Consider the following 72089-nt stretch of genomic DNA (forward strand, 5'->3'; position numbering starts at 1 on the left):
ATTTCGGATGTCGTCCGGCGGTAGTCTTCACTTCCTGAATCCATATAAGGATAGACGGCACATTAATAGTTTAAAAATGTACTCGATTTCTCGACTCGACTTCAATATTACTCGACTCGAATACTCGATGAAAAAAATTTGGTGCTCCATACCCGACTCGATTGCCTAAAAACACTACTCGCACGCAGTGATGCCAGATTAATACAATCATAAGTATTTTGTTTGATTAGCTTTAGCTGGCACCTATGCCATTTTTTATGGGCAATTAGGAAAGTCGTCTGCTAATTAACTGGCCCACAGGGACAAGTCCGAACGACTTTTTCCCGCACTATCCCTTGAACAAACTGATTTTTGTACTGGTAAAATTTTTCCTCGTTTTTATTCATTGAGAGATGAAAATAAAAGTATTATTTTCTTCAGGACGTTTGTTATTTTGGTTTTACAACTTCCCAAGTAATTGTTTTACGCAAATATCATTATTTTTAGTTTTTTTTTGGAAAACTATTGAAATTTTAGTTCAAATAGGGAAATTTCAATGGTCGAAAAGGGTAATTCCATTTTCGCGACCTGGCATCACTGCTCGCACCGCCCTAGTTTTAATGTCACTTTAGCTATAGCTTATGTCCATACAAAGATAATATAACTACGTACCCTAGATTCGAAATCATGCTCCTTGCACGTAAACGCAGGCCCTTACTGAGTTCCCGGCGGAAGCCGAAAAAAACTGCCTCCATGAAGCTGGCAGGGCTACGGACATCTAGTTAAAACGTAAAGTTTTAGTGAAAATTGCGCCGTGGTTTTTGACTTGCGGTTTTCAAGATACCAGATATTTTTGCGTTATATTGTTTTAAAACAAAAATGGATCATGCCTGTAGCTCTAAAAATGTTTCTAAACGAAAGAAAACTAAAGGTGAGTAATATAATCTTGGGTTATCTATTGAAATTCCTTATTTCTCACCCTGCTATGGAGCCCAATTTTTCAGACTTCCGGCGCGAACTCAGTAAAAGCCTCACGAGAAAACGCGCTATCGAGAAACGCCGTGATTTCGAATCTAGGGTACGTAGTTATATTATCTTTGGTCCATCTAACCCAAGGTTCTTAAAAATGCTTAAGCGCACAATATCTAACCGAACTACTTCATTCATGATTTTCAATCTTTATCGAAAAATAGTAAATGTAATATTAAAAATATAAATGCATACCGCAAAGCTTACTGAAATATTACTTCTGCTTTGTGAAAATACTAAAGATATACGGAACACACTCGCGTCAATTCCAAAAAATTATGCCGCTAGAGTTTGATAGTGAAACTACATACATTACACGATAGCCTCACAATTCAAAATAACAATAGAGTCACGTACCTTGAAATTATCTGTCATTAATTCTCCTTAAAAAGACTGGATTTACAGAGGTGTACAATAGAAGGGCTTTCATCTCCAAAATGTGTATTTTTTCGGATTGTTTATTTTATTTCTGCGTTGTATTTATTTAGTTTTCGCTCGCTTAAAGTGTGTCTACAACGACCGAGCTGGCGCGAGCGAATAAAAAGGGCTCTACGAGGAAAACTTTTAGAAAACTGGAAAAAGCGTCGAGAAAGAAAACACTTTTACTTTTACATTATTTGAAAGATTTTTGACTTGGTAATACCCTCCGTTGGTTCTTCTCAAAAATGATATTTAGCTGATGCTCCGCAACGAAGACGGTTGTTTCCTCCCATCCACTATTAAATTTGGTGGCAGCAAATTACCAAATCCTTTTTAAGACAATTCACGCATCGTCGATTTCTATTCCAGGTAATGAAAGTATACCGTATCACGGTATCAGACCGGTATCCGCCATGTTTTGCTCGAGAGGCACTAGGTCTCATCTCTTGCAGGTCAACATATTTTCTCATAATTGGGAGTTAAAATAATTATATAATATAGCTGTACAAATAATATTACAATTTAGCCACCCAATACTTTAAATAGGTGTATCTATAAAATACGGGAGGTAAAGTGTGGATGTTTTTTCAACGTCACTATAGCTATAGCTATTGAAGAAAGAGTGCACGCAATGGAGTTGTTAAAGATTTTGGAATTTGAAGCCCACGTGCGTAACGCGCCTGCCAATAAAGTACTAAAACACTTAAGCCCGTGACGCGGATAAAAAAATTATACTTTTATTGTTTTTATTGTTTAATTTTACGTAAACCCCTATTGTCAAGTTAAATGTTCTAAAGGTTTAATGAAGCCAAAATGAACACCCAAACGAAAAAACTTCCACACTACTCGAAGTCACTGTTACCAAAGGCGGGGTAGTCCGCTAAATAAAGGTATCTATGATAAATATTATTAAATTAGAGTTAGGTTAAATTTATTGTCTGATAACTAATACGAAGTAAGAACTTGAAAGGGTGATTAAGAAATATTTGTATTTTCCAAAAAATATTTTCCCTCTACCACCGTAATTCGTTATAACATCTGCTTCCACATTAAAAAGATCGTGGCAACCCTGTTTTTAAAGATTTTCCAACTAAAGACTAACAATTGGACAGAAAACGGATAATTATTCTACGTAAATTAACAGGACGATTTTTCGGCGTTCGCTAAAGTTGGGATAATTTTTAATCAGTGGGAGCCCTTATTTGAAATTGCGCCTTTAAAAAGCGGAAGAGGACTGGACATGCATCAGATTTATAGCCCGGTGTGAAACCACACCACCGGAGGTCTATCATCATCATGCCCTACGCCGGCGTCCACAAGCCCGGACAGGTGACAAATCCAGCATGAGTAGCAGTACCCCACTACTGATGGTCGCACCTTCGACGCAAGCCACTCAACCCAGAAGAAGGTGCAGCAATGGGTCGACCAGCACCCACTTCGCACACAGCAGTGGGAATAAGAGCGGATGCTCTGGCAACGCCAGCTGACACCCTACCTAGCAAGGTAGAGAGCCAAGCCCATTGGAAGGAGCGCCCAAAAGGGAACGGCGGGCACACAGCAGCCCGCATAACCCGGCACAGCTGGCACCGGATGTCCCGGTGGAACCCCAAAAGGCCGGGAGATGGGTCCGCCGTGCCCTCATACGGAGGTCCGCAGCCCCGCAGCAGGCAACTCAATCCGCCGAGACGGCCAGTTTGCCCGGCTCCTCTCCGTTAGCCTGGGCTGAAGCCCAGTTACCAGCCCACACCGGACCGAAGTCGGAGGTGGAGATAGGACCATTTGGATGGAGCTCCCAGTGCGCCACCGCCCGTGCTGGGTTACAAGAGCCGGACCCCGACTCCCCGGTAAAGCCAGCAGTTATTGCACACTCCGACCCCTCGTGGGCCAGCGGAAGAGGACTGCGGCCATCTATTATAATATTATACTATTTTACTCAGGCGCGCCGAGGAAACATCGCCATCGGCATCTAAATCTCACGGCAGCGCGCCGAGGAAGCATCGACGTCGGCATCAAAATCTCACAGCAGCGCGCCGAGGAAACGTCGCCGTCGGCATCAAAATCTCACAGCAGCGCGCCGAGGAAACGTCGCCGTCAGCATCAAAATCTCACAGCAGCGCGTCGAGGAAACGTCGCCGTCGGCATCAAAATCTCACAGCAGCGCGTCGAGGAAACGTCGCCGTCGGCATCAAAATCTCACGGCAGCGCGCCGAGGAAGCATCGCCGTCGGCATCAAAATCTCACAGCAGCGCGTCGAGGAAACGTCGCCGTCGGCATCAAAATCTCACAGCAGCGCGTCGAGGAAACGTCGCCGTCGGCATCAAAATCTCACCTCGGTGCGCCGAGGAAGCATCGCCGTCGGCATCAAAATCTCACAGCAGCGCGCCGAGGAAACGTCGCCGTCGGCATCAAAATCTCACGGCAGCGCGCCGAGGAAGCATCGCCGTCGGCATCAAAATCTCACAGCAGTGCACCGAGGAAACGTCGCCGTCGGCATCAAAATCTCACGGCGGTGCGCCGAGGAAGCATCGCCGTCGGTATCAAAATCTCACAGCAGCGCGCCGAGGAAACGTCGCCGTCGGCATCAAAATATCACGGCGGCGGCTCCGAAAAAAAGGCGGCGTCCGGGTCTATCAGGAATATCACTTTTGTAAATAAGGATTTCGCGAATTTCGACGAATTGTTCAAAAGGATTTATCATCCGAGCCAAAGGGCGAACATAATGAACTTATTAATTTTGAATCGACGATGCTTAATCCAAAAATATAACTGTCAGCATCGTAACTCCATTAATTTAATAAATCCCAAAAGTGAAAGTTCCCGTTTCCCTCAAAGGTGGCGCTTTTCTCGGTGAACGAGATATATCATTCGATAGGTCTTTGAAAAATATAAACAATGCATTTGGTTTGATCGTTATACCTTGTTCCGTTTAAGAGAAAGCTTCAATTTGGGGAAAAATTCCACAGCCGAAGACTTATTTAACAGAGTGTACATATGAGCTCGACTCAAATTGGAAACCAAACGCGAGTCTGAGTACGAGCCGACTCCCAGCCGACTGTGTTCTCTGCCTCATTTTATGAACAGAGTCAGGTTAAAAAAAATTGCCGTTAAACCGACCATACTATATTTATTTATACGCAGGATTGATTTAATTAATTTGAACAGCTTTTTTGATAACATGCATTAGAACTCTTGAAGGAAAAACTTCAACTTCCACCCCGATGCCGCTTGAAATGGAAACCGGAAAAATTTCAATTGGAATATGGAATTTTATTTCCTAGTTTTTAAAAGGATAATTTGAGTTAAGTCATATTAAAGAAATTAGCCTCTTTGATCTTTCACGACTTAAATAATTCTTGTATTTAACTTAAGGATAAACGTTTAAATAAGTTTTGTTTTAGATACATGTAACTCACTTTATTGAAAAATAATAAAGTAATTTGCGAACTACAAAAGTTATTGTTTAATGTTTATAGTACTGTCTAAAAATGTTTGTGTCTTCGTCGTCAGCCCAGTTGAACCAGATATTTTATTCTTCCACACTTTCGCTGCGTATAACATTTTAGAAAAATCATTAGCAATGGCTTACGTTTTTCAATTCATCTGATATTTTCGGACAAAGGTAGTAATACCTGAACGGGAAAGTTCTTATAACAAGATAGTGTGTCAAATAGTGATGTAGATCAAAGAAAGGTAAGACATAATCCGCATCTTTTATTCGGAATACCATTTCTCAAAATATTAAGTACATGCACGCGCCGAGGTTTGAGCCTTGGCTGCGCTTGTTAAATTTATATTTCCTGCGGGAAACGCGAAGAAGAAAATAATCGAAATAAAAATTGACGATAAAACGTGTGTAAGGAAAACATGTAGACGGTTTAAAATTTTTGTGTTTACCTTGAAATAATCTTAGAAGGTCATAATTATAAGAAAAACAATAACAGTAAGTGCTGAAATACTTCGTTATCGGCATAAATAACTAAATATGAAATGCTTCAAGGAAATTTTAAATAAAATATTAAATACGCGTAAGGAAAATTATTTAAATAAAACTCAATTGTAAGTATTGTAATATTTGACTCGCACTTGGCAACTTACAAGCCAGCATATTACAATTCATGAGGCTATATTGGCTTAAATTTAATAAATTATCTGATATTTGTTTCGTAGAGGAACTTAATTAAATACTAATTAACAAATTAACCTCTTATGGAATCGGAAGCTAACCACCAGGGTTCCAGGGACGGTCATTTCTAAATGCAGGACCCTCAGTTTTTATGTATTTGAAGGTATCTAGGAGGGAGGGCACATAGCATAGTCCGTTCTCGCCACCTAGAGTGTAAAAATGTTGTTAAGAAAAAGAGTATTGAAATGGTAAATTTAAGGTACAAACAAATCGCGTTGCCATGGCGATCAGGCTTAGAAATAATGTAAAGAAGTATTGAAATACGCCTATTGGCTCAACACTCCCGTTTTCGTTTGTAAACAAAAAAGTGGGGAGCGAAATTTGAATATAGGAAACAATCGATTGTTTTACGGAGATATTATACAGCATGAAGGTATTTTTAGTAATAAAAATATTTGAAATATCTAAGATAAGTATTTAAAATAAGATGCTAACTACTGTCGAGTAAAATACTATCAAGGAAATGAATTTGAAATAAAATAATATTAATAAGGAAAGGTATTTAAAATAAAATACTAAATACTATTTAGGAAATGAATTAAATTAAGGTATTTAAAATGAAATACTAAATACTATTAGGAAAGGAATTGAATTAAGGTATTTAAAATGAAATATTGTTAAGGAAATGAATTGAACATAAAATGCTAAATACTATTCAGAGATTAATAATCAGCCCGAATCAAGACATTGTTCTCAAGTAGTAGAGTAATTTGAAGCCCCACTTTAACGATTTTTTTTAAATTACAAATTATACATGTATTTTTTTTATTAGAACGGTTTTTCGTGATCTGTTAATTGCAAAATAATCAATTGCATCATCAAATGACAAAGATCTGATAATGTGCTTAGAATGCTTAATTGTGGTTCTCTGTTAATTTTGAATGCGCTTAAGTTTAGAAAACAATCTTCCTCCTGAGAAATTTGTAACCATCATTTTGGCCGTGTACTTAATGAAAGTTAAGTCAATTAGATTGTTAACAGAAAAGTCAGGGAAATTCCCACTTTGGGTAAAAATCTGGAAAATATCGGTTAAACTCACATTTTTGGGTAAAAATCTGGAAAATAGGGAAATTCCCATTTTTTGGGTAAAATCAAAGAAATAATCTTTCTTTGGGTACAAATCAGACGTATTATCTTTCTTTGTGTAAAAATCAGTTTTATTTTCTGTCTTTGGGTAAAAATCAGTTTTATTTTCTGTCTTTGGGTAAAAATCAGTTTTATTTTCTGTCTTTGGGTAAAAATCAGTTTTATTTTCTGTCTTTGGGTAAAAATCAGTTTTATTTTCTGTCTTTGGGTAAAAATCAGTTTTATTTTCTGTCTTTGGGTAAAAATCAGTTTTATTTTCTGTCTTTGGGTAAAAATCAGATGAATTATCTTTCTTTGGGTAAAATCAGATTAATTATCATTCTTTGGGTAAAAATCAGATGAATTATCTTTAATTGTTATAAATCACTGAGATCAGGGAATTTGTTAGGTTCAGAGAGTTTTCCCTAAAATAAATTTATCTTACTAAAGATTTGCCTTTATTTAGCAGTAATTTGGAACCAATTTAGTTAGCGTCAATAGCCCTCTTCATGAAAATATGGTTTTAGTTACACTTGGTAAGTGTTTGTGACTGTAAAGATAAACCCTTGGGATTATCTTAAATCATTGGTTGCTCTTGAACCTGGAAATATTAAGGAAATTGGTTTGCCTGTAGTCGTATAAACACTATGATTAGTCTCCAAAACATTTAATACAGAATGTACACTGCTTAAAGGGAATATAACCTCAGGTATTTGGTGTGGAACACTAACGTTTTCAGCTCTGGCTCTTGCCTTTGGCTTTAGAAATGTTTGGCGCCACTGTACAAGGAATTTTGAAAAATGAAGGGGTCTTCCAAAGGCCAGAGCGGCCAGAGCTGCAAACGTTGGTGTTCCACAACAAATACCTAAAGTTATATTCCCTTTAAAGGCAGGGGTTTTACTACACTTGGACTTTGAATAGCCCTATTTTGTAATATATTATGGTAATTTTGTGGTCGTAGCTTTAAATGTTCTGAACAAAACTAGATGTGGAACCCACTCTGGTTCGACTTCAAAATGGCGATCCTTTCAATTGGTTTTAGCAACCGGTTTTAATTTCAAAGAAATGGTTGTATATAACCCCCCTCCCCGTATACAAAAAAGGTTCAATTTGAAAACTATCGCACAAGTAAAATTATACTAAGTTATGTGATCATGGAAACAAAAGATGGTGTAACCCAAAATAACTTTTTTCGGAGACTTGTTTGAAATGTATGTCTGTTCTCATGTTACAGCATTCAGCAACAACAGCGCCTCGCAGCGGAGAATCATTGACGCTTGCCGTCTAGCAACTCCAGATGTCGTTATTTCGGTAATATGTTTTATCGTGCTGACACTTACAAAGGAAGGAACTATGCAATCATACGTGTCATATTTTCCTTTGAAAATTCTAATTAAATAAAATCTTTGAACCAAAATTCCCCAAAACATAAGAACGAAAATTTTCTTACAAGTCTCCGTAAAATGGTTTTTTTGGGAAATGCGTAGATATAGATTTTTTCCCATGACACTGTAACTTGGTGAAAAATAGGTTTATTTTCCATCGAACGAACTTTAATTTTTAAGTTTTAGGTATTTTCTACAATTTTCTCCTTGAAACGTTTTGTTCTCCGTCTACCGGTGAAAAATATACATTTTCCAAAACCCCGAATAAGAGCATAGTTGTTTGTGTTTGAAATGCAACGCCATCTTGGAAACCCATCGGGGTTTATTTTGAATGTAGGCGGCTATATGTAATGCGCGTATTCAATTATGTCTCAAAGGTTCAATCATATTTTATTTCAGAAAACACATATTATGGTTATATACTATTTAACCGAATCCCATTTTACCAAAATCTAGTACTTTCTCTTTTTTCCAACCCAAAGACGGGTTTCTGTTAAATGGGCCTTAAGTACGATATCTATAGATACGATTGCTCTAGATACCATATCCTGTAGGTTACTATGCGAGACCGCCCACCGTAAGTAGAACGTGGGACCGGGGTCTTCCCGGCAGGGGTCCAGGGCCAAGTATGTGGTGTATGTATGTGATTGTTCGGTCGAATGGGATTCCGTTGAAAGAGATTGTTCGTTCGAATGTGATTCCGTTGAAAGATATTGTTCGGTCGAATGGGGTTCCGTTGAAAGATATTTTTCGGTCGAATGGGGTTCCGTTGAAAGAGATTTTTCGGTCGAATGGGATTCCGTTGAAATAGATTGTTCGGTCGAATGGGGTTCCGTTGAAAGAAATTTTTCGGTCGAATGGGGTTCCGTTGAAAGAGATTTTTCGGTCGAATGGGGTTCCGTTGAATGAGCTTGTTCGGTCGAATGGGATTCCGTTGAAAGAGATTGTTCGGTCGAATGGGTTTCCGTTGAAAGGGACTGTTCGGTCGAATGGGGTTCCGTTGTAAGAGATTGTTCGGTTGAATGGGTTTCCGTTGAAAGGGACTGTTCGGTTGAATGGGTTTCCGTTGAAAGGGACTGTTCGGTCGAATGAGGTTCCGTTGAAAGAGATTGTTTGGTCGAATGGGTTTCCGTTGAAAGGGACTGTTCGGTCAAAGGGGGTTCCGTTGAAAGAGATAGTTCGGTCGAATGGGATTCCGTTGAAAGAGAGAGCTCGGTCGAATGGGATTCCGTTGAAAGGGATTGTTCGGTCGAATGGGATTCCGTTGAAAGATATTTTTCGGTCGAATGAGATTCCGTTGAATGAGCTTGTTAGGTCGAATGGGATTCCGTTGAAAGAGATTGTTCGGTCGAATAGGATTCCGTTGAAAGAGATTGTTCGGTTGAATGGGATTCCGTTGAAATAGATTGTTCGGTCGAATGGGGTTCCGTTGAAAGAAATTTTTCGGTCGAATGGAGTTCCGTTGAATGAGCTTGTTCGGTCGAATGGGATTCCGTTGAAAGAGATTGTTCGGTCGAATGGGTTTCCGTTGAAAGGGACTGTTCGGTCGAATGGGTTTCCGTTGAAAGGGATTGTTCGGTCGAATGGGATTCCGTTGAAAGAGATTTTTCGGTCGAATGGGATTCCGTTGAATGAGCTTGTTAGGTGGAATGGGATTCCGTTGAAAGAGATTGTTCGGTCGAATAGGATTCCGTTGAAAGAGATTGTTCGGTCGAATGGGGTTCCGTTGAAAGAAATTTTTCGGTCGAATGGGTTTCCGTTGAATGAGCTTGTTCGGTCGAATGGGATTCCGTTGAAAGAGATTGTTCGGTCGAATGGGTTTCCGTTGAAAGGGACTGTTCGGTCAAAGGGGGTTCCGTTGAAAGAGAGTTCGGTCAAAGGGGGTTCCGTTGAAAGAGAGTTCGGTCGAATGGGATTCCGTTGAAAGAGATTGTTCGTTCGAATGGGATTCCGTTGAAAGAGATTGTTCGGTCGAATGGGTTTCCGTTGAAAGGGACTGTTCGGTCGAATGGGTTTCCGTTGAAAGGGACTGTTCGGACGAATGGGTTTCCGTTGAAAGAGATTGTTTGGTCGAATGGGTTTCCGTTGAAAGGGACTGTTCGGTCAAAAAGGGTTCCGCTGAAAGAGAGTTCGGTCGAATGGGATTCCGTTGAAAGAGATTGTTCGGTCGAATGGGTTTCCGTTGAAAGGGACTGTTCGGTCGAATGGGTTTCCGTTGAAAGGGACTGTTCGGTCGAATGGGTTTCCGTTGAAAGAGATTGTTCGGTCGAATGGGTTTCCGTTGAAAGAGATTGTTTGGTCGAATGGGTTTCCGTTGAAAGGGACTAATCGGTCAAAGGGGGTTCCGTTGAAAGGGAGTTCGGTCGAATGGGATTCCGTTGAAAGAGATTGTTCGGTCGAATGCGATTACGTTGAAAGAGATTGTTCGGTCGAATGGGTTTCCGTTGAAAGGGACTGTTCGGTCAAAGGGGGTTCCGTTGAAAGAGAGTTCGGTCGAATGGGATTCCGTTGAAAGAGGTTGTTCGGTCGAATGGGTGTCCGTTGAAAGGAACTGTTCGGTCGAATGGGTTTCCGTTGAAAGGGACTGTTCGGTCGAATGGGTTTCCGTTGAAAGGGACTGTTCGGTCGAATAGGTTTCCGTTGAAAGGGACTGTTCGGTCGAATGAGGTTCCGTTGAAAGAGATAGTTCGGTCGAATGGGTTTCCGTTGAAAGGGACTGTTCGGTCGAATGGGTTTCCGTTGAAAGGGACTGTTCGGTCGAATGGGTTTCTGTTGAAAGGGACTGTTCGGTCGAATGAGGTTCCGTTGAAAGAGATTGTTTGGTCGAATGGGTTTCCGTTGAAAGGACTTTTCGGTCAAAGGGGGTTCCGTTGAAAGAGATAGTTCGGTCGAATGGGATTCCGTTGAAACAGATTGTTCGGTCGAATGGGATTCCGTTGAAAGAGTTTGTTCGGTCGAATGGGTTTCCGTTGAAAGAGATTGTTCGGTCGAATGGGATTACATATAGTATAGAATACGTGTAGCATAAGTTAATAAGATATCTTACTAGAGAAGTATCCATCTAGGCCACTTAAATGTAGCTTCGCAGGTTCGACGGGAATTTCTTTGAGCGCTAGTTTCCCACCAAATCGCTTAAAATATACCGAGTCTCTTACTTCGTTTAAAGATGTAAAATTTAACAATCACACTGCGTAGGGAAATTGATAAACCATATTTTGCAAGTGAAATAGTATTAGGTAATCAATATGAAGAAAGGTTTTCTTCCCTGACGAAAATTCATTCGGATCCTCGAAACTAGTTTAAAGCGACTAATTTTAGCAACTTTAGTCGCTTGAAATCTGGCATCAATCGGGGCATTTCCGCTAATTTATGTTGATAGTTATCACAAGTATATATTTGTTTATACTTAAAGGGAATGAGTACTTTGGGCTAGCACTAGTGCTAGCCTTATATTCGCTCACGCTCACGCATTTTTGAGCTTTAAAATAAGCGCTCCTCTCTTTCCACTCTTTTTTGAGCTTTAAAATAAGCGCTTCTCGCTTTCCGCTCTTTTTTGAGCTTTAAAATAAGCGCTTCTCTCTTTCCGCTCTTTTTTGAGCTCTTAAATAAGCGCTCCTCTCTTTCCGCTCTTTTTTAACTTTAAAATAAGCGCTTCTCTCATTCCGCTTTTTTTTGAGCTTTAAAATAAGTGCTCCTCTCTTTCCGCTCTTTTTTAGCTTTTAAATAAGTGCTTCTCTCATTCCGCTCTTTTTTAACTTTAAAATAAGCGCTTCTCTCATTCCGCTTTTTTTTGAGCTTTAAAATAAGTGCTCCTCTCTTTCCGCTCTTTTTTAGCTTTAAAATAAGTGCTTCTCTCATTCCGCTCTTTTTCGAGCTTTAAAATAAGCGCCTCTCTTTCCGCTCTTTTTTTAGCTTTAAAATAAGCGCTCCTCTCTTTCCGCTCTTTTTTTAACTTTAAAATAAACGCTTCTCTCATTCCGCTCTTTTTTGAGCTTTAAAATAAGCGCTTCTCTCTTTCCGCTCTTTTTTTGAGCTTTAAAATAAGCGCTTCTCTCTTTCCGCTCTTTTTTTAGCTTTAAAATAAGCGCTCCTCTCTTTCCGCTCTTTTTTAACTTTAAAATAAGCGCTTCTCTCATTCCGCTCTTTTTTGAGCTTTAAAATAAGCGCTTCTCTCATTCCGCTCTTTTTTTGAGCTCTTAAATAAGCGCTTCTCTCTTTCCGCTCTTTTTTGAGCTTTAAAATAAGCGCTCCTCTCTTTCCGCTCTTTTTTAGCTTTAAAATAAGCGCTTCTCTCTTTCCGCTCTTTTTTGAGCTTTCAAATAAGCGCTTCTCTCTTTCCGCTCTTTTTTTGAGCTCTTAAATAAGCGCTTCTCTCTTTCCGCTCTTTTTTGAGCTTTAAAATAAGCGCTCCTCTCTTTCCGCTCTTTTTTAGCTTTAAAATAAGCGCTCCTCTCTTTCCGCTCTTTTTTAGCTTTAAAATAAGCGCTTCTCTCTTTCCGCTCTTTTTTTGAGCTCTTAAATAAGCGCTTCTCTCTTTCCGCTCTTTTTTTTAGCTTTAAAATAAGCGCTTCTCTCTTTCCGCTCTTTTTTTTGAGCTCTTAAATAAGCGCTCCTCTCTTTCCGCTCTTTTTTTGAGCTCTTAAATAAGCGCTCCTCTCTTCCCGCTCTTTTTTTAGCTTTCAAATAAGCGCTCCTCTCTTTCCGCTCTTTTTTAGCTTTAAAATAAGCGCTTCTCTCTTTCCGCTCTTTTTTTGAGCTCTTAAATAAGCGCTTCTCTCTTTCCGCTCTTTTTTTAGCTTTAAAATAAGCGCTTCTCTCTTTCCGCTCTTTTTTTTGAGCTCTTAAATAAGCGCTCCTCTCTTTCCGCTCTTTTTTTTGAGCTCTTAAATAAGCGCTCCTCTCTTCCCGCTCTTTTTTTAGCTTTCAAATAAGCGCTCCTCTCTTTCCGCTCTTTTTTAGCTTTAAAATAAGTGCTTCTCTCATTCCGCCCTTTTTTGAGCTTTAAAAAAGCGCTTCTCTCTTTCCGCTCTTTTTTTGAGCTTTTAAAATAAGCGCTTTTATCTTTCCGCTCTTTGTTGAGTAAGCGCTCCTCTCTTTTCGCCCTTTTTAGAGCGCTGAAATTGGCACTCCTCTCTCTTCGCCCTTTATAGAACGCTGAAATTGGCGCTCCTCTCATTTTCCTCTCTTTAAGATAACATTTTTCCGGTCAATTTCGCTCATAATAGCAAAAGCGTTCACAATGAGAGGAGCGGTGCCCATCACTGCTACGTTCAGGGCCGTATTAAGGCATGTGCCAAGTGTGCCATAGCATAGGGGCCCCTCGTGGTTAGAGTGACCCCGTTTTCGAACTAAATGTTATTTTTTTTTCATTCTATTGGAAATTTATTATTATAACTACATTGGCGTTAATTAAGTCAAAAAGTGAGGTTTTAATTTGTTTTAGGGCCCCAAATTCGACTTGGCACACGGCATGGACCAATTAGTAGCTTTGCTTAGAGACGATTATCTTCTTCTGAAAAGAAAAATAACCTGTTCTCTTCGCCACCTAGCGGCAAGTTGCGGCAATCGGAAATGATGATACAAACAAACCCTCGCGGCTTACGGCACGTGTTTCGTTACGAATTTCGAAAGTTCGAATAGTTATAGTCGGGAATCCATATCTGTACTTGGAATGCTTCTCCTGCCGTATCGCTTATAGTAATATCACTATGACGGCTTTGGCCCCGCCTACGAGAGAAGCAATCCCCTCTGCGCGCGCTCCACTCTCACGTTGTTGTTTGTTCAGTTAACATAGTGACGTCAAAAAAACCGTCAGCCACATCGAGACGAAAATCTACCGCGTTAAGCATTCCAAGTAGAGGTATGGATTCCTGCCGCATGTCGATATGGCCAGAACGCCTAAACGGATTTTCGGCGGCGTTATCTGACTGGCATATTCTCAGAGAGAAGTGCTGCCAGACACTTTTTTCGAAAATCTTAATCCACGTTGATGTATGTATGGGACGTTCCACTCTGAAAATATGGCCGGCGATCACGTGATCCGAGATTTCCCGCAAAAACGCCGCAAATTTGCGAGAATTGTGCGGCGTACATACTATTCCGAACAACAATTCTTCCCATTTCATATTATAAATTGAATATAAATTATGAAATAGGCAATAATTAGAATAAAAGATATAATATGGTAGTTTATGATGTCGTCTTTTTCAAATTAAAAATAGGTAAAAATGTCTTAGGGGGGGGTGTAAATTGTGTCGAAAAATTCCAGTTTTAGAGCTGATTTGATTTTTTTAGACAGTGGCGGACTGGCCATAGAGGGAACCTGCCCGATGGCAAGTGGGCCCCACGGATCGTTTATGAAGTGGGCCCCTCAAACATGATAGCGTTATAGTTGTTAAAGCTGGGGCCCTTTATCTTCTGGCAGCCCAAAATATTAGACCCAGACCGCCACTGTCGTTAAAGCATGATAATAAAAACGCCTCAACATAGTTATTCAACCTAAGTAAAAATACATTCTTTCCTGGTGGCCTGAACTGTCGTAGTTTTTACGTAAATGCTAAATACTATCTATAATTGCATCGCAGGTTCAACTACATCCTAGTTGTATGGTAGGTGTTTATACGCGTACGTTTAAGATACATTTACGCATATATCCCAAGCGGCTGTGTCCGTTTTGAAAGCTAGTTCTAGTTTCTAGAGTTGTAAGTCTGAAATTCCCACCCATAAATTTTTCCGTATTTTCCGAAAAAGAGAAGAAAAAGGTTTAATTCCATAATTCGCCGAATATTGTTCACAAATTTAAATTTCGCCTCATTTTTTCGAATTTGAAAGTAAAATTAAACTTCTAGACTAGTCTAGAATAAAAAGTAATATGTTTATCTTTTTATTTTTTCGATTTGCTGAAAATGTTCCACAATTCGGAAAATTTTGTGGAACTTTTTCGCTTTTAATTTTTCCGGAAAATTAACCTCTCGTCCAAGGGATCTGTATCTCCTGCCAATTAATTAATCAGTAACCCAGGGTGACCACCACTCCTACATTTAAAAAAATTTCCTGTAATTTTCCAATTTATCCTAAATTTATGGAAATTTTCGTACTTTATACTGTTCCAATTATATCTTTTGATATCAAAATCAACAAAGTTAGAAATATTTTTAGAAATATTAAAAATTTTCGCTAGCACACACTAATTAAATCAAATTGCACCATAAAACCATGGATTTCCTCTATACATAAGTACTTAAAATCTATATTTTGCCAATAATATATCCTATATAATTTATAAATCGACTACATATATCCTATTTTTCCTATAAATTTTCTTTTGAGATTTCGGTGGTCCACCTGGTAATCGCAATGTTTCATTTCTTCGGTGGGCTTATCCCGCAGTCCTCAAAGCAGGCTAGAATCCGCATAAACACTAAATAATATTGTATCTTTCGATAAGGAATTTGAAGCTACTGTGATGCTGTGGGCTCTATCATTGCCACTTGTATTATGAAAAGGCCCCTGTTATTAGAGATGGCCATGAATCTATCCGATTCCTCGAAAAAAAAGGAACTTTTCTGGAGAGCGTGGTGCCATCTATTAATGGGAAAGGAAGTTATATTCAAAATAGCCAAATGATCAATGCCTACGTTATTTATAGAGGCCGATGCGCGCTAATTTTGTTATATATTTTTCGGGTATTTTGTGTTCGCAAAAATCTGTCAGTAGGGGCGCTCTTCGCAATTGCGATTTATGTTACTGAGTTCGATTTGAAAATTTTACGCGCCTTTTTTTTGGAGGCGCTGTAACAGCTGGAGTGGTAGTTGTTTGTTGAACTTTGTTCAGTTGGTTGAACCTAGATGCTGCAACATTAAAAGGTTCGTAATTCTAAATAATTACCATGATTTCATGTTTAAAATTAAACTATTAAGTCTTTGATTGTAATTAAATCGAATGCATGTAACCAATATGCTTTAACAATTTCTTGTTGATAGATTTTCTATTGAGCCTTTGTATTGAAAACATTTTGTAATTTGTATACATTTTTAGGAAAACATGGTAAAGTGTGTTGTACCATCATGCAACGGAAGCCTCATTTTAGTAAGCCATTAACTTGTGCATGCAACTCTTCATTACCTAAAATTTTGCTAGAAAAATTTATTAGACCTCTTTTAACTAACTACGCTGTTGATACAACAGATTATAATGAAAAACGCAAACAATTAAACCAGAAACCATTGTCTAAAAAAGTTTTAAAAGTTTAATTCAGTTAACGAAGTCAACGTTAGAGATAAATAAGTTAAAGAACCTTTCAAAGGTTAAATCATATTGAAAGTATTTAGTGATGAAATATCGCTTGTACCTGAAGTTATTAGTCATAACAGAAAGTTCCTATTTTGATTTAAATCACCTTCATAGGTTGAATTATAAGTGAGATTTTATGAAAAGTTTAAAATTAGCTAATTGAGCTATTTTGTGATATAAATGGTCAACATTTTAATATTAGCTAATTGAGATATTTTGTGATATAAACTTTCAACATTTTAATATTAGCTAATTAAGCTATTTTGTGATATAAACTTTCAACATTTTAATATTAGCTAATTAAGCTATTTTGTGATATAATTTGTCAAAATTTTCATATTAGCAAGAATTGAGCAATATTAAAATATTAATCCTACCTGAAGTTAATATTCGTTTTAAGGTTTGTTTAAATTAAAGGTAATATTGTTTACCACACTAACTTTAGAACAAATAAGCTCTTCATAATATCCGATAAGGTCTTATATATTCGTATATTGTATATCTCTAAAAACTTTGGCGCGAATTTATTTTTAAATTGAAATTTTAGCTTGGCGAAAAGCGCCATCTACCATTATATAATGACGGGTAAGGGAGGGATGTTTCGCCTACTCGCGAGATAGCGCGCATCGGCCTCTATAAATAACGTAGGCATTGAAATGATAAAGTCTTCAGACAGCCTTTGTAGAGTATTATATTTAGACAACTTATACTTTTTTTAGTGGGCTTTAACCTAAATTATACATCCCATGTAAAAAAAATTGTCATTGACCAATTTACAAACGATCCAATCAAAGCGAGGGGTACTTATAAGTACCCGCCTTTTGTGAAATATGTAGCTGAACTTGTTTTGATTACGACGATAGCGGCATCTGTTGCAAAAAGAGCTACTTGACGTCGAACCGACACTTGCTTTAAGGCTATTTCTTGTTTCTTGAAAATAATGTTGGCATCTCTTTGTTATCGACTTTAGCAAACGCATTATATGACGCGACCAGGTTATGAGTCGCACGCGACAAAATTGTATCGCGTGAACACCTTTAAAAAGTCTGATATAACTAGAGCAATATAATATTTATATTTCGTAGGAAAATGTTATATCTTTCTGACAACAATATTTCAATTTTATAACCTGTAATTTTGTTTGGGGAACGTTTTGTTAACGAAAGGCAGATCACTTCCTTGATTATTAGGACACTCTGATGATTTAATCATGATTAAATTTAAATTTGTAACTTTGAATGTACTAACAAGTAAGATTAAATAGTGTTAAATAATAATTTAAGATTTTATCCAAAAACACTAAAAATACAAACCCGTGAAAATACCGTTGTATATTTACAAAATCCACAAATTCGAGAAAAAAACATAAATCCACCGATTTCTAAATTTTGGTTGATTTTTTCAACGGATTTGAAAATTCACAAAATCCTAGATAAAAACTCACAAATCCGCTTGTTTTTTTTTAAAAATACCATTGTATTTTTTTAAAAGATATCCACCTTTTTGTAAAAATATAGTTAATTTTTTAAAAAATCTGTGAATTTATTTTTAATCAAATTAAGCGTTTAGATCTGAAGTTTGCAAAAATGTTTTGGTGATTTAAAAAAATATATATATATGAAACGTTAGTCATGTCTAAAACCCTTTTGGTTTCGTCAGGTATCCCGCATTATCACAAAATTTCGCTTTTCGGTGATTGTATTTGCAAGCCAAAGATTGAATCGCGCCACCAAGCGGTATCTATATGGACTAAGATATGGGGATGGGGGTGGGGGCAGACTCGTGAGGGCAGATAGCGGAACAACACTTATCAGCTGACGTTTCGACGCCGGTTTTAACGATTTGAAATTTTGAATTGGATCTGCAAAGCAAGATTTCCGCAAAGGACTGAAGTAGGCTTAGTGGATTCCGTACTTTTTAAGTTGTGTTGTACGTTTGTTTTAGCTTTAGAAATGTGAAAGCGGTAACTTTACAGTGTGACGTGGTAAATTAAACGACCAAGGCGTGAATAGTAGATGTGTTGAGCGTCATATTTTCATTTGATTAATGGAGATTTAATTAGTACTGCCTCGTCGCGGTTTAGAGCGGCAGACGATAGCTTAGACCGTTTTATACGTTGGGCCATCGACAAGCTTTTGTGGGTACTCAACGGCCCTTCTTTTAAACTGATTCGAATGAATTTCAATTTATTTTATTTTATTTCAATCGCATTCTTTTAATTGATTTTTGATTTTATTGAGTTTTTAACGTTTCATGCATCTCTTTCTTGGCCACTTGGTAAATAATCTCATGGCTGCGGTCATTTAAACTAAAATTTATATTAATCTTAATTAAATTTAATTACTAAATAAAAACTTAATTTAATTAAGTTTTCTCTGAATTCATATTGCTAGAGAACCTTTCTGTGTATATTTTCTTAAATACAATGAAGTTTAATAGGCGATTTAAATCAGTGATTATTTTAAGAAATCAAGTGGTTTGAATCTAATTGAATTCAATTTAACAATTCTGCGTGCAGATTTCCACCAATGTAGAATTCTTACAAAGGAGCATTTATTGGAAAATGATTTTTCAATATATTCTGTGGTTATTTTGTACATCAAATTTTACTACCCTACCAGAAAATAGCACTTCTGAAACTTCTGAAAGCTCGATGTGATGCCCCCTACAAAATTATTTTTGAAGCTCACAGCGCAAAACGCCTGACTTTAAAACATTGTGGATTGCGTTTTATTGTAGAATCTGGGTACTAGGTGGACATATTTTCACGTTTTAGAATTCGATTTCTTAATTTTTTCAAAAGATTACTTTGATACCAGTCGGTCTCAAATATTTTTGAAATATTTAAAAATAAAGTAATTTGTTTTAAGAAATTTCAAATTAAATATGTGTCTGACCTTTATAGACTTACAGAAGTGCGATTACATTTTTGGTATAAAAATTAACCCTAGATATATTTTAAAATTACTTCATATTGAGCGTTTGAGCCTTATACTTATTTTCAAAATCGAGGCTAATATAGTTTTCAAGTTTTAGAAATCCGTAGGTATTTTAGAAATTTCGGAAAATCCGAAGAAATATTTAAGATTTCGAAAATATCAAGGAATGTAAAAAATCTAGAGAAATATCAATTTTTTTTAGATATTATTTGAGAAATATCTCAAAAAATTTTAAAATGCCGGAAGTACTAGAGAAGTATCGGAATGATTTGAGAAATATTAGAATTATCTGAGAAATATTGGAAATAACAGAATTATCTGAGAAATATTGGAAATAACAGAATTATCTGAGAAATATTGGAAATAACAGAATTATCTGAGAAATATTGGAAATAACAGAATTATCTGAGAAATATTGGAAATAACAGAATTATCTGAGAAATATTGGAAATAACACAATTATCTAAGAAATATTGGAAATAACAGAATTATCTGAGAAATATTGGAAATAACAGAATTATCTGAGAAATATTGGAAATAACAGAATTATCTGATAAATATTGGAAATAACAGAATTATCTGAGAAATATTGGAAATAACAGAATTATCTTAGAAATATTGGAAATAACAGAATTATCTTAGAAATATTGGAGGTATAAAAAATGTTGAGACATTGGAGATATTTATATTTGAGGAATATTGAAAATATCTGAAATATAAAGAATTGATGGAATTATTTGATAAACATTGAAGATAAAGAATATTTCGCGAATATTTAAGATAAATTTAAAGATAAAGAATATTTGCTAAATATTGGAAATATCTGAAATACTGTATATAGAATTGATGGATTTATTTGTGAAATATTTCAAATATCTGAAATGTAACGAAGTCGACGAATTGCGCCACATTTTTGAATCTTGACGCTACGAATAGTCAGAACTTCAGAAGAAATAGTAATTTTCTAGAGCCTACAATCTCAGGCGATATTTCCTTTAAATTTCACAGAAACACTTTATAAGGAATTTCATAAAGGTTTACGAGACAGAAGCGTACCAATAGGTGTTCCTATAAAATAAAACAATAAAAAATAGAAGTATAAAATGTTTTTATCGGCGTCACGGGCGCAAGTTATTTAAGTGCTGTACTTGCACGCGAGTTTTGCACGCGGGTTTCAGTTTCCGAAGGGTCTGGCGACTGCAGTGCATGCTCTCTACCTTCAAGAGCTACAGTTAAGTGACGTAGAAAAAACATTGTCACATGACCTCCCGTATTTTATAGAAACACCAATACTTACTTCGCCTAACTATGTAAAAATGTAAATATTACAATATTTAATTATTTATAATGCATATTTTCAAGGTGGAATAATTTAAGAAAATCAATATTTTTGTCCTAAAACGCAATATCACCCTACTAATGCGCGTATATCAGTCGGATTTAGTAAGATGTTAGCGATATCTTAGGTATACTTCCCAAGCTCTGATCAAACTAAATATCTTCAGTAGGTCTAAATGTTTTGTTATTTAAAGGGTTATTTGTGACGAATATTCGTTAAAATAAATATGCTATAAATTCTAACGATTCAAGAATAGACCTTGTATACCCCGACCAACATATCGATTTTTGGCACAAAGAAATGTTTATTTAACGATGAAGGTTGGTTTTGACTGCTGCCAATTTTTCTCGATGAGTGTATTTTTTCCTCTGTTGTCGTGTGTAGACTTTGTTTATTGAAAGCAGAAATAAATAAGATATGTCTTAAGATAAGTATTCCCTCTAGGACGTAAAGATAAAACACGCAGGATTGCCAGAGTACCCGGAAAACTTGGAATTCCTGGAAACGTTGATAATCGTTCCTAAAACTTGAGGATTTTTTTAAAAAGTAGGAATTAGTTAAAGAAAACTCTGGAGCTCTTCGGTTTCCCCTTCCATAAAAACTTGTTGAGGTTAACGGTAATAGTGAGTGTAGGGAGCTGTTGGCTCGCGTGGCATGCAGGGCTTGCCACCACCCTCCTACGCATTGTAACCCGGCCACCTGAATTAAAGGCTTCAAAAGTCGCGTGATGACTTAGGCCTAAGGTGGTGCCTTGGGTATTAGCCTAGCTGATTATTATTATTATTATTATTAAATCTTAGATTAAAAAAAAGGTTAAAAATGACCAAAATTGCCTTACAATAAATCAGGGAAAATCAGTAGAGATGATCAGTGAAAGCCTGCAAAATTCAGGGAATTTAAATCCGAAATAATTGTGGCAGCCGTAAACACGTTTTTTTAAAGAAAGTGAAACCCCCCACAATTTAATAATACACCTGACGATGTAAAATTTTGAAATTACTTGGTACAAAATTTACAACCTGCCTATTTTAAACCATAAATATATAATTCATTTCGTGTACTCTAACTGATTTTTCGAAATACGTTTAGAAAGAAATGAATTGCGCGCTACAAATTCGTTATTATAGCGAGTTTCTAAAACTATTACAGAGTGAAAAAAAGTTTATCAATACGTTATTATTAGTTAGGCGGTTTGACGGCAAATTAGCGCCCAATGGAATTCGCTTCTAGCCTCTAACGATACATGTTTAGTTTTAATAGAATAGGTGAAAACTTTTATCGTAAAATATATATTATAAATTCTGGTTATAGATAGGGTGGGAAACTGGTACAAATTTCCTGGACCCGTGCATCCTTGGGGTCCGTGCATCCTTGGGGTCCGTGCATCCTTGGGGTCGGTGCATCCTTGGGGTCGGTGCATCCTTGGGGTCGGTGCATCCTTGGGGTCGGTGCATCCTTGGGGTCCGTGCATCCTTGGGGTCGGTGCATCCTTGGGGTCGGTGCATCCTTGGGGTCCGTGCATCCTTGGGGTCGGTGCATCCTTGGGGTCGGTGCATCCTTGGGGTCGGTGCATCCTTGGGGTCGGTGCATCCTTGGGGTCGGTGCATCCTTGGGGTCCGTGCATCCTTGGGGTCGGTGCATCCTTGGGGTCGGTGCATCCTTGGGGTCGGTGCATCCTTGGGGTCGGTGCATCCTTGGGGTCGGTGCATCCTTGGGGTCGGTGCATCCTTGGGGTCGGTGCATCCTTGGGGTCGGTGCATCCTTGGGGTCGGTGCATCCTTGGGGTCGGTGCATCCTTGGGGTCGGTGCATCCTTGGGGTCGGTGCATCCTTGGGGTCGGTGCATCCTTGGGGTCGGTGCATCCTTGGGGTCGGTGCATCCTTGGGGTCGGTGCATCCTTGGGGTCGGTGCATCCTTGGGGTCGGTGCATCCTTGGGGTCGGTGCATCCTTGGGGTCGGTGCATCCTTGGGGTCCGTGCATCCTTGGGGTCCGTGCATCCTTGGGGTCGGTGCATCCTTGGGGTCGGTGCATCCTTGGGGTCGGTGCATCCTTGGGGTCGGTGCATCCTTGGGGTCGGTGCATCCTTGGGGTCGGTGCATCCTTGGGGTCGGTGCATCCTTGGGGTCGGTGCATCCTTGGGGTCGGTGCATCCTTGGGGTCGGTGCATCCTTGGGGTCGGTGCATCCTTGGGGTCGGTGCATCCTTGGGGTCGGTGCATCCTTGGGGTCGGTGCATCCTTGGGGTCGGTGCATCCTTGGGGTCGGTGCATCCTTGGGGTCGGTGCATCCTTGGGGTCGGTGCATCCTTGGGGTCGGTGCATCCTTGGGGTCGGTGCATCCTTGGGGTCGGTGCATCCTTGGGGTCGGTGCATCCTTGGGGTCGGTGCATCCTTGGGGTCGGTGCATCCTTGGGGTCGGTGCATCCTTGGGGTCGGTGCATCCTTGAGACCCGTGCATTCTTGGGACCAGTGTTCGAACAAACGAGGTATACTTATCCCGGTTGTCTATACGAATAGGTATAGATATTTCCAGTAGAAACGGCTCTCTTGGGGCCCGGAACTTATATTTTAATGGGCCCCGGGCCCGCTCTCAACAGCCCTGCTTATGATGAAAACCTTTTAAGAAAATCGATATTAAAACCGATTTCCCCGTCATATGTTTTTTTCCTTTTGAAATTAATTTCACTTTTGGAGAAAACCTTTTTAGGAAATCAGTATTAGAAATTTTCTTGCCAATCTCATTTTACCAAATGCAGCTGCAGCCTTCGAAGGTACGTGTTTCTACATAATCGGTACCGAAAATGCAATACTTCACTCTTAAGATGGCTATTATGTACGTTTGGGGCATATTTTCGGCACTGGGGAAGTCTACTGCGTTGTAAGGGTAATTCAACGTTATGAGAAATGTAGCGTTAGTTTTCGTCAGGAAAAATATGAGTCGTATCTGTTGGCGCTACGGTGTGATTAACCGCGATGCTAGCGTGCGCGACAATGTACGTGCCGCGCCGGCGAAAATACGCGACTGAACATTTGCATTTCTCCCGTAGTACGCTAAATATTCGATCTGCAGCAGCCGGAAACTATCGCGTCTATTTCGTCATTAACGACAGAAATTTTATACTAAAAAATTGACGTCGAAGGTTTTAATTTGAATTTTTTTGGTTCACGGTCTGACGTTGAAACGACGGAGAAACGCTCAAGGTTCATTTTATTATTTGGAAAGTAGCTTTGGCCAAATTTCCTTCTATTCGGAATTGGCTTTTTCGTTTTTGCCGTAGCTACGATTGATTTTGGCGTCAATTTCCCGTCGTTTGGATTCTGGATTACAACTTATCTTTTATTTATTTACTTCGCAGATGTGTGCTCTACGAAATTAAGTGTAAATTTATCGACAATATGTGATTATCAAGACGCTCTAAACGAATAACGGATTGGGTAAGTTATTCTTAATTAAAATTGCTATTTATCAAAATTGGGATTTAGCCTGGTTTTTATAAAAGGTAGTCGCTTTGTTATGAAAATAGTTTTTAAATTATACAGACTGGTTTCCGGTCAGCTAAGTTACCTTTTAAGACGACTATAGTCTAAACAACTTGGTCTGTAATGGCGTAATTGAGGTTTTGTGTCAACTCGATTCGACCCCAAATTTTGTCGTTTTATTTTCAAATATTGGATACGTTTTCGGCTTTATTCATTTTAAACAGCGGAAACCATTTTTTCCCTGAATATTTATATTAAATTAATAAGTACTGTTAATATTTTGATATTCGTCATATTAAATTAATAAGTATTGCTTATATTTTGATATTCGTCATATTAAATTAATTAGTATTGCTTATATTTTGATATTCGTCATATTAAATTAATAAGTATTGCTTATATTTTGATATTCGTCATATTAAATTAATAAGTATTGCTTATATTTTGATATTCGTCGTATTAAATTAATTAGTATTGTTGATATCCGTAATATTAATTTAGTTATTTCATATTTGTAATATTAATTAAATATTTTTATATTTGTTATATCCATTTAGTATTGTCATATTTGTAATATTAATTTACTGTTAATATTTTGATATTCGTCATATTAAATTAATAAGTATTGCTTATATTTTGATATTCGTCATATTAAATTAATTAGTATTGCTTATATTTTGATATTCGTCATATTAAATTAATAAGTATTGCTTATATTTTGATATTCGTCGTATTAAATTAATTAGTATTGTTGATATCCGTAATATTAATTTAGTTATTTCATATTTGTAATATTAATTAAATATTTTTATATTTGTTATATCCATTTAGTATTGTCATATTTGTAATATTAATTTAATTAATAATTTGATATGCGTAATATTATTTTAATATTCGTAATATTAATTTAGTATTTTGATATTTGTAATAATATTTTAATTAATATTTATAATATTTTAATTAATCTTTATAATATTAAATTAATATTTAACAAAAATGTAATATTGAAAAGCAATTAAAGATTCAAGAGTTTTGATGACGTGTCTTCTACGAGACAAAAATCTATCGAGTATTTTCGACGAGGAAATCGTGTAGGAAATCCAAACTTCCGGGCATAATAATGAAACGATAAAACTCGCCTATTAATCTCCACTTTAGGTCTATTACAAAATAGGGCGAGGTTGTAAAGGTGCGAGTGGAAAAGGGAGGTTGTGCACACACATATTTTAAATGAGTTATGAACGGCTGCCCGCGATTTTAAACGGAATTCAATTTTTTTATTTCAGTTTTAATATTCATTTTACACATTAACTATAGTGTAATCATATTTTACTTTTTTATTGCAGAACTTGTAGTAATTACGAGTGAATTGAACTTTCATTTGAAGTAATTACGGGCGAATTAAACTTACATTTGAAGTAATTACGGGCGAATTAAACTTACATTTGAAGTAATTACGGGTGAAGTTAGCTTACATTTGAAGTAAACTTACATTTGAATTAATTACGGGCGAAGTAAACTTACATTTGTAGTAATTACGGTTGAAGTTAACTTACATTTGTAGTAATTACGGTTGAAGTTAACTTACATTTGTAGTAATTACGGTTGAAGTTAACTTACATTTGAAGTAATTACGGGCGAAGGAAACTTACATTTGAAGTAATTACGGGCGAAGTAAGCTTACATTTGAAGTAATTACGGGTTAAGTTAACTTACATTTGTAGTAATTACGGGTGAAGTAAGCTTACATTTGAGTTAATCTGAATTGAGTTACTTGATATTTAAAATACATCCAGTGAACTGAAGTCGTTACAGAAATTAGTCTGACATTTTCATAAATAATTAAAAAGATATTATTCATATAATTCATTTGAATAGATACTTTTTTCAATCTAGATTTAATTGGATTGATATATGCTAATTACAGCAAAGAAAGTCGAAATAATTATTTATTATCTATTTATCTAAAGCCGCGAACACAAAAATAGTTTAATAACTTTAAAAAAAAACAGTTCTAAAACGCAAGGCAACATTCTCAGTACTAAATTTAATATTATATTTAGAACATTTAATCAATATCAGAGTATTTAAATTGTACCAGTATTAAGGGTTTTTTAAAGTCGCCTGTTTAATAAATCTTAATTGGAACCCAACTCCCAAACGAGAGATAAACACACCAAAACATGTAGTTTTGTAAATCTTAAGTTATCGTAGTATCGGCGCGCAAACAAATTTAATTTTACCCCAATTCCAGAATTAGCGATAAAATGATGACGAACAGTAAACTTTAAAGCATTCGAAAGATAAAACGTCTTGGGCTACTTCAACGGCCCTCAGCAAAAATACACAATTTAGAAATTTATATAAAATCATTGATTTCAATCATCTATTATATTTCAATGAATTAATGATTAGTACAAAAGTAAGTTCTCTAACAATATCGATTCAAAGCCAACTTAATTATTTCTAGTAGTTAAATTTAATTATGATTAATTTTAATTTGGCGTTTCCATAACTCAGGGAAAATTCAGGGAATTTTATAACTGAAATTTTTCTGGCAACCTTGAAATTGCTGCTTGTAAATTATTAATCAATTGATCACGAAAAATCAATAAATCCTAAATTAAATCTAAATGTTTTTGAGTGTTTAGTGAAAATCAACGAATAGTAAATGATTTATATTCTACCGCCACGTTGGCGTAAATCTTCAAGGCCTTATTTCACTAAATTTAAATTTATTTAAACCTAATTTTTGATGCAACAAGGTGGTTTTTAAAACAAAATCTTTTATTGTCTTTTTATTTAAATAAAAATATTAATTTTGATTTTTGGAATAAAAATCAGCATCAAACCTGCAACGAGGAAAGGTATTTAGCCATTCCGCGTGCGTATGATATTTGGATTTGGAACCAATTGAATATGAAGAAAATCGCTTCATTTGACCTTGAATTTTCCCGTGTTTTTCCTGTTGAAGTTTTGTTTACCGCCAACTCTTGTGCTTTTTAACTTCGCGGGTTTTTATTGTTATTATGAACATTATGCCCATACATTGGGTCTGTAGTAGTGTTGTAAGTGGGAAAATGACCGAGGCCTTTTTTCCGGAAAATTTAAAATAAAATAAATAAACAGTTTTAATTCCATGATTAGTCTAATATTGTTTGCAAATTTAAATAAAGCGGCATTTTCGCCTCATTTTTTCGAATCTAAAAGTAAAACTAAACCTCTAGACTAGTTTAAACTGATTAACAATATAACACTATTAATGTTTTGTAATATCTTTACTGTTATTAGACATTTTATATTGATAAAAATTAAAAAAAACTCTTAAAAAGTAATTTGTTTAAATTTTTTATTTTTCCGATTTGCAGAAAATTAAATTTTATTTTTCAGGAAAATTAACAACACTATAACTCTGTAGTTTAATGCACTGTAACGTTCAAGGTTGTTGGTTTTTTTTGGGTTTTTTAAATATCTAAAAAATCGATTTATTTAATTAAAATCGAATTTTTACTGATTTTAATAGGTTTTTTTACTTTAAGTCCAATAATTATGTACTAATTTAATTCATTACTAATTTGTGGGCAGCGGTTACGTTAACTAAAATCTAAAATAAAGTTCGTTAAATTTAATTATAATTGAAAATACGATTTAATTTACAATTTAATTCAGGTTCGTCTAAATTGTCATTTCTAGATAAATAAATTGAGTAGGTGATTTAATTTATTGATTTTTTAAATAATATGATATATATCAGACCAATCTGGTAACATGGATGCTTTAACATCTCTATTGCATATTTTAGTTCCATTCTCTTGTACGTTAAATAATGACTACTTTTGAAAAGTGTCAGAGGAAAAAATCGCAGGTGTTTTTTTGGTAAGGGGCCGTTTACTAATTTCTTAAAGCAAAAATCATTTTTTTTAACTTCTATTACAAAAGGACTAGAAAATGTAGTTATTATGATTTAGAATAAGGTGCGGTGTAACTTAAATTATTTAAATACAGTTTTGATTCAAATTCAAATTTAAATTTTTTAATTAATTAAATAAATAAACATAACATTTTATTGAATTTAAATATTAACTGAGAAGCTATGGGGAATATAGTTTGAGCCTAGCGAAGGTTTATGACCGTGTTAAACATTGAAATACCTGTTCAGCGTCTTAGTAAAAATTGGAAAGCCCACCACCCCTTCAGTTAAACTAGGACCATTAAGTCATAAATCAAAATATTATTAAATTACATTCCAAATCAAGTCTATTTTTATTAGGCATGCACCGATATATCTTAAACGAAGCCGATATTGGCCGAAAACATTTAAAAATAAGAAAATTGTTGATTAACTAACCAATGATAATATTTTATTTGATTAGCTTCAGAAGCTAGATCATACCTTTTTTAGACAGGGGGTTACGAGTGTAAACAAATAAAAAACAAAGATATTCGATTTGTGATAGAAAATATGTATCACGTAAAATGAAAAGAAACATATTCGGATATGCGCTTGCAAACTTATTTTCATAAAAAATCAGATTCAAATGGTATGACAGTGTACTAAACCTTTTTTTAATGATGTTATCAACACTACTGTTATGAAATATCACTTTGTTAATATCGGTGCATCCCTAATTTTTATTGTTTACATCTAGAATGATTATCATGGGCAAATAAGTATTTATTTTCTGGCTTTATAGTAATAGTAAATAAATCCATTAAAAACTGTCCAGTTAGCGACGTATTAAAATAATTTATTTCCCCAAAATAATGAAAGGTGCAGGTTTTCTTCGGCCTGTCACCCTTTAAATTTATTTCCCTTCCAAATAAATACCCTGGTGGTAGGCCAACGTGTTCTGCTGCTTGCCCACCACCAGGGTATTTGTTGGAAGGAAAATAAATTTAAAGGGTAACAGGCCGAAGAAAACCTAGGCCTTTAAGGAAAAATCAGGGTTGGCCGGTTTAAACCAAGTGATTAAAAAAAACCAATGGTTTTTATAATAAATTGTTTTTTTTTAATTAACTAAAATTTATTTCAAAATGTTTGTACATTTTCTTACCAAAATGATTGATTACATTTCTAAAAAATGTACAAGGTGACCACATTTCCCGTATTTTCAATACCTTCCTATTCACCCCTTAGGTTTTCTCATGTAGTATATAATATAGTCAAGTACCCTTCTTCATCCTATATTTTACTTAATTTTATCTACTGTTTCTCGATAAGAATCCTTATTTTTGCTTATGGTTTTTCCTATATTTTCACTTGAAAATTAGCTATTTTGTCAATGACATTTTTGAGGCATTTTCCTGGTCACCCTGCATTTACACAAAATCAAAAATGAAATTATAACTAAAACTTTGTTCCGGTCACGTGAGACATGTAATAATACTCTTATTAATTTGTAATGGATTTGTAATATGATTGCACGGTGAAACAAAAGCAAAAAATAGATTAAGAGTAAAATAAAGCAGTTTTTAATAAAAACCTGATTTAAACGCAAAAGACCTGGTTTAAACCAAATAAACCGTTTTTTTTTGGGTTTTTATGAAAATATAGAAAATTTTTAAGCTCGTTCTCTAAATTATGCTAAATTATTTTTCGATGTATTGGAACTAAATTTTCTGAACAGGATCGCGTGGTGTTTGGTTTCTTGATAATAATATGATAGTGGGTTGAGCATCGACATTCGCCTAGTCTTAATGGTCCTTATTGAATGATTCCAGAAATCGAAGTTAGAACATGAACGAACTGACCAAACTGCGGACGAAGCGGGAGCGCATCCGATGTCTGACCACGGCGCTGCTGACCAGGATCGACGGGCAGCTGCGGGACGCCTACTCGGCGGACTTGCTGGACGAATACGGCGCCCAGTTGGACGCCAAAGAGAAGACCTTCTCGGAACTGGACGCCAAGATCGAAGGGCAGATCTACGAGGAAAAAGCCTTCGAGGCGGAAGTGGAGGAGAGCGAGATCTGGCGGGAGAAGTGCATCTCGTATAAGTCCAGGATCAGCAAGGCCGTCCAGAGGATCGGCGAGAGGGAGCGGCAGAGCCTCCCCGCCCACGTCTATCGCTCGTCCTGCCCGACGCCCTCTAGCGACGGCGGAGTGACCATGCCGCGCGCTTCGCCTTCCAGCAAAGAGTCCCTCTACGAGAGCTGCTTGAAGATTGAAGACGTCAGGAGTTTGTCAGCTTGTGAGTTTTCTCGATTTTATTTCGTTTGTTAAAGGGATTTGAAATAGGTTTAGCTAGTTTAAACTATTTTTTAAACACTTTTTTTTAACATATTCTACCAGGGAGAATGAATATGTCGAGATTATTTTTAGCGTTTCTCCAATTCCACCCGTTGAGCCCCCGGTATGCTCCTCCGCTTTAATAAAATCGAATAATATTGCAATCTCATTGGCTCTTAAAAATTACGTTTTTCGACGAGATTAACGCTGCTGCGAGGACCGCCTCCTTTTTCCTCCCCCCCCCCCCTAGCGTGACGGGGTTAGGGCCTCAACATGTCCGTCGATAGTCTCGACATATTCTCCCTGAGTAGTAATAAATACATTCTTGATTCTACCTTTAACAAAAGATAGAATATTTTCAATGTAAAAAATTGTGTTAATTCCATTCTTCGCACATAAATAAAAAGTTTGGTAAATATCGATTGGGTAGATACCGTTAAACGCCAGGTTGGGACAATTTTGACAAGGGTGGAAAAAACCGCGATTTTTTATAGGGAAAAAACTAGTTTTTTCCACCTATTGTTTTCCTGTTAAAAACCGTGTGGAAAATCGTACTTCCATGGTTTTTCCACCTCTAGTGGCAAAATTCAATAAAAAATAAAAAATAAAAGCAGTATATTCTTCTATTCTATTCACTCTTCTTCTGGCCTTTTTTATCTCCTATTTGAAATGACCAAATTAATCACTTACTAGATATATCAATGATTAATTTAGCATGAAAGAGTTTTTTTCCGGTTTTTACCAGTTTTTCCCACGTGTCCCGGCCAAAACCGGTTTTTGCCCACCCTGGTTAAACGGCATTTGCAGAAGCTACAATTAATTTCATAATATTACACCTGGGAGGCTATTTTGTAAAAATCAAAAATAATGACGAAAAAATCATGATGCGACAAAAATGACAATTTCCGTATCGATAGCATTGCTCAAATTGAAAATCGTGGCGGTTAGTAATGCCGACGTAAGTGATTGAAATTAATGCTTCGACATGCGGCAGGAATCCATACCTCTACTTGGAATGCTTATCGCGGCCGATTTTCGTCTCGATGTGGCTGACAGTTTTTTTTGACGTCGCTATGTTAACTTTACAAACAACAACGTGAGAGGAGAGCGCGTGCAAAGGGGATTTTGTTCTCTCGTAGGCGGGGACAAAGTTGTCAGGGTGATCTTACCATAGAGGAACTATTTTTTCAAAATATACCGCAGTATCATATTTTAATAAAAATATATATATTAAAAATGACTGCTCAAAGGACCTCGATCATGTTAGAAACGTAGTTAATAGCTTGATGGTTTAAGATTAGCGCAAGTTTTCTCGCGCCAATTTAAAAATAAAAACATCGAACTGGTCTTGTGCACAAGTGTTTAAAAGTTTAATAATGAAACTCGACACAGGTTTCGGTACTATTTCATGGTACCATTATCAAGAGCTATTATATAACTTATTATTATTTTATTTTATTATTATTAAATTATGTGTATTAAAGGGGAACGGTCAAGCTTTAACCAGTTAGATAGCCCTATAGCCCTATAGCCCGTTAAAAACTAAAATTTATGTCGAAAACAGCATTAACAAACATTATGAAATTTCGGGAAATTCTAAAACGCGCGTCCGCTGCGACAACTGGTGAGAAATCGGTGAGACAGAATAACAACATAAAAGCGCGCTGCTGAAGACGCAAAAAAATTGTTTTGGACGCTCGGCGCGTTCCAGTTATACGAGACCTAAGCCTAAATTGCACGATTTTAAAATTTAGGATAGTTCGCAAATCGCTCACTAAAGTGCTGCTGGCGCTGGCGATACACCTTAAGATGGTGGCGAAAATTCAAACCAAATACTTTTACGTTATTTTGCATATCAACTTTTTAGGACAAAAACTATTTTTTTAAGAAAAAATAAGGTAGGTATATTGAACGTCTTGTTGATCTTTTGATATGCAAATAAGGCGATATTTGGAAAAGCTTGGCCATTCCCCTTTAAGACTAAACAAGAAAATGACTGGGTATTATTTAAACTTTAATCCTATTTGTGTAGAAGGGAAAATATTAGCAAACTTGCAAATAGCGGATATTATTTTAGGTAAACCGTAATGTGGCCAAAATTGTTCATTACTCAAATCCAAAGGTTTGGTAATTCTCTCGCGGTACGACAGACTGAACATTATTTACACCTTGATTTATCTCATTTGCTCCATGAAGAGCCGAAAGAGCTACGCACTCTGCCATATTGGATTAGCAGGAGTATTTCCCGCCTTCGACTTCCCACCGAATGTGCAAGCAGCTGTTTTATTTCTCTGCACCCACGGCACTGCATACTCGGTTTGGCGGTAGATTAGACTTTTTCACAAACCTTTCAATGTTCTGAAGTATTGTTTAGAGGATTATTTATCATTCGGTGACAGGGAAAGAGATTAATTTGCCTTTTAATGACAGTTACATTTAAAAATACCAAATCTACTTCAATTAATAAATGCCAGAAATACATGAACCGAAATTATCAGCGACCGCCTTTTTTTTAAGAGACTTTCCCTTAGCTCAACAGAGGGGCAGGGCAGGACTTAGAGATCCTGGGCCCATAGGCATATAAGGAGTCTGGGCCCCTTTTCCACACGCTACATTTACTCTTATCCCTGGAACTAGGCTGTGCCGGAGTTCCCCTGATTCAGCGTAGAAGTCTGAGCTCTAAGGTTGTATTACTAAATAAAAGCTCTTAACAATCGTCGACTAAATACGCGATAATTATGCAACATTGCGATTTAAGGCTGCGTCCGTAAACTGCCAGGCAGAAAGTTTGGTAATTTTAAAACAAAATCTTCTACGTAGGAATTTCTCCAATATAAATTACGATTGATATTATAGATTTATGCCTTTGAATACAGTAATAACGGTCACTGGAGGGCCCCTTCCAAGGATGGGCCCCTAGGCCACGGCCTAGGTTGGCCTAGGCGGAAATACGGCACTGCAGAGGGGTGAAGGGAAAGGGTTCCGAAATTTGCAGCCGAGGAATAAATCCGAGTGTATGACGGGTAGAGTAGTCTGCCATCTAGTGAGGGAAATAATTAAAAAGTGTTTTCTGTCGAGCCAAAGGTCAACCTATCGAACGTCGTCTACTTATAGTCTGCAAACCTAGGCTTACGGTATGCGAGATTGTGAAGAGAAGAGACCAGCGGTTGTAAACTAAATTAATTATTTAAATAATGGAAGGAAACGAAAGCTTACGCGATGAACTAGTTGGATATTTAAGTAATATAAAACTACCTGATAAGACAATTCAGAAGAAAAGTGAAGTTCTAATTCTTCAGCTGTAAATTAGTTTGTGCGCGTGCGACTTTTATTTCAAGCTTGGGTGGGTCCACAGTATTTGTAAATTTATCAATTGTTTTTTTATTCAAATTTAGAGGCAAAAGATAGCACTGAGTTGCCACATTTGAACATTTGGAATTTCTATCACTTTAAATTAAATTACCACACAGATTTATCCTTCCGCTTAGGCCTATTCATTGGGAACATATTGCACTGGGTAAAAGCATCTTGAATCGACATTTTGATATTTAATTCGAACGAAATTGATAACCGAGCTAACTGTGTTTGGAACTTGTTACAACGACCATAGAAATATACTTTCCTAGAGTATTTATTTAGTCCGTGGTTTTTCCAAGGATCCTATATGTTAGAAGGATAGGTAACCCTCCGGCCGGCCCGTGTTTTCAAAACGCCGGCAGCGCCGTCGATATTAAGAGAGCCTCTAAACGTGGGACGTCTTGTTTCTACCCCCCTCGAGGACAAATTTTGGCGGTGCTTCCTCCATGTTTTGTCCTTGACGGAATCTAAAGACCGATTCTCTATCGCGCATGACCCACCTCGCCTCATATCCTTCTAACACATAGGATCCTTGGTTTTTCAACGCTTCTCACTGAAATCACCAGGTATAACGTACTCGAAACTGCGCCGCATTCCGAGTAGGGAGGAGGCTGATACCACGGGTAGGAGGTGGGAGGACTGGGAAAAGCGCGTTAGCGGGATAGCTCGCTGATAATTTCGGTTCATGTATTTCTGTAAATACGTGTTGGTTAGAAATTGTCAATTATTTTATTACAAGGAAGCAAATGTAATGATTCGACAAACACTCAATTTGACAAATGTGTCTATAATAACGCGCCGTCTTTCGAAAACAAATACAGCATATGATTATGAAAATCTATAATAAGATAATTTTATGAAACAATGGCTCCAATAGTGACATTTTAAATATATCAAAACGAAAAGATGGTTCTTTCTTCTTGTCGTTTATTATTAGATACTAATAAGGGTAAAGGCATTTTGACCTATTCGGGTCTTGGCCATTCCGATTTGTAGCTCAATAAACACCGTTTCAGGTAAATGGTAAACTGTTAGTGCCAAAAATTATTTTTATAAATCAATTCATAGTATTGGGTCACTCACGATATACATTCTTTTCACCGGGACATGTCTCGATATTGTTTACACCTTGGTTTATAAAAGTTAGCTCGAAGAAATTTCGCCGCCATGATTATTTTCGCTTGAGCTCTCGTACTGACTCCTCGTTATTTAACGAGCCCTTAGTCGGGAAAGACGGCGACCTTTATTTCAGTTCAGGGGTAACCACTGCGAAACAAATTGTACACCAGCTTTTCGGTTTCCCATATTTTCACTGGATTTACAATATTCCCAATATTTCCACTCTACTTCCAACATTTCTACTGGATTTCCAATATTTTTATTGGATTTCCAAAATTTTTATTGGATTTCCAATATTTCCACTCTACTTCCAACATTTCTACTGGATATCCAACATTTCTACTGGATATCCAACATTTCTACTGGATATCCAACATTTCTACTGGATATCCAACATTTCTACTGGATTTTCAACATTTCTACTGGATTTTCAACATTTATACTAGATTTCCAACATTTCTACTGGATTTCCAACATTTCTACTGGATTTCCAACATTTCTACTGGATTTCCAACATTTCTACTGGATTTCCAATATTTCTACTGGATTTCCAACATTTCTACTGGATATCCAATATTTCCACTGGATATCCAACATTTCTACTGGATTTTCAACATTTCTACTGGATTTTCAACATTTATACTAGATTTCCAACATTTCTACTGGATTTCCAACATTTCTACTGGATTTCCAACATTTCTACTGGATTTCCAACATTTCTACTGGATTTCCAACATTTCTACTGGATTTCCAACATTTCTACTGGATATCCAATATTTCCACTGGATATCCAAAATTTCCACTGGATTTCCAACATTTCTACTGGATTTCCAATATTTCCACTGGATTTCCAATATTTCCACTGGACTTCCAACATTTCTACTGGATATCCAATATTTTCTTTATATCTGAAGGATTTTTAGGAAAAAATGTCGATTTCTTGCAATGTGTACTTTCGTGCCTACCCTCCGATCTTCGCTTCATCGAACCTTATTAGTGTAGAAAGGAAAATATAATTCAACAAGATGTCACGGACATTTAAGTACAAACAATCCCTCCGATGTAATAACAATATTTTAAATTTATTAAATTTAAGTTTGAACAAATTTCACAACATCTTGTACATGAACTTATCAAACCCAAAAGGAATTGTATCGAAAAATAATTCTTTGAGTTACCTGGTTTTGGAAATAAAGTAGCGAAACGCAAACACATTATTTTAAATTAATTATTAAAAAAAATTCGAGTTACATGGTTTTGGAAATGAACGAATTTTTTGGAGTTAGATGGCGCCTGTATCAACTGGTACGAAATTGAAATATCACAATAGCGGGTCGATTGGGTCCCGCGAATTGGCCAGAAATCTCACTTGAAATTAAAAAATGGTTAACGCAACCGAAAACGTAGTTCACAAATAATCAGTACTAACTAAAAGTGTAATTTACAATAAAGTCTGTCGTAATTTTAAAATTTTATGTGCATTTGAAGTCGAAAATCGCTAGAAATTAAATCCCCCACTATTACCGAAATGAGCAGATGCCCCACTTCCGGGGCCCCGATCTCACAAATGTTAGCAATGTAGGTGAGGACCTGATATTTTCAATTGATTTACTTAGGCCTATCATGTGTCTTTGTACCTCTAACGTGGAACTATTACACGCAATATAATGTGAGGTGGCGGAGTGGTTAGCACTTTCGCCTCGCAGCGAGAGGAGCTTGTGGCACTGGGTGAAAACTGGGAACTACTTCTTCCGCGTAGAGTTTGCAAGTTCTCCCCCCACTGGTTGAAGAGGTTTTCCCTCAAGTTCTTCGGTTTCCCCTTCCATAAAAACTTGTTGAGGTTAACGGTAATAGTTCGTGTAGGGAGCGGTTGGCATGAAGGGCTTGCTCCTACGCATATTAACCCGGCCACCTGAATTAATGGCTTCAAAAGTCGCTTGATGACTTAGGCCTAAGGTATTATCCTAGCTGATTATTATTATGTTATTATTATTATGAAAATCCTTTAGGATTGTGTGTAAAAAACGTGTTGGCAAACTAGCAAATACAGCCTAGCTGATTTTTCTTCTTCTTTTCTTTAAAGACAGCGTTATCTTCGAGGTTATATCAGTTTCCCCAGTTTGTGTAGAAGCGCGGACAAATATCATTGCCCAAAAAAAGTCTTGGAAAACATATTTTTGACTACTGTAGGTGTCACAATCAACAGCTAACATTGCAAGCGAGTATCTGATAGTAGCGCGTAACTCTGCGTTTGAGCGCTTGGCGTGGCTTGAGTTCAGTGCGAAGACTTGCCTCTGATATTTTATGTATCAAATGTACTGGTACTTTCTCTCTGTCTCGTATAGCGTTACTTCTTTTTGACTGGTGAAACGCGTGTCACGACATATAAGCACGCTTAAGTACTTTTACTGACAGTCTGCATCTGCGTAATACGACTTCGCCATTTATGAACTCTAACATGGGTTGGAATAAAATCGGCTTCTTCAAAAATTAACTGGTTAAAACCACTAGTAAAAAAATTCTCGAATTGGTAATTATATCTAGCCCTCATTACTTAGAAAATGCTCAAATTGCCCGATTTCAGAATAACGTTTTTGCGGGTGACAGTACCTTTACATTGTGAGATATAGCAGGCTTATTTAACTGCTTTTATACCCTAACATGGCGGTGTATTTTCACGCGCAAAATGAATTTTAAGATCCCCCATTTGCTCATATCTAGTCCTCATTACTTCGTGAGGCAAAAAGTGAAGGTTAAGTTTTAGTTTCATTTTGCAATAAAAAATGCAGAATATAATATTCTGCATTTGTTATTTGAAATAAATAGTATTCAATCATGGATAGTAGATTTTAGAGGATCGGTAAAAAGGCTGGTTTTTAGCCCCCGTAAACCAATTACACTAAGAGAGTCTGCCAAGGTTATTTGAAAAAAAAAAACAAGTATTGCTAAGAGTGTACGATACTGTTCGAAAAAAGAAAAAAGATAAACACGAAGCAAAACCAATGAAAATAGGAGAGAAATTATAAGCATAACAAATTAAAATATATCAAATACAAGGCAAATATTCCATATTAAGTAATTTTCTAACAGGATTGTTTGATTTCAATCAAGTTATTTTTAAAAATATTTATTTATATCACCTATTATAGTTCAATGTATTCATGAAAATGTACGAACACAAGTTCTCAAGCAATGTAAATTCAAAGTAAAATCAATTTATTTGTTTAACTAATAATTAAATTTAATAAAGATAAAATTAAGTTTAATTTCATTTAAATTATTAATGAATATGTGAAAAAAAATAGGCATAAATTTTAAAATCTTAAAATAATCAAGGAAATCAAAAATGAATAAAAATTAATAATAATCCAATTCAAATGAAATGAATAAAAATCACATTCATGATTCATCTGTCGTCTGCTAAAATGTTAATCGTATTTTCACTTGGTTATTCCGAGCATCTGCGTTGGTTTAGCGTTACTTCGAAGTAGTCTAGCGAAAGAATATAGTATTCTTTCTATAATTTCATATCATTTAAATAAGTAAATAATGTTTATTTGGTAAAAATGGGTAAAAAAAGAAAGTAGACCTAGTTATTCAGAAATATTTTGAGCAACAAACGGTTTCTTCTTTTTATTCCTTGTTTTAATTGTAAAAAAAAACCTTTTTACCGCAACACGGTAAATTACCGCGTAATTTACTGATTTCCTAAATTACCGTAATTTAAGAACTCTATTCAAGAGGCATGAAATTTTCTCTCGATCGCGATAAGCATTGGGGCCCTCGGGGGCCCTTAAATTTGGCAGATGTTGAACTAATATTTCGGTTGGGCCCACTTGTTTTTTGCAGATTCAGATTCAGCGCCTTGGAATTATTATTCGGAAAGAATGTACAACTACAATTCAAAAAAGACAAACTGTAAGTTTGTTTTATTAGAGAGTTTCAGCAACCCATTTCTAGCCGTAAACGCGAACGTCTACGCCAGATCTGAGAAATTTATCTGACGTTGGTAACAGTGTGAAAAATAAGGCACTCTCACAGGCCAATCTCCAGTTTAAAAATTAGCTGGGCCAGTTTATAAATTAAATGCTTGGGGTGTTAGTGGCCCTGGTGACCACTTAATTAATTCAAAGTTTTTTCCCTTCAAGATTTTAGTTCATTAAAAAAATACTATATTAATCCCTAAAATTGTTTATTTAACACTCCAAAATTTTGAAATACCCATATTAACTAACCTACTAACTTCTAAGCCTATGCCCTAGCTAGCACATATTGGCAAGAATGTATTGAAGTGACTAAGAATATTGGACTACAGGATTCTGATTCCCATCCTCGCAGCCTTTGTAGCTTAAATTCGTCTGCTTTCCCATTCATGTTTGCTATATGATATGACCTTGAATGCGCCTTAAATGCAGACGAACTTTCTCCACAAAAGCTGCGAGGATGGTACCAGGGGTTAATGCTATGCTCAAATATTCTTAGTAACTTCAATACATTCTTGATATTGGCAAGAATAGATAATTTGAAAATAAATTATGAAAGTCTGATTTTGAAGGTTAAAAATGGTAAGTTTTTTAATTAAACTACCTAGGCCGTACTGGCCGCAGGTCCAGTTAAAAAAAAATCCTTATTTCTCAGCCGGGTTGGGAACGTCTGGAACAAGCAGACGACGAGTGAAACTAACAACACAGGCCACAGGCCATTTATTTGAATTAATAAGGTCGCACAGCAAACGAAATATTGTGTGCCACTTTTCTTTTTAAGTGAAATTGTATTGGGTGTATATGGCATCGTGGTTTTCACACCAATTTTTTCAAAGTTGGAAAGATGTTGGTGGTGCATGTGGCAACGTGGCCTTATCAGTATCCTATTTGAAACATAGATGGCGCCGTGTTTCACTTCACTAGACATAAAAACAATTTGCTGAACGAAATTTTGACCCACACGTCGGGAAGAGACGTAGACGTTCGCGTTTACGGCCCGGAAATGGGTTGCTTGAACTCTCTATTGTGTTTCAAATCTATTACATATAATAAACCCGGTGGTATTATTTGATTATTTAAGTTTAGTATTAGAATTCTGGATAATTTTACTTGTTATTTAGCAGTTAATTCAATAATAATTACTAAATAATCTCAATAATCTTTCTAAATATAGAACGGGAAGTATAATTTTCAATATTTTGGTTTTCTGAAAATTACACTCATTTTCTCTCATTGTACTTAGATTAAAGCATTTTGCATTAGCCGGGTTGCCACAGTACCTAGAAAACTTGGAATTCCTGAAAAAGTCAGGGAATTCGAATATGGCTCTCATAGTCAGGGAAAGGTCAGGGAATTTCAAAAATTGGTATAAATGGTAGGGAAATTAATGTTGGTTGCAAGTAACAAACATTTACTTAAGTATTGGTAAACAATTTGGCAAAGTTTGACATAAAATAAGTCAGGGAAAAGTTGGAAAAGTCGGGGAATTTGAATCTGATAAAACTGGCCACCCTGAATATACTATATACTTTCACCTGAAGTTATTTAAATCAGTTAAATTATAGATTGGATAATTATATCTTCCATTGTATCACATATTTACAACAATCCGGTAATGTCTTGATTTACAAGACCGCCATTTTGACGGTCAATAAATTTTTTTATTATAAGATTTTAGCATATTTTAGAGATACATATTTTGGACCTCACTGATGTAGAGCTTTTTATGAATATCGTAGGAACGCGTTTTATTGGTATCTTCCCATTGGGCCAAATCCCATTCGACCGAATTCCGCCAATGTTTTTGGTGAAATTAGCCCAAAGGCGGGTTTTGTATTTTTCTAATCGACCGACGCAATATTCAATTTTTACGGTAAATTTTTATGTCAAAAATAAATTGCTTAAAATTTGTATTTGTATCTAATAAAATTTAATAAAATAGCATAGTATAAAAACTGGGTGTCTAAATAATAACAATTTTTAGTTTTCGTCTGCCTTAAAAAATTTAGTGGAAATAGTTAGGCTTAGGAAAGGAAAGGAAATTGTGGTGGTAGTGGGCAAATGAGTTGACCACTTTAAAAATTGCCTGGTTAGGTTAGTTTAGGTTAGGTAACGCTGCATGCTGTTCTGACAGATGCTGAACCGGATAAAACCGAATCCTAAACCCGGAGAAGTGCGGCTTTTTCGGTCGAATGGGACAATCCCATTAGACCGAATCCTAAACCCGGATGGGGTTCGGTCGAATGGGATGGGGTTCGGTCGAATGGGATGGGGTTCGGTCGAATGGGATGGGGTTCGGTCGAATGGGATGGGGTTCGGTCGAATGGGATTGGGTTCGGTCGAATGGGATTCGGCGCAATGGAACAGATTCGTTTTATTCTGGGTCGTTAACTTTCTCTTTGGCATCTCGTGTTGTCTAAAATAACACAACCCAATTCTACATAAATTTATTTATTTAATTAAAACTATTTAACTTTAATTTAGATGATCAGCTCGACGACGTAGTTGAAATAATGGTACCTGATCAGTTGGATATGTTGACTCGCAATCCGAAGCCAAGTCCGATGGAGGCTCCGAATGAAACGCCAGCGAATTCCCTCCCGACCGACCAAATCCAGAACTTATCCGACGACGCGGAGTCCGCACCGTCGTCGTTCAAAGCAGTCAGACGCTGCGAAGATTGCGGCACCGATTTCCAATTCGACACGCAACTAGTCAAACATCGGCTCGAAGTGCACCGAGACATGAAACCCTTCAAGTGCCGACATTGCGAGTTCACCACCAGTTTCAAGAGCTCCTTGATGACGCACGTCCGTCTGCACACCGGAGAGAAGCCATATCGCTGCGTCATATGCGGAGACCGCTTCAGGGTCCGCCTCGCCCTGAAGAAGCATCTGACGTCGCACAAGCGCAAGACGGAGTCCTCGGAACTCGCCAGCGCGGTCGTGCCAGAGATGGTCTCGAAAGCGCGCAAACGGGACCGCGGCAAACGCTTCAAAAGGACGAAAATCGAGAAGCCTTCAGCGACCGAATCCATCGAGAAACATTTAGAGACCGAATCCAGCCCGAAGAACGACAACAACCACGCGTCAGAGAGGCCATTTCCATGTCCGATGTGCTCCAAAGAATTCGCCAAAAAAGCCAGTTTGAAGTCGCACGTGCGTAATCTGCACCGAGTGTTCGACTTCGATCTCCCTCGGGAGACCACATACAGGCCTTTCAAATGCAACGTTTGCATGGTGCGGTTCAAGTTCAGAGCGTCTCTGATCTCCCATCAGAAAAACGAGCATTCTCAAGGCGCGCCTGGATCGGCAGACATGACTCGATCGCTGCCGACTGCTTTGGAGGCCCACGACCCTTCTCCGGGACGGAAAAGGAAAATTCATGTTATCTCCGATTCTGTCTTTGCTGAAATGAACCTTTCACCCACATTGCCGATGGAACAATGTAAGTATTGTTTCTCTCTTGACCCGGGTGTTTATAACGCGGGGTAAATACCTTAGGTACTTACCCAGGTAAATACCCAAAATACATAAATATCCAGGTGTTTATCAACACCATTAATTTCTTTGTTAATTTTTTTAATTTCCTCAATTAAGAGTACGGTAATTGAAAAACCCACAAACACATCAACTTATGCTCATATTAAATTTTAATTATTGTTACTTACTTTTTTGCAAGTTTTACATAGTAACAATAACATATGAGATAACTATTAAATATCATTTATTCATTTTCTGGACGATCACTTGAAAGTTCAGTTTCTGCTGCCCCTGGCTCTCCTCAGACTCCTCATCATGACTATTTTATTAGCAGACTTAACACTAACAGTAACGTGAGCAATTAAGGATTTTATTCATTTCATTTGGGCCATTAAAACATTTCCTGATATGCTTTGTCATTTTGTTGACATTAGAATGTTTGTACTCGTTACGGCAATATTTGAATACAACCCCTATATTTTATCTTTGAATAACTCCCAGGCTAGAAATAAAATAGACTAAAATAAAACTGCATTTAAAAAATGTAGTTTGCCCAAATTGCCCTACCTAATAAGCCCAAACAAAGATGTAGACAAGGAGGATAACAGATAGTACCACACGACCCGATACTAACTGACGCCCCAATCATAAAAACCCTAGTTTTGGGTATTAACCCGGGTATGGGGTAAATACCTATTTAAAAATACCCTACCCACTGGGTATTTACCCGACTTACATCACTATTGAAATTAGGGATACACCGATATATCGGCCAATATCGGCTTAAATGAAGCCGATATTGGCCGATAGCGGTATATGAAATATATATCTAGGAAAAACTATAAAATAAGAAAATTTTCGATTAACTATTCGATTTGTAATTAAAAAATATGTATCACTTAAAATGAAAAGAAAAATATTCAGATAGGCTCTTGAAAACATTTTTTAATAAAAAAATTAGAATAAAATTATATGACAGTGCACTGAATCGTCTTTTATAATGATTTGATCCCCAATTAAATGCAAAAACTATTTTAGACGAGAATAGACATGCTAAGCCACCTCTTGAAAACTTGTAGAGTTAACCTGTAGATGACGTAGAGGTTTTTCTATACAGTCTACATTTACTAGAAGTTGTCCCTACACATTTTCAATGGGTGCCGCGAACGGTTGTACAGTTACTTTCGTTACAATGAGTGTATATATTTTGATCATCTTTATAATTTTAAGCGTTCAATAATTTGTCTTCTTAAAATTTGTGTTCTTTTCCAATTACAATATTTTTTAACCTTTTCCGTTTACTTTTTTATTTTTATCTTACTTTGATCAAAACTAACCATAAGTTGATAAAATATGTCTATTTCACCAATGTTTACCTTATTTTACTCTAATAAATCAAGTTTCAAAATTGTTTATTAAATTTTGTCAATTTGGTTCAAAAAAGCTAAATTTTATAAAAATTTATCAAATTAGTGGTTTTTCTTTAAATTTTAAAACATATGATATATTTTACCAACTATAGCCCTATTTCTCGTTTTTCCTCAGAAATATCGATTTTTGTTATCAATTATTGGTCAAATTTGATCAAAATTTTAACAATTATATTTTTTTATTAAATTTTGATAACATTTTTCCATTTTAGTAATCGGTCAGATTTCCATGTTATTTTCAATCGGAAAATTTTCATTTCGTGTTGTCAAAAACGTTTTCGGTTGCCATGGCAAATCGAAAGCCCAGCGTAACTTTTCCCTTGCAGGTTTTTCAAGTTGCATTGAGGGGTGCATGATACCCGAGTTTGAACCAAAACGGTGGATAACAACACCTCGGGTACATTCCTTGTTAGTAGTAAACGCTGGAAACATTGACATCTGAATCCATTGATTACACGCTTTTAAACTAAACCCAGGATAGTGTCTCACTTTTATGACATAGATATATATTATATACTTCTGTATATAGTGAGATCATCCCAGGTATTAAAGAGGTTCCTTAGAAGCCCTTCTGAGACATTTGAGTTTAGTCAGTTTACAAGGCAAAATATTAAAACTGAGATCTCAATTGATTCGAATGCGAGTTAGTAAACGGGGAAAAGTCCAGAATTACGATCATGAACTTGTAACTCGAAATACACCAGCTCAAGAGTCACGCGATATGTACGATTCGCGGCATTAAAAGTCGCTGGCTGACTCGGGCCTAAAATGGTGCCTTCGATATTAGCCTAGCTGAGTATTATTATTATTATAATCAGCTTGGCTAAAACCCAAGCTAAAACCACTGTAGCAAATTTTAATGCCATTAATTCAGGTGGTCTGGTTTCAATGCGTAGGATGGTGGGGGCAAGATATTAATTCCACGCGAGCCAAAAGCTTCCTATATACTAACAGGAATCCATACCTCTACTTGGAATGGTTATCGCGGCAGATTTTCGTCTCGATGTGGCTGACGGTTTTTTGACGTCACTATGTTAGTTTAACAAACAACAACGTGAGAGGGGAACGCGCGCAGAGGGGATTTTTCACTGGTAGGCGGGGCCAAAGCCGTCAGAGTAACATAAGCGATACGGCCTGATAAGCATTCCAAGTAGAGCCTAGAGGTATGGATTCCTGATACTAACTATTACCATTAACCTCAACAAATCTTTATGGAAAGTGACAACATTGTTGTTTGACTAGTATTTCTTTTTTTATTAGTTTCTACTTATGTCGAACCTGAATTAATTCGAACGCCATTACGGAAGGAGACGGACGTCGACAACGGTGGCTCCCCGAACGAACAAACATCCGCGGCTAACGTCCTCGGCGAGTTGACTGATCAGCGCGACAACATATCTGGAGGTAATAAAGTCGGCCATCCCGATATAACGTCGCTGTCGCAGTGTATCGATTGCAACGTGCACTTTGAGTCGCCGTTGAACTATCGCCAGCATCGGCGTCAGGTTCACCGGGACCGAAAGACTTACAAATGCCCTTATTGCGAATTCGCGGCCGTCAAACCGCGCGTCCTCAAAGCGCACCTCGACACTCACGACAGCAGCCGCTCCTTCAAGTGCCACCTCTGTCCCAAGGCCTTTCGCCACCAGTTTCGCCTCACGACGCACTTGAAATTCCACAATCGAGCCCAAAACAACGACCTTCACGAGTGTTCGTTTTGCGAGCGCCGATTCCACTTTAGGGCTCAGTTAGTTAGCCATCAACGGGCTCATCAACAAGCTGTCGCCAGTCGCAAGTCCCGGCGACTTTCTTCGATGACCACATCCTTCTCGTCGGCCGTCGACGATGAAGAAAGCGACTTGAAAGACGCGTCGAACGAACCACCTATGGACAGTGATCCTAGCTCTTCGCTAAATGGACTTAGCGACACTAAGGTTGTTCTCGAACAAACTGAAAATCTCTTCGAAACCAAAGACACCGAGACCTTGACGTCGTAAATTCTCGAACCATCTCGGTAATCGCGTTAACCATCGCGTGGTACATTTCCTTTAGTTAACCGATTCATTTGACTTAGTTTACGCGTGTTAAATTGTCATTTTTATAAACCACCAAAATAAAATATTCGTGTCAATGTACATTATCAAAGCTTCAATCTAAAAAATATTATGATCCAAAACTTTGATTTCGGAATAAACCAGTAACATTTTATTCTCTGTCTAAGATATTGAAAAAGAACTTCAATGTTGTCGAAAACTAGAACATTTTCTAATCACACCGAAAACGTTATGTACCAACGTTTCGGTGTCACTCAATTTGGTGCGGTCGTTAGAGAGTACCATCTTATACTTTTTACAAGGTTTACGATTTATTTGATTATTTTACCTGCTTCCATTTTGCTATGAAAACCAAATTTTGTGCGGTCGTTTCGGTGCAAAGTTGAAAAAAAAAGAAAACCCTCTTAGATTACTTATTTTCAACGTGAAAAGAAAACCAAAGGTTCTGGCAAAAGAGCTAGCTAGACACCGAAACGAAGTGTAAATTGGTGGCACTGTCCTTGACCGCCAAAAATCTGTATAGACAGTTTTAATTATTGGTACAGGTGGGAGTTTGGGTTTCAATGACCGACGCTTTCTTTAGTTCACGAATTTAAGGTTGATTCTGTTTCTTTTCAGTGGCTCGTGATACTGTAAGTAGCGACCGCGATTCAGGCCCAAAATCGAAACGTACGCGTCAAAAACGAAGCGACGAACCTTTACGATGCAGAGAATGCTCCAGAGATTTCCAGGATAATTACTCCTACGAAAAACACTGTTTTGAAATTCACGGTGACTCGAAACCCTATCAATGCGAGTTTTGCGAACACTGCACGTCCAATTCTCTCCTGCTGGCCATGCACTTAAGATCGCACAAGGCTGGTTCGACGCCCGAACGCGCCGTGACCAAGGTCACCTCCCCTCAAATTTTCAAATGCCAGATCTGCGAGAAACATTTCGCCAGTAAAAGCACCATGCGTCGCCACATTCGCGTTTTGCACTACGTCAGCCCGACACGGACCTCCGAGAAAGACGACGACCTTCAAAAAGAATCGCTAGTGGACGACGACCTTCAAAAAGAATCGCTAGTGGACGACGACCTTCAAAAAGAATCGCTAGTGGACGACGACCTTCAAAAAGAATCGCTAGTGGACGACGACCTTCAAAAAGAATCGCTAGTGGACGACGACCTTCAAAAAGAATCGCTAGTGGACGACGACCTTCAAAAAGAATCGCTAGTGGACGACGACCTTCCAAAAGGATCTCGAGTGGACGACGACCTTCAAAAAGAATCTCGAGTGGACGACGACCTTCAAAAAGAATCTCGAGTGGACGACTACCTTCAAAAAGAATCTCGAGTGGACGACGACCTTCAAAAAGAATCTGGAGTGGACGACAATCTTCAAAACGAATCGCGAGTGGACATTTACGAATGCGACTATTGCAAATTGATGTTTCCCAGTGATGACGCCTTGGACAGTCACGTACTAGAAAAGAACCACGGTGGCTTTCAATGCACCATGTGCTTACAAAATTTTAAATTTCATTCAATATTCGCCAGTCACTTAAAAACGTGTCGTCCATTGCTCGATAAGCCATTTCATTGTTCTTTTTGCCCGAAAAGATTCGTTATTAAGGGATCGCTTTCCAAACATCTCAGAAAGAAACATCCAGGTCACCCAACCGGTATCCAGAATATTTCAACTTCGAGTATTCAAAACGAATCGTCTCTTAGAATTATTATTAAACCAATACCCAGCAGTCTAACCGAATCATCTACTAGTGTTCAAAACTATTCATCTAACAGTCTGCAGTCAAGTTCATCTAGAGATTTACAAAACGGGGAATCGCCAAGTACCGAAACAGTACCATTACGAAGAATCGCGAACGCGTCATCTACTTCTTCTCGTCTCGCATCCGAGTCCAGCTCGCGGTACGATATACCGCTTACAGTACATCAAGGTGTCGAAGCGAATAAAACTTTCGACGCAACACCGTCCATCCCCAAGAAAAACTCTCGAAGTACGCGATTCTATTGCGTCTACTGCGATAGATCGTTTCCTCGTAAATTAAGTTTAACGTTGCACACCAGAGCGCATATTCGTCGAAGTTCTCGAAACGAAGAAGCCAGGAAAGCTAACTCTGCTAACCCCGAATCTGAAGTCACCTTAGAACGTACCTGGGATAACTCTCAAGCCGAAGAAGTTATGGCAAGTGTCATTGACAACTCTCAGATCAAAATAGCCGCGGGAAGTGAATTAGATATATCACAATCAGAAATACCCAGAGAACATAATTCTGAAGCCGAAATCAAAATAACCAGAATAGTTGTTCCAAATGAATCTCAACCCGAAGGAGCCACTAAAATTGACTTGGGTAACTCCCAATCCGTAGCAGTCAAGAAAATTATATCTGATAACTCTCAACATAAAGTAACTAAGAACGTTATCGCTGGTATCTCTCCACCCGAAGTAGACGAGAAAATTAACTCTGATAACTTTCAACTTGAAGAAGTCAATAAAAATATATCGTGTAATTCTAAAAGCGAAATAGCGACGCGTATTATCTCGTGTAACTCTTTATCCAAAATTGGCAGGGAAAAGGTCTCGACTACTACTCTAGTCCAAATAGGCCACCAAAGGATCTCAATTAATGGCAGCTCGGAAGTGGATGGTCGAGCGCCGTTACTCGAATCTAGTCAGTCAGAGGAACAAGCCCAGATTGAATGTATGGCGAGCTTAGGCCTGCAGAAGACGCGATTCAAAAAGGAAGCCGGACAGTATCGAGGCCTCGTGTGCACCATCTGTGGTCGTGCTTTTCGTACTAAGTACCATTTAGCGGCGCACGTGAGGTCTCACAGCGGAGATCATCCGTGCCGTTGCCAAAAATGCGACCAAAGATTCCCCAATAAAGTACTTTACACGAAGCACGCGCAATCTCATCAAGAATCTGCTGATTTGGGAAGTATTTTTACTCCCCTAAAAGAAACTGAATAAACGGGGGTTGGGCCACTCCGCGAAAACGTTGTACGAAGAACTTGTAGGAATGTAGATTGTACCGGATAAAGCTACTTCTACAAACCTATAAGTTTCCCCGTTTACGTTCTCGGGAAACAAATTTAAGTGTTCTGTTGTTCGGAAATTAATGCGCGAAATTTTTAATTAGTTATAGTAAATATTATGCAATGAATCGACACTATTGTGGCCTTAGTACTGGTGTGAACGAGCTAAAAATGTCACTTGTTAAACGTTTCTTGTTCGTACTGAGTTACTCACTTAGAATAGTCCAAAACACCTAAAGTGCCAGTAACACTAAATAATAAAATTTCCTTATATTATATTCATTTAAGTTAAATTACTATAATTATATAGATATTTATAATTGTCTATTTAAGTATAAAGATATTTCTAATAGATTAACTATTTACGTTACACGAAATCACTGGTGCCAAAGAATTAGTCACGCCCACTATATTATTTAGCGCAATAATGAAGACCCGAGTTACAGAAAATCTCATTCGTATCTGAAATATATTTTGGGGAAAATTCAATGAGTACATGAAGGCATGTACAATTTCTGTCGTAATATTTAGATTCCTTTATTTTTTGCTCTATTAAACTATATTGCGTAGCTTTCTTCTTGAGGCTTCATTTAACGCTTGAAAACCTTATCTTATTTTCAAAATGTGTTTCATTACTATCCATATCATCTCGAGCCAATATTTTCTCCTACTTCCGAAGCAATAAAATGTATTGACGCAATGTAACGATTTATTATAAGGAAATAAAATTTCACATTCACTTCGAAAAACTGTTTTTTAATTAGGGTCTATCACTCCTCCTGGTCAAAAGGTGGATTTTAATCCTGTTCAATAGTCGTTTCCGGTGCTGTTTCCAAAATTTCAAGAATATCTAGAGTAGCAGACGTCTTATGTGTTAATATTGCCAAGTTGGTACGGAACTTTTGGAAAATTTTTAGTGAGCGGAGGCCAAAATTCTTGTCGACCAATGTTTGAAGTGTTTGATATAAGTGGCACTTTGTCTACCACTGGTTGGCGAAGGTTTTGTGGGAAAGTATTTCCTCAAATTTGGAAGTCTACGTTAACTTATGCTAAAAACCTTTTGTACGGGAATTATATTGTAATATATCACAACACCGTTTGAATTCTTATTCTTTGAACTAAATAAATGGCCATTGGCTACAGTGTACATATTAGAGGGGCTACGATCTCTTTTTAAGGTTTGCTTTGGAAAATTTACTAGGCTAATTTCAATTTCCAGGTCAATCTGGGAGACTAAATCAGCGCTCCTCTCTTTTTCCTGTCATCTGAGAGGCTAAATCGGCACTTCTCCCATTTCCAGATCATATGAGAGGTTAAATCAGCGTACCTCTTTTTTTCCTGTCATCTGAGAGGCTAAATCGGCACTTCTCCCATTTCCAGATCATATGAGAGGTTAAATCAGCGTTCCTCTTTTTTTCCTGTCATCTGAGAGGCTAAATCGGCACTTCTCCCATTTCCAGATCATATGAGAGGTTAAATCAGCGCTCCTCTTTTTTTCCTGTCATCTGAGAGGCTAAATCGGCACTTCTCCCATTTCCAGATCATATGAGAGGTTAAATCAGCGCTCCTCTTTTTTTCCTGTCATCTGAGAGGCTAAATCGGCACTTCTCCCATTTCCAGATCATATGAGAGGTTAAATCAGCGCTCCTCTTTTTTTCCTCTCATCTGAGAGGCTAAATCGGCACTTCTCCCATTTCCAGATCATATGAGAGGTTAAATCAGCGCTCCTCTTTTTTTCCTCTCATCTGAGAGGCTAAATCGGCACTTCTCCCATTTCCAGATCATATGAGAGGTTAAATCAGCGCTCCTTTTTTTTCCCTGTCATCTGAGAGGCTAAATCGGCACTTCTCCCATTTCCAGATCATATGAGAGGTTAAATCAGCGCTCCTCTTTTTTTCCTGTCATCTGAGAGGCTAAATCGGCACTTCTCCCATTTCCAGATCATATGAGAGGTTAAATCAGCGCTCCTCTTTTTTTCCTGTCATCTGAGAGGCTAAATCGGCACTTCTCCCATTTCCAGATCATATGAGAGGTTAAATCAGCGCTCCTTTTTTTCCCTGTCATCTGAGAGGCTAAATCGGCACTTCTCCCATTTCCAGATCATATGAGAGGTTAAATCAGCGCTCCTCTTTTTTTCCTGTCATCTGAGAGGCTAAATCGGCACTTCTCCCATTTCCAGATCATATGAGAGGTTAAATCAGCGCTCCTCTTTTTTTCCTGTCATCTGAGAGGCTAAATCGGCACTTCTCCCATTTCCAGATCATATGAGAGGTTAAATCAGCGCTCCTCTTTTTTTCCTCTCATCTGAGAGGCTAAATCGGCACTTCTCCCATTTCCAGATCATATGAGAGGTTAAATCAGCGCTCCTTTTTTTTCCCTGTCATCTGAGAGGCTAAATCGGCACTTCTCCCATTTCCAGATCATATGAGAGGTTAAATCAGCGCTCCTCTTTTTTTCCTGTCATCTGAGAGGCTAAATCGGCACTTCTCCCATTTCCAGATCATATGAGAGGTTAAATCAGCGCTCCTCTTTTTTTCCTGTCATCTGAGAGGCTAAATCGGCACTTCTCCCATTTCCAGATCATATGAGAGGTTAAATCAGCGCTCCTTTTTTTTCCTGTCATCTGAGAGGCTAAATCGGCACTTCTCCCATTTCCAGATCATATGAGAGGTTAAATCAGCGCTCCTCTTTTTTTCCTGTCATCTGAGAGGCTAAATCGGCACTTCTCCCATTTCCGGATCATATGAGAGGTTAAATCAGCGCTCCTCTTTTTTTCCTGTCATCTGAGAGGCTAAATCGGCACTTCTCCCATTTCCAGATCATATGAGAGGTTAAATCAGCGCTCCTCTTTTTTTCCTGTCATCTGAGAGGCTAAATCGGCACTTCTCCCATTTCCAGATCATATGAGAGGTTAAATCAGCGCTCCTCTTTTTTTCCTGTCATCTGAGAGGCTAAATCGGCACTTCTCCCATTTCCAGATCATATGAGAGGTTAAATCAGCGCTCCTCTTTTTTTCCTGTCATCTGAGAGGCTAAATCGGCACTTCTCCCATTTCCAGATCATATGAGAGGTTAAATCAGCGCTCCTTTTTTTCCCCTGTCATCTGAGATGCTAAATCGGCACTTCTCCCATTTCCAGATCATATGAGAGGTTAAATCAGCGCTCCTCTTTTTTTCCTGTCATCTGAGAGGCTAAATCGGCACTTCTCCCATTTCCAGATCATATGAGAGGTTAAATCAGCGCTCCTATTTTTTTCCTGTCATCTGAGAGGCTAAATCGGCACTTCTCCCATTTCCAGATCATATGAGAGGTTAAATCAGCGCTCCTCTTTTTTTCCTGTCATCTGAGAGGCTAAATCGGCACTTCTCCCATTTCCAGATCATATGAGAGGTTAAATCAGCGCTCCTCTTTTTTTCCTGTCATCTGAGAGGCTAAATCGGCACTTCTCCCATTTCCAGATCATATGAGAGGTTAAATCAGCGCTCCTCTTTTTTTCCTCTCATCTGAGAGGCTAAATCGGCACTTCTCCCATTTCCAGATCATATGAGAGGTTAAATCAGCGCTCCTTTTTTTTCCCTGTCATCTGAGAGGCTAAATCGGCACTTCTCCCATTTCCAGATCATATGAGAGGTTAAATCAGCGCTCCTCTTTTTTTCCTGTCATCTGAGAGGCTAAATCGGCACTTCTCCCATTTCCAGATCATATGAGAGGTTAAATCAGCGCTCCTATTTTTTTCCTGTCATCTGAGAGGCTAAATCGGCACTTCTCCCATTTCCAGATCATATGAGAGGTTAAATCAGCGCTCCTCTTTTTTTCCTGTCATCTGAGAGGCTAAATCGGCACTTCTCCCATTTCCAGATCATATGAGAGGTTAAATCAGCGCTCCTCTTTTTTTCCTGTCATCTGAGAGGCTAAATCGGCACTTCTCCCATTTCCAGATCATATGAGAGGTTAAATCAGCGCTCCTCTTTTTTTCCTCTCATCTGAGAGGCTAAATCGGCACTTCTCCCATTTCCAGATCATATGAGAGGTTAAATCAGCGCTCCTTTTTTTTCCCTGTCATCTGAGAGGCTAAATCGGCACTTCTCCCATTTCCAGATCATATGAGAGGTTAAATCAGCGCTCCTCTTTTTTTCCTGTCATCTGAGAGGCTAAATCGGCACTTCTCCCATTTCCAGATCATATGAGAGGCTAAATCAGCGCTCCTCTTTTTTCGAGATCATCTGAGATACTAAATTGACGCTCTTCTTTTTTCAGGTCATATAAGAGACCAAATCAGCGCTTTTCTCTTTAACAGATCATCTGAGAGGCTAAATCGTCGCTCCTCTCTTTTCTAGATAACCTGAGAAGCTAATTCAGCGCTCCTCTTTTCGCCAAATTAACTGAGAAACTAAATCCGTGCTGCTCTTTGATATATATAAAAACTACCCGAAAAAGGAAAACCCGGCGTCCTTGGTCTATGTGGAATTTGTAATTACGGCGTCCATGGCCGACAATTGTACATACCATGCAAGATCTGGATTAAGAATTAGCAGTCAATGCTGCCATCTCCGCGAATAAGACTTTCCCGCTATCTACGATGGATCAATAACCCATTTTAGTTGCTTGTTTGGTTCGCGAAAATTGTCCGTTACCCAATTCTTGAACTCATCCTTGGCCAAGAATACTGCGAACGACAAAGATGATATTTACATTTTAAGCCTACGTACTCAAAAATATTACAACAATCTAATCAAAATATTAAATCCTCAATTAGGAGAGACTCCCAAGATGGAAAGGGGAATACCGCATCGAAAGTCATATCGAATAGGCTAAACAATAATAATAAGGAAAACGTATCCACCGGTACTAAAGTAATCGCGAAAGTGTCTAAAGCGCCACCGAAAAAAGCACTTTTTATTTCTCGTCTCTCTAATACCGTTACAAAAGAGGACTGAAAGTCCTTTATTGAGGATGGTACCGAGCTAAAAAAAATTAATGTATACAATTAAAACCAAATATACTGGTTACGCTTCGTTTTATGTCACATCGGATAACGTAGAAGTCGAAAACTCATCAATTCGCGCGACTTTTCCTAAAGACTTTCAAAAATACATTTTTCGAGGAAGTTAGAGAATATTATTATTATTATTATTATTATTATTATATTAAAGTAAGGGGAGAAGGGCTAAAGATAAGCCCATTCGCGCACTTCGACCAGTGGTCCATTGTGCAACCCCAAACCTTTTGACTTAAATAGACCGATATCCGACCCAAAACGGAGAATCCTCTCGGCCGGCATGTTATGGAAATTAGAGGTTTCCAACTGATGCATACCAAGATGCTCGAATATTTTGGCAGCGTAATAATCGCACCTACAAAGCACATGAGAGGCGGTTTCCTCCTCAACCTGATATGCCCTACAGATTGGATCATCATCGATTCCAATCAAGTCAAAATGTCTGTTAAGAAGGCAGTGACCTGTTAGTAGGCCAACGACCGACCTAATATTAGATTTGGAGAGCGAGAGAGCAAATCCTTAGCTCTCTGCCTAGAGGGGCCCGAGATAAACTCTTTAGCCTGCATTTGGCCGTCCATCTCAAGCCAAAGCTTGAGTTGACGGTCAGTCATAGAATCAGAGATAAGGCCGCGTACTATGCTAGACGGAATTGGAACGGCAGGTTCTGGACCAAAGACAAACTATCCGAATAAATTTGGATAACCTTGCCATTAAGCTTCTTTTTAAGACAAAAGTCGATACAGAAGCAGATAGCGGCAATTTCTGCCTGAAAAACGCTAGCATAAACACCAAGGCTTTCAAAGAACCCCAGATTGCTAGTAAGACAATAAATTCTCGAACCCATTTTATGATTAGAAAATAAGTAATGAAAGGCTTACTAAAATGTAATTTAGTAGCCATAATATCAGAACTCATTAAGAAGACAGATAGCTGACTAGAATTACACGGTAAAACTTGTTGTGGCTATTATCGCAAATATTTGCCCTCCATCAACCACTTTGGTTGAGCATATAGGCTCCCATAGCAGCAGCTTCCTCTTTGAAAAGATGAAGAAGAAAGTTCTGGAGAATTTCTAGAGAAGCACTTAGGGCTGTTCTCATAGCCCCTGTGATGCTGACACAAGCCAGCCTTTGAAAGGTGCGCAGATCACTCTGCACAGTCTTAATACGGACTCTAGGCCACCAGACCACAGCAGCATAATAGAGCAATGGTCTGATGATCATGGCGTACAGCCAGTAAGCCACTTTAGGGCTAAGCCCCCATGACCTGCTAACTGCACTTCTGGTTCTCCAAAGTAACATCTTAGACTTCGGAATTATAGAGTCAAGGTGAGGCTTCCACGTTAGTTTGCTGTCAAGAATAACACCAAGGCACTTCACCTCGGTGCTTTCCCTCAAGATAGTCCCAAATAAGGAGATATAAATTAAAAGAGTTTTGCAGCCTTTTACGAGTAAAAGGAACAAGAACCGTTTTATTAGGATTAACCGTAAGATCAACTTCCCTGCACCAGCTTTCCACTGATGCAAGAGCCCGGCCCCTTCTCACTAAATCGCTAATAGTGTTGGGGGTCTTTCCCGTGAAGAGGCTGGCGATATCGTCAGCATAGCCGAAGCACCCATCCCTGTTTAGACTCACCAATAGTTCATCCACAACCAGGCACCACAGCAAAGGTGAAAGTACACCACCTTGCGGGCAGCCACGGCTGGTGGTGACCATAAGGAAATCTCCAAGCAGGGAGGATAATACCCCACGATTCGTCAGCATAGCTTTCATCCAAAAACACAGAGTGTCATTAATGCCAAAGCGTTTTGCAGCCTTCATGATGACTGCGCTAGACACTTTATCAAAAGTGCCCTGAATATCAAGGAAGACCGCTAAAGCTATTTCCTTAAAGTTAATAGCCCTTTCAATGCAATTAGTTATGCCATGAAGGGCAGTCTTGCTAGATTTGCCTTTTTGGTAGGCATACTGAGCTGTCGAGAGAGGCATTTTAGAAATAACCTCCCCCCTAGTATAATTGTCTACCAATTTTTCCAAAACCTTTAGAAAAAAGGAAGTCAAACTGATTGGCCTAAAGGCCTTAGCCTCGAGATAGTTTGATTTCCCTGGCTTCGGAATAAAGATCACCCTAGAAAGTTTCCAGATGCTTGGCATATATCCAAGGGCAATACAAGCCCTATAGATTCAACTCAGCATGGGGCAGATAATATTAATGCCCTCCTGCAGAAGAATAGGAATAATCCCATCCGGCCCTGGAGACTTATAGGGTTTAAAAGATTTTAAAGCCCAAATAAGTCTGGACAATTTTATTCGCCACCGCCCAATCTTCCCTTTTGGTACGTGCAATCCTAATGGGAATCAGAATCAGTGCTGATAGTAATTCTGGAGTCACGAAAGTGAACATCTAACATATGAGTAGGAGTCTCCTTAAACGATGAATAATGACTGCCATCTTTCAACTTAATAGTGTCAAGATGTTTAGTCTCATCGACGTTGGCTATAATTTTCATTAACTTGGCCGTTCTAGGAATATCAGAAATATTCTCACAGAAATTCCTCCACGAGTCCCTCTTTGCCTCGTGGATGGCCTTATGGTAGCCAGTGAGGGCATGCTTATAAACATCATAGTCACCCGACCTTTAAGCTTTGTTAAAAAGCCTCCTAGTTTCTTTGCGAAGTCTGCCAATCTCATGATTCCACCAAGGACAGTTGCGATGGTAGGAGTCGATAATGGCACGTTGCATTCGATCAACAGTCAAATCGAAATCCAGTGCTCACTGATGACAGCCTAGACTTATCATCCTTCAGATGAAAATTTAAATCATCTCTATAACCAGGCCAATTAGTTCGCCTGGTATTGCGAAATTCGGTATTAACCTGAACCAGTTTCATCACAACTGTGTAGCAGATGTGTCTATGATCCGACAATGACGGTTCACTAGACACATGCCAGTCAGAAATTAGAGCTGCGACATTTTCTGTGCACAACGTGACATCAATGACCTCAGTTCTGTTACGAGTAACAAAAGTCGGTTCATTGTTCTTATTGAGAATATGAAGTTTGGTACTAACCACGTATTCCATTAGTTTATCACCACGATCGTTGCAGTCACTGCTGCCCTAGACAACATGATGAGCGTTCGCATCACATCCATGAGTTTCTTTCCCGACCGTTCACAGTGGTTAACCAATTTGGTCACCTCCAGTGATGGTGGGGGCAGAGCATCATCGTAAGGGAAGTAGACGGATGCCAACGTGAGTTCCTCATTCCCGTCAGTAGTAGAGGAAATGATTTTAACCACGGCGGTATCCCTAGAGTGATAGATTGAAAGCGGAAGGGCATGAATGTCCGATAAGCTGAAGTCTTCCGAGGCTCTAAGTCGTCTAGTCTTGAAACTACCGAGTCGTTAGACTGGGGTACAATTTCTGGTGTGGGATTTACCACACCCTCTGCACTACTTACAGCTTTGGGTTGGTTTGGGTTGTTGACTATTTTAAAAATACCCCTGTCCAAACCTGTTTCGGCGACAAATCCTGCCTCTTGGATGGCGTTGACCGACTCACCATCCATTTGGTAAATCCATCGGATGGCAGTCGGTTCCTCTGCCTTTTCAAGAACCTTCCAACAGCTTGTGTTCCACGCCCCGTTGAAAGCTTGTAGATGCCTTAGAAGAACTTTAGGGCAGTGGCGTAACTAAGGACCCACAGACCCCGCGACTGCGGGGGGCCCATGACATTTTCACCAAATAGGGGGCCCTTTCGTTTTAAGTATTGATTTTTTAACACGTTTAAATTTTTAAATAATTAAAAAATTATGATTTAACTATTGGTAAAAATGTAGAAATCTGGCAAAATTTTCAGAAAACTTGTAAAAATGGAATGGGAAAATAATAAAATTGTTTTTTTTTATATAAAGGGCCTTTCTGATATCCTGTGGAGGAGCCCAAATTTTGTCGTTACGCCACTGCTCTAGGGTCGTTCGTCCAGACGTCGCTTGTGCGGAGAGCGACCTTATAAGGTTTCAGCAGGTCACTGGCTGTTTTTTACAAAATGCCTCGTTCCATGAAGAACCTGTTCGTTGAGGTCGAATTCCGGGCGTAGCCATTTACCTGTTAAGTCGTCCTTACAAAGGTAAATTAAGGCACCACCACTCAGCTGAAAATTCCAGAATCGAGGAAGAGGCTTACCCGAGGGTGTCCCGTCTATCCTCTCCAGAATTACACGCTGAATGGTGCCCATCTTCTCCTCAGTTATGAAATTCGAGGGATATCCATCTTTTATTGATGGCCATCCTCACTTGGCAGCCTGTTGCTGAGAGCTTGGAGAGTCGTGGTCTGTCTCTAATGATCTTTTATTGGAAGAGTAGTTACCCTTTGCAGAGTATTCTTCCAACTTCCTCAAAGCAGGGGCGTAGGAACGTTCTAGAAGTTGGAAGGGGCAAAGAGAAACGAAAAGGTCTCTGGATAATTGGTTTTGAATTTGTAATGGATTGTTGCTTCTGCGAATGCATGTGTACCTTATACTACTATGTAAATTGGCAATAAATGACTGAAATTTAAACACAGTTGAGGATCTAATGCTTGATACGCTTTTAAAATTAGAATTTGAGCCTTTTGAATATTTGAACTGTCCCCGGAGGCAGACCCCAGCAAATTGGGATCGGTATCTTCCGAGATTGACCCGTGACCTGAACTTGTTGAAGGGAGGGTAGCATGCGAAGATGCACCCTTCCCCAGGTTAGAGCCAGGTACTGTCAGAGACAGACCCTTGCCCGATGGTTTTTGATTGTTGTTGTTGATCTTGTTGTTATTCATGAAGATCCCACGAGTAAAGAGGACTGCAAGAAATCACCGTACCTTAATCCTCGGTCCAGGTGGAAGGCAAGAATACCACGGGGTGTCGCCTGGTACCCCGAGGGGATCGTTAACGATACCGTATTTTCGCTTCCCCGGTACCACTCAGCCCTCATCACGATACCTCACACCTTAGCTTAAGGAAGAAGCAGAGCCTTGATTGGCCAGCGTGGGTAGTTACCTCCCCACCTGTTACTCCCTACCACCACGAACAGGTTCAAGGTTGCAGTTAACGGAAGGGAAGTTAGAGATAATCAGAGACTATATTTAAAAAATAACACAGTCAATCCAAATTACCCTTCTATTACTGGCGACAATGCGAACGTGCAAATAATATCAAGCCCTATGAATAAAGCTGGTTTCACACTCGACGGAAAATTAGCAGCGTAAAGTTGAACGTTAGCGGTATATCGAATGATAATCAATTTACAGCTCGGCGTTTATTATCGTCTTTCCGGCATATTTTCCGTCGAGTGTGAAACCAGCTTAAAACTTCAAAAGGTTTTATCAGAACGTTTGCGGACTATACACGAAAGCGGACGAATTTTACGACAACATTTCATCCTTTGATTTCCCAATCTATTGTTTAACGGAAACATTTCTTTCTGGAAATCAATTTGACATGGATTATTTTCCTAAAACTTATACGGTACATTCTGGGCTGGAGCACTAATAGCCTTGCGCAACGACATCTACTGTGTAAGAAGACGTGAACTTGAGTCTGCTTTTGAGTCAATCTGGTAAGAAATAAAACTAAATGATGCTCTTACATTGCTCTTCGGTAATGTATATTTAGTACCAGGTGTCGACACAATTAATTATAAATTTTTGGGAACTCTTTTAAAACAAAACCTTCTTCCCTATACTGCGCAAATTGTCCTTTTGAGGGACTTTAATTTGCCGCGCGTAGAAAACAAACTGCCGTCTTTATACAAAGTCCGAATTCAGTTTTAGAATCACACCTACTCGTTGTTAAAGAAGAGAAGCTACATCCTGCCTTTTGTGTAAACTATCACGATTGTCTTGATACCCGATATCGAACGATATACTCTTACGCGGACGGTGAATATTTTTTCTCTACCCAACGGGGGCGCATACAGAACTTTCGCTGGGGAAAATTCGCGTAAAGCTTTTCTCTCGCAGTAGTGACGTCATATGGTTCCACTATTTCTTAAACTGGTCTGTCTTTAATAATATATATTAATGTATATATTTTACTATAATTTTATACATTTAAATATATATTTTACTTTAGTTTTTTTGGTTAGGTACGATATATTGCATTATATTTTGTAATATACTATAATGTTGCATATTTAATTTTTTTAAAATAGAAAATAATTATTTCTAATAATACAAATAATTTTTAGTTGCAAATTTTATTCATAAAACTATATTTTGATTACAAACGTTTATAGGGAATTGTCGAGTATTTGAGATCATTGATATCAGAAATTAATATATATCTGTTAATATCACAATATTTTGACACTTTTGAAAAACAGAAACAAAATAAAATTTATAGTATACTCTCTAGATCATTAATATCACTAGCTTATTGAACATCCAAGAAACTCTTTAACAAAACTACATATTCCTATTGAGCCTTTGAGATATCACTCTTAATTAACATATCACAATATTTTGAGACTTCTGTATCTATGAAGTTACAAAACAATGACATAATGAAAGGACAATTTTATACCCATGAAGTTTCAAAACAATGACTTAACTAAAGGAACAAAATTAAATTTAATACTATTATTCAGATCATTAATATCACTAGCTTATTGAACACACAAGAAAAACTCGTAACAAAACTACTTATTCCTGAATAATATTACGAACCTTTTGAGATCTAATATCACAATATTATTCAATATTATACTCGATGATACATTTCTGATTTTCACTAACAAGCCTTTGAGATCATTAACATAAAATTTCTTTAAAACTCATCTTTACGCTATTTTAAAAAGTAATAGTTATCATTAATATTACAATAGCTTATTTTCCATCCAAGAAGCTCTGGTTAGACTTCAGCTACAAACAATTTATTTTAAAAAGGATGTCGCTAAAAATTAGGAAAGTTTGGACTTAAATCGTAACTAATTTCAAGAAATCAAGTTGTGATTTTCTTCATCTTTTTCTGTTTTTTTCTATCCTGAGATTGAACTTTTTTTATTTCATTTATGAAATTCATTCTTATAATGGTCCTCATTTTAATATAAGCAAAAATCAGTTCCTTTGGATATTTGAACTGCTTTGTTAAAATTAAATCGCTCACAGCATTTACAATGCCCTTATCTTTACGAAGCCTAATTGTACCCGTTTCATTAGTTTCGTGGTATTTTAGAAATTCGCCCTCGAAAGAACGAACATCATTTAAGAAACTGTACGATGGTTTGGTAATTCCACCATAGCCTAACTGCGACACCCACGTTGGTGTGGAATAGCAGTGATCTAGTTGTGAATCATTTGGGCATTTCAGATCTAAGTTTGGGAAAGTCTTATGAAATTTCTTGGCCACCCAACCTGCCAAATACTCGAGTCCATTTTCTTCATACTCCGTAACCGTTTTGCTAGTTTCAAAGCTTAAAGTTGCCTGTGTTTTTACCACCCTCTTGTTGTAATCTTTGTTTGACGAACTATAGGTAGTTTTCCGTATCATTGGTGAGTTTGATACATTTCCAACGTCAATAGCACTTTCATTATTTATTTCAAATACATTGTCTATGAATTCACTAATTTCAATATCATCGGGAGTAATTTCTGAAGTTCTAAGAATGTTTGTTACAAAATATTCGTCTTGTAAATTGGCTACTGTATTGGTATTCGTCTGCACAATGCCTGGGTTTTTTCCTAAAATGATCATCCGAATTCGATAGAGAGCATTAAGAGGAGTCGGATGATCATCCAGACCACCTCGTGTGCGTAGCTGAGAAAAGAAATTCTCTAAGCAGTCCTGATTTTGGCGATGCGTCAATATATATTTAATCCCGTATTTTTGGTTTAGTTCGTGGTATAGATTTAAGAGAGAGTCAATACTAATTATGATGGCTTTCTGAAAAACTTGCTTCGTTGTTTTTTTTAAAGGTAATGTGTGCTTCATAAGATCAGACATCTTGGTTAAAACTTCAGTTTGTTCATTTAAGCATGTTCCAAATCCACTTTTTGTAATTATTTTATCATCTTTAACGTAGCTGTTCATGACGTCGAACCACTGATTAACAGCTTCTAAAAAGTCCGCTGTATTTTCTACCAACTCGCCTGATTTCATTCTTTTAATTGCTGTAGCCACTGTATGTGACATCAGTTCTGCGGCCATTCGTACATTTTGCCGTTGAGTTCCCTCACATTCTAAGTGGAGTTTGGTTATTTTGTGACAACTTCGTAATTCACTTTGATCTTGCTTAAATAATGACAGCACAGGTTCTTTGGTAATCAGCTTTCCATTGTAGTTAAACCCGTTGTCGAGAAACCAGTTTCGGATTAACTTTAATAAATGTGGCGCATCAGCTAAACAATAAATACGCTCTCGAGGGTTTACTGGATTTGGAAACGAGGTTTGGTTAACAGAAATACCAAGCTCTTTCCATAAGCCTTGATTTCCTGCACCCATATCACTTACGCATGCTACCACAGTGAAGCCAGCTGTATTTAACTCTGTTATAGCCTCGTATAAAATTAACGCAGTCATTTTTTCATCTAACCCTAGATATATTGGTTGCTTCCAACTTGAGAATAGCCCTCGAGCCATTATCACTTGCAGTTGGTTATGTTCCCCCATGATCTGGTCATTTTTTACATCATACTCCAATATTGACTTGACCTTAACCTCATCAAATGTCAATACAACTAGTTTCTCAATAACTGGCATGTGCGTCCCATTTGCTTTCATTATTTTCAACACGTCAGTTAGGAACCCCGGTTTGAAATCTAATTTGGAAGCGTAGTGTTTAAGCGTTGCTATATGAGGCAAAGGGATGTTGCGCTGCTCTCGAAGGTATATGTAGGCTCTCTTGCTTAGGTAACGTAAAGCAAATGCTCTTGCAATATCGTCATCTTCCCATTTAACTTTTTTAGAGCCTTTCAACATTTTAATTTGACTTCTAGTAAAAACTTTTTGTAAAATTTGTTCATATTTTAGGTTTTTTTCCAAGAGCACCTTGTTATCTTTTTTCAGCTTTTTTACCTCTTTCCTCAACAGTCGTAATTCAATACCTTGGTTTGAGTTATTGCAGGTTAATATACGAAGTTTTTTGTTCTTCTTCATTAATCTGTTCATTAAATTCTTAGTTTTTGTGGCATTTGCTTTTCTGGCTGAGATGAGTTTTTTATTTTTGGCTAAAACGTCTTTAAAATTGCAATGACATGGACTTCTTGTGGTATTACTAGATGAGGTACTTCGAGAAGGTCGATTTGAAGAATTTAGGTTTCCGCAATCATTATTGGAGTTGATACCGAAATCTTCAATTGCCGGCGAATCTTTGGTTAAATGCACATAACTTTCTTCTTTATTGCTAAAGCTATTTTGCTTTGAAAGCTTCCGTAAAGGCGAACATTTATGATTTTCATTGATCATAAATCTTGATTTTACCTTTTTAGTTATAGGAGAGGTAATTGCATTTGGTTTGATACGGAAAACGCTTTCTTTAGAGATTGCCAATGATTCACTTTCTTTTGAAATTTTTGGCGTGCTTTGGTAATTACAGTTATACAAATTAGACATAAATGAACTTTGAGGGGTCATTAAAGAATTTACTGTCTTCTCAACTAGGCTTTCTTTGATTTGGGAAGACGTGGATTTAGTAGGTGTTAACAGGTTTAATTCAATTTCTTTTGGATAGGAACTATAATTATCATTGAATGTTAAAGAAGAAACTGAGTTTTCTTTCAGGTACGGTGATTCGGTAGGAGTCATTAAAATCAATTTGGAAACACAGTTTTCTTTTGGGTGACAACTATTATCCTGTATGGAAAGAGCTGAATTATTCTTTGGGGAGTCCAATTTGGGAGGTGTTGACACTATTAAATTGTTATCACAGTTCTCTTTTGAGTAGGAACTAAATTTGTTTTCGAGCAGCAAGGAAGGAATTGCATTCTTCTTTAGGTACCTTCTAGGCTTTATATTGAGAAGTTTAGCTTTTAGATCAGATTCAAAGTCTTCAGTTACAAAATGAATCGAACAAATTCTCGCATATTTGATATTAATCGTGTCCGATTTAATCTTCTCAATCCAAATATTTCGAATGCCATATTCAACAGGAAACTTGTGATAAGATATGTCCGTGTTTTGTGTTTTACGGACATTGTTTACACATCCAATTACTACACAGCTGTAGCCAGGCATTTTGAACGCCTATAATTTTTAATTTTATATTTTAATTTCAACAGCCACTATTTAATAAAATAAGTTACTTACGAAATCTAAGCCTTGCCACGTTCATCAATTAAGCAGCGAGTGCCGAGCCCGAGCGTCGCCGCAGCTGCACTAGCAACGTGAGAGGGGCTTCGTTCGTCTCTGTGTGTAACATCTTTGTTGGAACCATATGACGTCAATTTAGAGGGGCGCGCACTCTCTACCCTCCCAAGCTGTCCCTGCTATTTTCCGTTCAAAAAACCGGCTCTAAACGCCAACCTCTTAGTGCCTGCACGATTTACGAACCTTGTTCTCTACCAACATTTGAGGGAAATCGATTATGCACCGTTATACAAATTAAACGATGTCGACATTGCAGTGGAATTTCTTTTCACAAACAGAGAACGCGATTCTGATATTAATTCCAGTAAAATAGACAAAATATCGGCAAGCAAACGTCAAAATAATTAAATTAACGTTTCCGGAATGGTTCTCACATGACCTTAAAAAAGCATTAAAATGAAAAAAAACTTTCATCGCAAGCTCAAACGAACCCCCTCTATCGAAAACAAAACTAATTACTCTCTTCAAAGAATATTAACAAAGAATCTTCTGTCTAGGGATAAGATATAGTACGAACGTATCATTTCAACCTAGATTCCTCAACCTTTCGAAATACAATAAAATAATGATAACGAAGAAATTTTAAAGGCGTTCACGGAATGGTTTTTCCAAAATAGTTACTGATACGTCCTTACCCTTTGTCTATACCGGTAAATTCAAAGTAGTCCAACCAAATAATTTTCACGACTTCCACATTACGGACAAGGACATGAAGACGCAATTAGGAAGCTTAAGCCCACGATTGTCTCTGGAAACGACCGCATTCCTAATTTTATAATTAAAGGATGCGCTAAATTATTAATTAAACCATTGCGCTATATATTTAATTTGTCTCTACAAAAAGGAATTTTTTCCGAACCAATGGAAAGTAAGAGTCATATCTCCTATTTTCAAAAAGGGTTTTGTTGGCGACCCGTCTAAATACCGGCCGATTAGATTATGTCATGAATAAACACTTGTATGAGTGCTTTAAAGCATTCATACCCGAAACGCAACACGAGTTTCTCACGGGAAGATCTGTGGAAACAAATCTCGCCAGTTATACTAACTTTGTCGACACCCAGTGGCGTAGCTGAGAAATCAGAGCCCCCTCGCAAAAATCTCTATGAGGCCCCCCTTTTTTATGATTAGTGCCCCCCCCCCCCCCCATCAGCTACGCCACGGTCGACACCGTATACATCGACCTCTTCTTGGCTTTCGATTGAGTTTATCATCCTAGACTACTCGCCAAATTGTCTTACTATGGCCTATGGGGAAATATTTTGTTCCGAGAAAACCTGCGACCCTTAAAGTTGATTTTAGCGAGCGAACCTACTTTCCCGATTGGTATTTTCCTGAGCTAACAAGGCACTAAAAAAGAAACGTTACCTACATAAAAAATTTAAGCGGATACCAACACAGATAAACAGGGATAGGATTAACGTTGAACGTTCCTTTATTACACATTTAATAAAAAGAGATAAATTACCTCGCCTATCACAAATCACAGACTCAGTCAAGAAAGAATCCAAAACCCTTTGGTCATATATAAACACTAAAAGGACTACGACCCAGATCTCTACCAATCTACTGATAGATGGTAATTTAGTTACTGAATCTTCCGACATCGCTGGAATTTTTGTCAATTCGTTCTCAAATGTAGCCACGGATTAGTCTTTGCCCATCGTCGACTCTTTAAAACTTAAGATATTACCAAACAATTTTTTCGTCTTACCGTAACTGAAGATGATGTTAAGATTGCCATTTAGAAACTTAAACCTACCACCACAAGTGGTTTTGATTCTATTATGCCCTTTGAACAATTTATTTAATCTCTCTCTGAATACTGGGGTTTTTTCACTGACCTGGAAGACAGCAGTAGTTTCTCCAATAGTCTTAGTTGATATGACCAGAACGCCGAAACGGATTTTCGGCGGCGTTATCTGACTGGCATATTCTCAGAGAGAAGTGCTGCCAGACGCTATTTTCGAAAATCTTTTTCCACGTTGATGTATGTATGGGACGTTCCACTCTGAAAATATGACCGACGATCACGTGATCCGAGATCTCTTGCGAAAAACGCCGTAAATTTGCGAGACTTGTGAGGCGTACATATCGACTAAGACAATATACAAGAAAGGTTTTCAGGGCGATCCCTAAAATGTTTGGCCAATATCGGTTCAAAACTCCTTGGTAATGGTCTTCGACTATGTCATGCAAAATAATTAATAATTGGCTTAAGCAATATCTTCAGAAACGCAACACGGATTTGTGAAGGGTCGTGCTGTAGACGAGAGACTAACCACTTCCTGTAATTGGTGTACAAAATTTCTAAAATCATTACGTTATCACATTTTTTGGTAAGAGTAATAATTACGTAGTCGCTGTAATCGCTTGTTACTCGCTCAGTAAACACCAAGTACTCGCTGTAATCGCTTAGTACCAAGGTTTTTAAAAATCGTGTATGCACTACTAGGTTGGCTGATAAACCAGGTTTTCGTAGGGAAACTTTGCAGGTGATAGTTGTCAGGGTAAAGAGTGGGCTCCCCTCCTAAGTGACGTCAGATTGTTAGAAGAAACGTGTTCTGTGAGAAACAAGAGATAAGAGGTTAGCCCGCTGCCAGTTTGCGTCCTAAAGCCTTGCGTTTAAAATATTACAGCTAGGCTAACCAAGGCACCACCTTAGGCCCAAGTCATCTAGCGACTTATTATGCCTTTAAACAGGTGGCCGGGTTATGAATAAATAAATTTTCTAATTTGAAAGCTCTCCAAAATTTCGGGCTACAACTGCGCAGTATTTGGATGTAAGAATAATTTCCAAAAGACCAAACACAAAGACGTATCTTATCATAGGTTTCCGGTTAAAAGTGAAATTCAACTAAAGTCTTTTCAAAATACTCGAGAAATTGTTCTAGTCATTTTAAAACAGAAGACTACATATTTGATTTAAAAGAAGTAGGCCTAATACTAATTTTTTTAGTTGCGATATCTAAGCAAAAAAGAGCATCTCCGTCAACTGAGGAATATCTGTTTACCACATATTTCCACGCTTAAAAAGTATGCGTTCCAGTTAGACTTTAGTCCTGGGATCCTTCACGAGGTCTTGAACTTAATGAAATGCAATGGACCGCATCTGCCAATTATTGACAAATTAGTTGTTCTAACATTCGACGAGGTAAAAGTGAGAACAATTTTGGAGTACGTTGTTAAAAACGACCAAATAATGGGAGAACACAGTCAACTTCAGGTGATAATGGTGCGATGACTTTTTTCAAGTTGGAAGCAGCCTATTTATCTTGCTCTCGACGACAAAATGACAGCATCCATTTTATATGTGGCATGAACCTGGCTTCACCGTGAGAGCTTGCGTTAATGACATGGATGCCTGAAACTAAGGGCTGGGGAAAGAACTTAGAATTTCAATCAACCAAACGACTTTTCCAAATCCAATCCACCCACAAGAACTCATATTTATTAAAACTTTTCGAAACTGGTTTCTTGATAACGGTTTCAATTGCAATTGAAACCTTTGTACTAGCTGATAGTTCTGTAGTCGCTATGTAATCGCTTTAGCCATTGAAATCACATTGTACTCCCTGTAATCACATAGTAGTCGTTGGAATACTTTCGTATTAGCCGTTATCAGATTATCAGAATATTTTCGACGTGAATAACTCAACTCTTCCCCACGAAAGAGATTCGGTTTTCGGGTGGAGATTTTAAACTTCGGCCGGCCGAATTTGACCATAGAAATCAGATAACAAACTAGAACGCTTAATCGAATGGCTGACAAGGTACCGATTAGATTCTTGGCTAAAACGACAGTAACGCCATCTGCGCTGAATCTAGAGGCGCGCTCGCGCGTAACTTGGTTAAACGTTTTCCCCCCACCCCATTGAAATTAATGTAAAGATGGCGATAATTAAATGCTAATTAACCTACCAAATGATATAAGAAATATTCCACTGACAATTTTTCCCGTTTATATGAACTTAAATGTAATATAAAATCGTCTTGAAAAATCGTTTATCGCTTTACAACATTCAAAAATAATATTTTTACCGCACCATATAGATAACCGAACATCTGCTCGTCTAGGTAAAGTTTGTGTTGTCAACACGCGTATTAGAAAGCAAAATGAGATTTTAGAAAGTAGGTTGTAATTCGGAACGATATTAATACTTTTCGCAAATTTTGTTTCATAACTTTTCATCCATTGGTTCGTTCAGAATGTATCTTTAAAGTAGACGAACATTTTAAGGTGCTGAATCTTGCCCAGTCTTAAGCCTCGGTTTAATCTACTGCGTATTTTGAAACGGAAAAACCCGATTACTAATATCGTTAAATCTTGGTTAAATGCTGGCGAACGCTCCTTGTATTAAGAAACAAATAACGAAATACGTTCTAAGCTTATTTAACGCCAAAAATTCCACGTATTTCGTTATTTGTTTCGTATTAAAAATATCATATTATTAATCCAAGATTTAACAATAGTAATCGGGTTTTTCTGTTTCAAAATACGCAGTAGATTAAACCGAGGCTTAAGACTGGGAAAGATTCACCGCCTTCAAATTTTCGTCTACTTTAAAGAATAATTCTGAACGAACCAATGGATGAAAAGTTATGAAACTAGCTTTTAAATCAACCTTGAAACTTATTTAAAGTTATATTTATAATTCACTGATGACCAAATTCGCGAAAAGTATTAATATCGTTCCGAATTACAACCTACTTTCTAAAATCTCATTTTGCTTTCTAATACGCGCGTTGACAACGCAAACTTTACCTAGACGAGCGGATGTTCGATTATCTACATGGCGCATTAAAAATATTATTTTTGAATGTTATAAAGCAATAACCGATTTTTCAAGACGATTTTATATTACATTCAAGTTCATATAAACGGGAAAATTTGTATCTTGAATATTTCTGATATCATTTGGTAGGTTGATTCGCTAGCGTTCTACATGTCGAACAGTCTCATCGGTGTCGTGTTTTCTTTTCAAAGCATTGATACTGGTCTTTTGGATTTATTCTTTACGGCAATCAATATGAACTTAAATTAAAGTGACCCATTATTCCGACTTTCCTATCATTTTGTCTCACACAACCTTCACAATAGCTTCATTTTCAAGCGATATATTGCAAAAATAACAAGAGTTAGCTGGGTGGTAAATTTTAAACGCGGTAACATGAAGAGCGGCGGATGCGTTTTAAGTCAACGAAGGCGCAAAATTGTAAGACGCGTTTCGGGTACAACGTTAAATCCGCGAATACGACACAACGATTGCTCGTATGTAAAATGTTCATAGAACAATTTTTGTGGGAAATAGCCAGGCCCTAATGTTCATATTTGGGTTTATAGCCGTACATACAATACTAACGTAGATATTCGCGATAAACCATTACTGTGCACCGGTTTCCCCCATAACCATTGCTCGTAAAACAACTATTTCTAACAGTAACCTGTGAAAAGATATGTTTTTGTTTAAGTAATTACTCCTAAAATATTTAATAACGGAATTTTGAACCATTCTTCATTTTTTTAAAAAAATTGCTTTCTATGATTTGAAAGAAACGCGTTTTCTAGTGCGTTCTTAGCGATTGGAAATTATGGTAAAAAGAAAACTATTTCTAACACTAACCTGTGAAAAGATATGTTTTCTTTTGAGCCATTCTTCAACTTTAATTCAACATTAGTTACTTTAAAGATTTAAAAAAACCGCGTTAGCGTCGAGCTAAAGTCGGCCATTTAATCTTAGGCGAAATGGAGTGTTAGTTCACCTGTTTGGCACCGATGGCGTAACTTTCGTTGCCAGCCAAACGAAAAGCATGGACCAAAGGCAGGGTTTTTTAAAAGTTCTAATCGGAACCCACGACAAAATTTCAAAAATCGTTCTAGTTTGTTATCCGATTTCTATGAATTTGACGGAGATGAAAGCTGTATGGCTAATTATGCGAATTTCCGTCCGTCGCGTCGTGCTTATTTACTCCTAAGCGCGCTTACATACATTAAAATTCGAGGTAAACTCGCAGCGAGACACGTCGTATAATTATCCACATATAGTCGTTTGTCCGAGGTATAGGAGGATTACGAAATAGACGCCGAAGCTACGACGAGGGAATGATTAGCATAATTATCGCACCGATAAATTCAAATATGCATCGTAGCCTTAGGTTACCAGCCCCTTTAATCATTATATATCTAATTTATTTTATATTCAAGTTTGTTCAGAAAAACAAAACACAAGCCGTAACTTAGCAATCATAGCGAAATCCACGAAATCTTTCTGTTATGACTGTAATCGTTTTATCCGTTCCGTAATCGCTGTAATCAATTCGCAATCGCTTTGAACGTAAACTAAACGTTGTAATCATTGTACTCACTGTTATCTATATAAAACTTCTGTACTCGCTCTGTATTCGCTGTACTCGCTGTAATTGCACTTTATTAACACTGTCATAGCTCTGTACTCGCTTTAATCACCGAAATCGACCCAATTGCCGTAATCACCCTCGTAATTATCGTAATCACTGTAATGCTTTGTGTCGTGAACAGCGAAATAAAAGACGCGAACTTTTCCGACATAAAAACCGATAAACCTTTTTCCTCTTATTTCAAAACAGAACTGGCCGTTAATTTATTTTTACACGCGCAAAATAACACCTTTTTTAACAGCAACCAAAAACTCACTTTCACGCGCGCGTGCGCTATATAAACATTTGAAAACGAATATAGGTACATGTACTATACAAAATTACGATGTGTACAACCGAACATTCCGCCCGCCTTGAAATAACGAATTTCAAATGAGATAGTAAAAGTCCGAAAAGTTACATTTGCATACATAAATAACCCTTAGTAAACAGTTTGAATATAATTAAAATCAGTCTAGTGGTAACTGGCATAATTTAACTACGGGTCTTTTCAGTGATTTGTCAGAGGTTCTGACAGTTACGACGCGAACTTGATTGTCTTGTCCTGGATGAAGTTCAGTGATTCTTGCCATTCTCCACTTGGTTGGAGGTAAATCTTCATCTTTGAGCAAGACCAAGTCGCCGACTCGTAGATTCGGTTTTGGTGTAGTCCACTTTGGACGTTGTAGAAGGCGAGAGAGGAATTCATTTCGCCAACGGTTCCAAAAGTGCTGCAGTACTTGTTGGCCCAATTGCCAACGTGACAGGCGGTTGACGTTTTCAGAAGTGAGATCGGGTTCGGGTATTGCGGTGAGTGCATCTCCGATTAGGAAATGTCCAGGTGTCAACGCATTGAAGTCGTTTGGATCCGAGCTTAACGCCGTTAAAGGACGTGAATTTAAGCAAGCTTCGATTTGGCAAAGAAGCGTTTGCATTTCTTCAAAGTTTAGAACCATGGTGCCAAGAACTCGTTTCAGATGATACTTGACGGACTTCACCCCGGCTTCCCAGAGGCCTCCAAAATGTGGCGCTGCAGGCGGGTTGAAGTGCCAATTAATTCCTTCGTCTGCGAGCCATCGTGATACTTGATCGTTGTTGTTTGTAGAGACTATGAATTTGATGAATGTTTTCATCTCTCGATCGGCTCCTGTAAAGTTGGTTCCACAGTCGCTGTAAATGTCGGCGCATTTTCCTCGTCGAGCAACAAAGCGTTTCAATGCTGCCAGAAATGCTTCGGTGGTCATGTCACTGACAAGTTCAAGATGAATTGATCTTGTGGTAAAGCAAGCGAAGACGGCAATGTATCCCTTAAACCTGAGGTGACTTCGTCCCTTCATTAGTTTAAGGGTAAATGGTCCTGCGTAGTCGACTCCACACTTCAAAAATGGCCGAGCAGGATTTACTCTCGCTGGTGGTAAATCGCCCATAAGTTGCTTTACAGTGACTGCCTGCTGTCGTACACATGAAACACATCTTCTGATATGGAAACGTATGGCATCACGAAGACCGACGATCCAATAACGTTTCTGTAAGACAGAAGTTAGTAGTTGAG

At 37.8% G+C, this 72089-nt stretch overlaps 2 protein-coding genes and 1 long non-coding RNA gene across 9 annotated transcripts in view; 1 reads left to right on the forward strand and 2 right to left on the reverse strand.

Annotated features, from left to right (window-relative positions):
- The window catches only part of LOC149961047 (propionyl-CoA carboxylase beta chain, mitochondrial-like), a 35224-nt gene extending 34541 nt beyond the window's left edge, over positions 1 to 683 (reverse strand). For both annotated transcript variants that reach the window (XM_090174854.1, XM_090174847.1), the window contains exon 1: positions 652 to 683. In XM_090174854.1, the coding sequence (XP_090030980.1) occupies positions 652 to 668 (17 nt within the window). In that variant the 5' untranslated portion in view covers positions 669 to 683. The remainder of the gene's footprint in view (positions 1 to 651) is intronic.
- Positions 684 to 4951: 4268 nt separating this feature from the next.
- On the forward strand, positions 4952 to 49495 carry LOC149961048 (uncharacterized). 5 transcript variants are annotated; one of them, XM_090174873.1, is made up of 7 exons: positions 4952 to 5118; positions 23987 to 24065; positions 29832 to 30301; positions 38665 to 38733; positions 41283 to 42245; positions 44971 to 45114; positions 46383 to 49495. In XM_090174873.1, the coding sequence occupies exons 3-7, from the start codon at positions 29848 to 29850 to the stop codon at positions 48737 to 48739; spliced, it is 3987 nt and encodes a 1328-aa protein (XP_090030999.1). In that variant the 5' UTR covers positions 4952 to 5118; positions 23987 to 24065; positions 29832 to 29847; the 3' UTR covers positions 48740 to 49495. The 5 variants fall into 5 exon arrangements, with proteins under 5 accessions (XP_090030999.1, XP_090031034.1, XP_090031016.1 ...); XM_090174881.1 differs by lacking the exon at positions 4952 to 5118 and adding an exon at positions 18227 to 18245; XM_090174908.1 differs by lacking the exon at positions 38665 to 38733.
- Positions 49496 to 65859: 16364 nt separating this feature from the next.
- On the reverse strand, positions 65860 to 67247 carry LOC149961049 (uncharacterized). Of its 2 annotated transcripts, none has more exons than XR_016479778.1 (3): positions 67156 to 67247; positions 66498 to 66705; positions 65860 to 66429 (listed from the first exon to the last, which is right to left on the reverse strand). It is a non-coding gene; the product is annotated as an uncharacterized LOC149961049 (long non-coding RNA). The 2 variants fall into 2 exon arrangements; XR_016479779.1 differs by having other exon boundaries at positions 65860 to 66451.
- Positions 67248 to 72089: the final 4842 nt, after the last annotated feature.

The sequence above is a fragment of the Leiobunum rupestre genome, chromosome 1 (genome assembly GCF_980474605.1).
Source record: "Leiobunum rupestre chromosome 1, qqLeiRupe1.1.hap1, whole genome shotgun sequence".
Classification (NCBI taxonomy): domain Eukaryota; kingdom Metazoa; phylum Arthropoda; class Arachnida; order Opiliones; family Sclerosomatidae; genus Leiobunum; species Leiobunum rupestre.

Bases quoted from the DNA above. Each gene is read 5' to 3' on its own strand.
- LOC149961048 (XM_090174873.1), top strand. From the start codon at position 29,848: ATGAACGAACTGACCAAACTGCGGACGAAGCGGGAGCGCATCCGATGT. The intron at 38,734-41,282 runs GTAAGTTTGTTT...ACTTTAATTTAG, and splicing joins CAATTCAAAAAAGACAAACT to ATGATCAGCTCGACGACGTA. The intron at 45,115-46,382 runs GTAATAAAGTCG...GTTTCTTTTCAG, and splicing joins GCGCGACAACATATCTGGAG to TGGCTCGTGATACTGTAAGT.